Source organism: Muscardinus avellanarius (assembly GCF_963383645.1).
Source record: "Muscardinus avellanarius genome assembly, chromosome: 9".
Taxonomy (NCBI): domain Eukaryota; kingdom Metazoa; phylum Chordata; class Mammalia; order Rodentia; family Gliridae; genus Muscardinus; species Muscardinus avellanarius.
This window is the reverse complement of record NC_137795.1, coordinates 19,525,280-19,595,959: the sequence shown is the minus strand read 5'-3', so window position 1 is coordinate 19,595,959 and position 70,680 is coordinate 19,525,280.

The following is a 70,680-nucleotide window of genomic DNA, read 5'->3' as shown; positions in this document are numbered from 1 at the left end:
CTGTGTATGCCTGGCCGTGCGGGAGCCGCGCATGCTCTCTCGCGGGAATGGCACAGTCCCCCAGATCTTCCAGTCCTAGCTTCCAAATAGGGCAGAACACAGACCGTGTGTGGTGCGCTCAGTTTAAAAGGCAAGGCAAAGTGTGCACTGGCATCACTGAGTAACCTGGGTCAGCTCCGTAGAAAGAGAGGGAACCCGTTCAACTCGCACCCCAGCCTGCTCACTGAGCGCTGCCTCCCCTGGCAGACGCCCTGGAAAGGCAGTCCTAAAGGCCACTGCGCATGCGCGGACCGCGGACTCCCAGAGAAACTAGGTTCTTTAAAAGGAGGGAGCCTGGAGAGGGCTGGGGGATTCCATGCCCAACTTCCTAGCGAAACCCAGACCTCTCAAGCTGGGCAGGACCTGGAACTGGGTACAGGAAGTTTAGGAGGCCCACGGGATGAGGACCAAAGGGGCTTTCCAGCGTGGAAGCAGGATCAGGGCTCAGAGCAGAGAACACCAGGCTTTCGGCCAGGTGTGCAGCGCGATTCCTGGTCACCCCTAAGAAAGACAGATGCTGCCACGGCCGTGTACCTTTACCTTTGCGGCGGGGAACAGGAGTCTGTGGTTCTATGTAAAGGGCCTAATATCCACTTGCATCTATATGTTTATTATTTTCTGTCATTTCATTTTATTTTCGTTTCTGTTTTGTTAAGGCAAGTTTGATCCCAGGGTCTGTTGCACCTCTGGACTAAACTGCCAAACCATTTTCATATTTTTGTTGAACCTGGAAACATTAAGTGGCTGAAAGCTTCGCTAAGTCACCGAGGCTGGCTTCCAACCTGTTCGATCCTCTGTCTCAGACTCCCCAGCAGCGGGGATTGCGAAAGTACGCCAGCCACACCGCCAGGCTCCACTTGGGGTTTAAGTCTCCTCAGCTGTGTATGCCTGGCCGTGCGGGAGCCGCGCATGCTCTCTCGCGGGAATGGCACAGTCCCCCAGATCTTCCAGTCCTAGCTTCCAAATAGGGCAGAACACAGACCGTGTGTGGTGCACTCCGTTTAAACGGCAAGGAAAAGTGTGCACTGGCATCACTGAGTAACCTGGGTCAGCTCCGTAGAAAGAGAGCGAACCCGTTCAACTCGCACCCCAGCCTGCTCACTGAGCACTGCCTCCCCTGGCAGACGCCCTGGAAAGGCAGTCCTAAAGGCCAATGCGCAAGCGCGGACCACGGACTCCCAGAGAAACTGGGTTCTTTAAAAGGAGGGAGCCTGGAGAGGGCTGGGGGATTCCATGCCCAACTTCCTAGCGAAACCCAAACCTCCCAAGCTGGGCAGGATCTGGAACTGGGTAGCGGAAGGGAGGGAGGCCCACGGTATGAGGACCAAAGGGGCTTTCCAGTGTGGAAGCAGGATCAGGGCTCAGAGCAGAGAACACCAGGCTTTCGGCCAGGTGTGCAACGCGATTCCTGGTCACCCCTAAGAAACACAGATGCGGCCCCGGTCGTGTACCCTTACCTTTGCGGCGGGGAACCGGACTCTGTGGTTCTATGTAAAGGGCCTAATATCCACTTGCAGCTATATGTTTATTACTTTCTGTCATTTCATTTTATTTTCGTTTCTGTTTTGTTAAGGCAAGGTTGAACCCAGGGTCTTTTGGACCTCTGGACTAAACTGCCAAACCATTTTCATATTTTGTGTTGAACCTGGAAACATTAAGTGGCTGAAAGCTTCGCTAAGTCACCGAGGCTGGTTTCCAACCTGTTCGATCCTCTGTATCAGATTCCCCAGCAGCGGGGATTGTGACAAGTATGCCAGCCACACCGCGAGGCTCCACTTGGGGTTTAAGTCTCCTCAGCTGTGTATGCCTGGCCGTGCGGGAGCCGCGCATGCTCTCTCGCGGGAATGGCACAGTCCCCCAGATCTTCCAGTCCTAGCTTCCAAATAGGGCAGAACACAGACCGTGTGTGGTGCGCTCAGTTTAAAAGGCAAGGCAAAGTGTGCACTGGCATCACTGAGTAACCTGGGTCAGCTCCGTAGAAAGAGAGGGAACCCGTTCAACTCGCACCCCAGCCTGCTCACTGAGCGCTGCCTCCCCTGGCAGACGCCCTGGAAAGGCAGTCCTAAAGGCCACTGCGCATGCGCGGACCGCGGACTCCCAGAGAAACTAGGTTCTTTAAAAGGAGGGAGCCTGGAGAGGGCTGGGGGATTCCATGCCCAACTTCCTAGCGAAACCCAGACCTCTCAAGCTGGGCAGGACCTGGAACTGGGTACAGGAAGTTTAGGAGGCCCACGGGATGAGGACCAAAGGGGCTTTCCAGCGTGGAAGCAGGATCAGGGCTCAGAGCAGAGAACACCAGGCTTTCGGCCAGGTGTGCAGCGCGATTCCTGGTCACCCCTAAGAAAGACAGATGCTGCCACGGCCGTGTACCTTTACCTTTGCGGCGGGGAACAGGAGTCTGTGGTTCTATGTAAAGGGCCTAATATCCACTTGCATCTATATGTTTATTATTTTCTGTCATTTCATTTTATTTTCGTTTCTGTTTTGTTAAGGCAAGTTTGATCCCAGGGTCTGTTGGACCTCTGGACTAAACTGCCAAACCATTTTCATATTTTTGTTGAACCTGGAAACATTAAGTGGCTGAAAGCTTCGCTAAGTCACCGAGGCTGGCTTCCAACCTGTTCGATCCTCTGTCTCAGACTCCCCAGCAGCGGGGATTGCGAAAGTACGCCAGCCACACCGCCAGGCTCCACTTGGGGTTTAAGTCTCCTCAGCTGTGTATGCCTGGCCGTGCGGGAGCCGCGCATGCTCTCTCGCGGGAATGGCACAGTCCCCCAGATCTTCCAGTCCTAGCTTCCAAATAGGGCAGAACACAGACCGTGTGTGGTGCACTCAGTTTAAACGGCAAGGAAAAGTGTGCACTGGCATCACTGAGTAACCTGGGTCAGCTCCGTAGAAAGAGAGGGAACCCGTTCAACTCGCACCCCAGCCTGCTCACTGAGCACTGCCTCCCCTGGCAGACGCCCTGGAAAGGCAGTCCTAAAGGCCACTGCGCATGCGCGGACCGCGGACTCCCAGAGAAACTGGGTTCTTTAAAAGGAGGGAGCCTGGAGAGGGCTGGGGGATTCCATGCCCAACTTCCTAGCGAAACCCAGACCTACCAAGCTGGGCAGGATCTGGAACTGGGTAGCGGAAGGGAGGGAGGCCCACGGTATGAGGACCAAAGGGACTTTCCAGTGTGGAAGCAGGATCAGGGCTCAGAGCAGAGAACACCAGGCTTTCGGCCAGGTGTGCAGCGCGATTCCTGGTCACCCCTAAGAAACACAGATGCGGCCCCGGTTGTGTACCCTTACCTTTGCGGCGGGGAACAGGAGTCTGTGGTTCTATGTAAAGGGCCTAATATCCACTTGCAGCTATATGTTTATTACTTTCTGTCATTTCATTTTATTTTCGTTTCTGTTTTGTTAAGGCAAGGTTGAACCCAGGGTCTTTTGGACCTCTGGACTAAACTGCCAAACCATTTTCATATTTTGTGTTGAACCTGGAAACATTAAGTGGCTGAAAGCTTCGCTAAGTCACCGAGGCTGGCTTCCAACCTGTTCGATCCTCTGTATCAGACTCCCCAGCAGCGGGGATTGTGACAAGTATGCCAGCCACACCGCCAGGCTCCACTTGGGGTTTAAGTCTCCTCAGCTGTGTATGCCTGGCCGTGCGGGAGCCGCGCATGCTCTCTCGCGGGAATGGCACAGTCCCCCAGATCTTCCAGTCCTAGCTTCCAAATAGGGCAGAACACAGACAGTGTGTGGTGCGCTCAGTTTAAAAGGCAAGGCAAAGTGTGCACTGGCATCACTGAGTAACCTGGGTCAGCTCTGTAGAAAGAGAGGGAACCCGTTCAACTCGCACCCCAGCCTGCACACTGAGCGCTGCCTCCCCTGGCAGACGCCCTGGAAAGGCAGTCCTAAAGGCCACTGCGCATGCGCGGACCGCGGACTCCCAGAGAAACTAGGTTCTTTAAAAGGAGGGAGCCTGGAGAGGGCTGGGGGATTCCATGCCCAACTTCCTAGCGAAACCCAGACCTCTCAAGCTGGGCAGGACCTGGAACTGGGTACAGGAAGTTTAGGAGGCCCACGGGATGAGGACCAAAGGGGCTTTCCAGCGTGGAAGCAGGATCAGGGCTCAGAGCAGAGAACACCAGGCTTTCGGCCAGGTGTGCAGCGCGATTCCTGGTCACCCCTAAGAAAGACAGATGCTGCCACGGCCGTGTACCTTTACCTTTGCGGCGGGGAACAGGAGTCTGTGGTTCTATGTAAAGGGCCTAATATCCACTTGCATCTATATGTTTATTATTTTCTGTCATTTCATTTTATTTTCGTTTCTGTTTGGTTAAGGCAAGTTTGATCCCAGGGTCTGTTGCACCTCTGGACTAAACTGCCAAACCATTTTCATATTTTTGTTGAACCTGGAAACATTAAGTGGCTGAAAGCTTCGCTAAGTCACCGAGGCTGGCTTCCAACCTGTTCGATCCTCTGTCTCAGACTCCCCAGCAGCGGGGATTGCGAAAGTACGCCAGCCACACCGCCAGGCTCCACTTGGGGTTTAAGTCTCCTCAGCTGTGTATGCCTGGCCGTGCGGGAGCCGCGCATGCTCTCTCGCGGGAATGGCACAGTCCCCCAGATCTTCCAGTCCTAGCTTCCAAATAGGGCAGAACACAGACCGTGTGTGGTGCACTCCGTTTAAACGGCAAGGAAAAGTGTGCACTGGCATCACTGAGTAACCTGGGTCAGCTCCGTAGAAAGAGAGCGAACCCGTTCAACTCGCACCCCAGCCTGCTCACTGAGCACTGCCTCCCCTGGCAGACGCCCTGGAAAGGCAGTCCTAAAGGCCAATGCGCAAGCGCAAACCACGGACTCCCAGAGAAACTGGGTTCTTTAAAAGGAGGGAGCCTGGAGAGGGCTGGGGGATTCCATGCCCAACTTCCTAGCGAAACCCAAACCTCCCAAGCTGGGCAGGATCTGGAACTGGGTAGCGGAAGGGAGGGAGGCCCACGGTATGAGGACCAAAGGGGCTTTCCAGTGTGGAAGCAGGATCAGGGCTCAGAGCAGAGAACACCAGGCTTTCGGCCAGGTGTGCAACGCGATTCCTGGTCACCCCTAAGAAACACAGATGCGGCCCCGGTCGTGTACCCTTACCTTTGCGGCGGGGAACAGGACTCTGTGGTTCTATGTAAAGGGCCTAATATCCACTTGCAGCTATATGTTTATTACTTTCTGTCATTTCATTTTATTTTCGTTTCTGTTTTGTTAAGGCAAGGTTGAACCCAGGGTCTTTTGGACCTCTGGACTAAACTGCCAAACCATTTTCATATTTTGTGTTGAACCTGGAAACATTAAGTGGCTGAAAGCTTCGCTAAGTCACCGAGGCTGGTTTCCAACCTGTTCGATCCTCTGTATCAGATTCCCCAGCAGCGGGGATTGTGACAAGTATGCCAGCCACACCGCGAGGCTCCACTTGGGGTTTAAGTCTCCTCAGCTGTGTATGCCTGGCCGTGCGGGAGCCGCGCATGCTCTCTCGCGGGAATGGCACAGTCCCCCAGATCTTCCAGTCCTAGCTTCCAAATAGGGCAGAACACAGACCGTGTGTGGTGCGCTCAGTTTAAAAGGCAAGGCAAAGTGTGCACTGGCATCACTGAGTAACCTGGGTCAGCTCCGTAGAAAGAGAGGGAACCCGTTCAACTCGCACCCCAGCCTGCTCACTGAGCGCTGCCTCCCCTGGCAGACGCCCTGGAAAGGCAGTCCTAAAGGCCACTGCGCATGCGCGGACCGCGGACTCCCAGAGAAACTAGGTTCTTTAAAAGGAGGGAGCCTGGAGAGGGCTGGGGGATTCCATGCCCAACTTCCTAGCGAAACCCAGACCTCTCAAGCTGGGCAGGACCTGGAACTGGGTACAGGAAGTTTAGGAGGCCCACGGGATGAGGACCAAAGGGGCTTTCCAGCGTGGAAGCAGGATCAGGGCTCAGAGCAGAGAACACCAGGCTTTCGGCCAGGTGTGCAGCGCGATTCCTGGTCACCCCTAAGAAAGACAGATGCTGCCACGGCCGTGTACCTTTACCTTTGCGGCGGGGAACAGGAGTCTGTGGTTCTATGTAAAGGGCCTAATATCCACTTGCATCTATATGTTTATTATTTTCTGTCATTTCATTTTATTTTCGTTTCTGTTTTGTTAAGGCAAGTTTGATCCCAGGGTCTGTTGCACCTCTGGACTAAACTGCCAAACCATTTTCATATTTTTGTTGAACCTGGAAACATTAAGTGGCTGAAAGCTTCGCTAAGTCACCGAGGCTGGCTTCCAACCTGTTCGATCCTCTGTCTCAGACTCCCCAGCAGCGGGGATTGCGAAAGTACGCCAGCCACACCGCCAGGCTCCACTTGGGGTTTAAGTCTCCTCAGCTGTGTATGCCTGGCCGTGCGGGAGCCGCGCATGCTCTCTCGCGGGAATGGCACAGTCCCCCAGATCTTCCAGTCCTAGCTTCCAAATAGGGCAGAACACAGACCGTGTGTGGTGCACTCAGTTTAAACGGCAAGGAAAAGTGTGCACTGGCATCACTGAGTAACCTGGGTCAGCTCCGTAGAAAGAGAGGGAACCCGTTCAACTCGCACCCCAGCCTGCTCACTGAGCACTGCCTCCCCTGGCAGACGCCCTGGAAAGGCAGTCCTAAAGGCCACTGCGCATGCGCGGACCGCGGACTCCCAGAGAAACTGGGTTCTTTAAAAGGAGGGAGCCTGGAGAGGGCTGGGGGATTCCATGCCCAACTTCCTAGCGAAACCCAGACCTACCAAGCTGGGCAGGATCTGGAACTGGGTAGCGGAAGGGAGGGAGGCCCACGGTATGAGGACCAAAGGGACTTTCCAGTGTGGAAGCAGGATCAGGGCTCAGAGCAGAGAACACCAGGCTTTCGGCCAGGTGTGCAGCGCGATTCCTGGTCACCCCTAAGAAACACAGATGCGGCCCCGGTTGTGTACCCTTACCTTTGCGGCGGGGAACAGGAGTCTGTGGTTCTATGTAAAGGGCCTAATATCCACTTGCAGCTATATGTTTATTACTTTCTGTCATTTCATTTTATTTTCGTTTCTGTTTTGTTAAGGCAAGGTTGAACCCAGGGTCTTTTGGACCTCTGGACTAAACTGCCAAACCATTTTCATATTTTGTGTTGAACCTGGAAACATTAAGTGGCTGAAAGCTTCGCTAAGTCACCGAGGCTGGCTTCCAACCTGTTCGATCCTCTGTATCAGACTCCCCAGCAGCGGGGATTGTGACAAGTATGCCAGCCACACCGCCAGGCTCCACTTGGGGTTTAAGTCTCCTCAGCTGTGTATGCCTGGCCGTGCGGGAGCCGCGCATGCTCTCTCGCGGGAATGGCACAGTCCCCCAGATCTTCCAGTCCTAGCTTCCAAATAGGGCAGAACACAGACAGTGTGTGGTGCGCTCAGTTTAAAAGGCAAGGCAAAGTGTGCACTGGCATCACTGAGTAACCTGGGTCAGCTCTGTAGAAAGAGAGGGAACCCGTTCAACTCGCACCCCAGCCTGCACACTGAGTGCTGCCTCCCCTGGCAGACGCCCTGGAAAGGCAGTCCTAAAGGCCACTGCGCATGCGCGGACCGCGGACTCCCAAGAAACTAGGTTCTTTAAAAGGAGGGAGCCTGGAGAGGGCTGGGGGATTCCATGCCCAACTTCCTAGCGAAACCCAGACCTCTCAAGCTGGGCAGGACCTGGAACTGGGTACAGGAAGTTTAGGAGGCCCACGGGATAAGGACCAAAGGGGCTTTCCAGCGTGGAAGCAGGATCAGGGCTCAGAGCAGAGAACACCAGGCTTTCGTCCAGGTGTGCAGCGCGATTCCTGGTCACCCCTAAGAAAGACAGATGCTGCCACGGCCGTGTACCTTTACCTTTGCGGCGGGGAACAGGAGTCTGTGGTTCTATGTAAAGGGCCTAATATCCACTTGCATCTATATGTTTATTATTTTCTGTCATTTCATTTTATTTTCGTTTCTGTTTTGTTAAGGCAAGTTTGATCCCAGGGTCTGTTGGACCTCTGGACTAAACTGCCAAACCATTTTCATATTTTTGTTGAACCTGGAAACATTAAGTGGCTGAAAGCTTCGCTAAGTCACCGAGGCTGGCTTCCAACCTGTTCGATCCTCTGTCTCAGACTCCCCAGCAGCGGGGATTGCGAAAGTACGCCAGCCACACCGCCAGGCTCCACTTGGGGTTTAAGTCTCCTCAGCTGTGTATGCCTGGCCGTGCGGGAGCCGCGCATGCTCTCTCGCGGGAATGGCACAGTCCCCCAGATCTTCCAGTCCTAGCTTCCAAATAGGGCAGAACACAGACCGTGTGTGGTGCACTCAGTTTAAACGGCAAGGAAAAGTGTGCACTGGCATCACTGAGTAACCTGGGTCAGCTCCGTAGAAAGAGAGGGAACCTGTTCAACTCGCACCCCAGCCTGCTCACTGAGCACTGCCTCCCCTGGCAGACGCCCTGGAAAGGCAGTCCTAAAGGCCAATGCGCAAGCGCGGACCGCGGACTCCCAGAGAAACTGGGTTCTTTAAAAGGAGGGAGCCTGGAGAGGGCTGGGGGATTCCATGCCCAACTTCCTAGCGAAACCCAGACCTCCCAAACTGGGCAGGATCTGGAACTGGGTAGCGGAAGGGAGGGAGGCCCACGGTATGAGGACCAAAGGGGCTTTCCAGTGTGGAAGCCGGATCAGGGCTCAGAGCAGAGAACACCAGGTTTCGGCCAGGTGTGCAGCGCGATTCCTGGTCACCCCTAAGAAACACAGATGCGGCCCCAGTCGTTTACCCTTCCCTTGTTGCAGGGAACAGGAGTCTGTGGTTCTATGTAAAGGGCCTAATATCCACTTGCAGCTATATGTTTATTACTTTCTGTCATTTCATTTTATTTTCGTTTCTGTTTTGTTAAGGCAAGTTTGATCCCAGGGTCTGTTGGACCTCTGGACTAAACTGCCAAACCATTTTCATATTTTTGTTGAACCTGGAAACATTAAGTGGCTGAAAGCTTCGCTAAGTCACCGAGGCTGGCTTCCAACCTGTTCGATCCTCTGTCTCAGACTCCCCAGCAGCGGGGATTGCGAAAGTACGCCAGCCACACCGCCAGGCTCCACTTGGGGTTTAAGTCTCCTCAGCTGTGTATGCCTGGCCGTGCGGGAGCCGCGCATGCTCTCTCGCGGGAATGGCACAGTCCCCCAGATCTTCCAGTCCTAGCTTCCAAATAGGGCAGAACACAGACCGTGTGTGGTGCACTCAGTTTAAACGGCAAGGAAAAGTGTGCACTGGCATCACTGAGTAACCTGGGTCAGCTCCGTAGAAAGAGAGGGAACCCGTTCAACTCGCACCCCAGCCTGCTCACTGAGCACTGCCTCCCCTGGCAGACGCCCTGGAAAGGCAGTCCTAAAGGCCACTGCGCATGCGCGGACCGCGGACTCCCAGAGAAACTGGGTTCTTTAAAAGGAGGGAGCCTGGAGAGGGCTGGGGGATTCCATGCCCAACTTCCTAGCGAAACCCAGACCTACCAAGCTGGGCAGGATCTGGAACTGGGTAGCGGAAGGGAGGGAGGCCCACGGTCTGAGGACCAAAGGGGCTTTCCAGTGTGGAAGCAGGATCAGGGCTCAGAGCAGAGAACACCAGGCTTTCGGCCAGGTGTGCAGCGCGATTCCTGGTCACCCCTAAGAAACACAGATGCGGCCCCGGTTGTGTACCCTTACCTTTGCGGCGGGGAACAGGAGTCTGTGGTTCTATGTAAAGGGCCTAATATCCACTTGCAGCTATATGTTTATTACTTTCTGTCATTTCATTTTATTTTCGTTTCTGTTTTGTTAAGGCAAGGTTGAACCCAGGGTCTTTTGGACCTCTGGACTAAACTGCCAAACCATTTTCATATTTTGTGTTGAACCTGGAAACATTAAGTGGCTGAAAGCTTCGCTAAGTCACCGAGGATGGCTTCCAACCTGTTCGATCCTCTGTATCAGACTCCCCAGCAGCGGGGATTGCGACAAGTATGCCAGCCACACCGCGAGGCTCCACTTGGGGTTTAAGTCTCCTCAGCTGTGTATGCCTGGCCGTGCGGGAGCCGCGCATGCTCTCTCGCGGGAATGGCACAGTCCCCCAGATCTTCCAGTCCTAGCTTCCAAATAGGGCAGAACACAGACCGTGTGTGGTGCGCTCAGTTTAAAAGGCAAGGCAAAGTGTGCACTGGCATCACTGAGTAACCTGGGTCAGCTCCGTAGAAAGAGAGGGAACCCGTTCAACTCGCACCCCAGCCTGCTCACTGAGCGCTGCCTCCCCTGGCAGACGCCCTGGAAAGGCAGTCCTAAAGGCCACTGCGCATGCGCGGACCGCGGACTCCCAAGAGACTAGGTTCTTTAAAAGGAGGGAGCCTGGAGAGGGCTGGGGGATTCCATGCCCAACTTCCTAGCGAAACCCAGACCTCTCAAGCTGGGCAGGACCTGGAACTGGGTACAGGAAGTTTAGGAGGCCCACGGGATGAGGACCAAAGGGGCTTTCCAGCGTGGAAGCAGGATCAGGGCTCAGAGCAGAGAACACCAGGCTTTCGGCCAGGTGTGCAGCGCGATTCCTGGTCACCCCTAAGAAAGACAGATGCTGCCACGGCCGTGTACCTTTACCTTTGCGGCGGGGAACAGGAGTCTGTGGTTCTATGTAAAGGGCCTAATATCCACTTTCATCTATATGTTTATTATTTTCTGTCATTTCATTTTATTTTCGTTTCTGTTTTGTTAAGGCAAGTTTGATCCCAGGGTCTGTTGGACCTCTGGACTAAACTGCCAAACCATTTTCATATTTTTGTTGAACCTGGAAACATTAAGTGGCTGAAAGCTTCGCTAAGTCACCGAGGCTGGCTTCCAACCTGTTCGATCCTCTGTCTCAGACTCCCCAGCAGCGGGGATTGCGAAAGTACGCCAGCCACACCGCCAGGCTCCACTTGGGGTTTAAGTCTCCTCAGCTGTGTATGCCTGGCCGTGCGGGAGCCGCGCATGCTCTCTCGCGGGAATGGCACAGTCCCCCAGATCTTCCAGTCCTAGCTTCCAAATAGGGCAGAACACAGACCGTGTGGGGTGCACTCAGTTTAAACGGCAAGGAAAAGTGTGCAATGGCATCACTGAATAACCTGGGTCAGCTCCGTAGAAAGAGAGGGAACCCGTTCAACTCGCACCCCAGCCTGCTCACTGAGCACTGCCTCCCCTGGCAGACGCCCTGGAAAGGCAGTCCTAAAGGCCACTGCGCATGCGCGGACCGCGGACTCCCAGAGAAACTGGGTTCTTTAAAAGGAGGGAGCCTGGAGAGGGCTGGGGGATTCCATGCCCAACTTCCTAGCGAAACCCAGACCTCCCAAGCTGGGCAGGATCTGGAACTGGGTAGCGGAAGGGAGGGAGGCCCACGGTATGAGGACCAAAGGGGCTTTCCAGTGTGGAAGCAGGATCAGGGCTCAGAGCAGAGAACACCAGGCTTTCGGCCAGGTGTGCAACGCGATTCCTGGTCACCCCTAAGAAACACAGATGCGGCCCCGGTCGTGTACCCTTACCTTTGCGGCGGGGAACAGGACTCTGTGGTTCTATGTAAAGGGCCTAATATCCACTTGCAGCTATATGTTTATTACTTTCTGTCATTTCATTTTATTTTCGTTTCTGTTTTGTTAAGGCAAGGTTGAACCCAGGGTCTTTTGGACCTCTGGACTAAACTGCCAAACCATTTTCATATTTTGTGTTGAACCTGGAAACATTAAGTGGCTGAAAGCTTCGCTAAGTCACCGAGGCTGGCTTCCAACCTGTTCGATCCTCTGTATCAGACTCCCCAGCAGCGGGGATTGCGACAAGTATGCCAGCCACACCGCGAGGCTCCACATGGGGTTTAAGTCTCCTCAGCTGTGTATGCCTGGCCGTGCGGGAGCCGCGCATGCTCTCTCGCGGGAATGGCACAGTCCCCCAGATCTTCCAGTCCTAGCTTCCAAATAGGGCAGAACACAGACCGTGTGTGGTGCGCTCAGTTTAAAAGGCAAGGCAAAGTGTGCACTGGCATCACTGAGTAACCTGGGTCAGCTCCGTAGAAAGAGAGGGAACCCGTTCAACTCGCACCCCAGCCTGCTCACTGAGCGCTGCCTCCCCTGGCAGACGCCCTGGAAAGGCAGTCCTAAAGGCCACTGCGCATGCGCGGACCGCGGACTCCCAAGAGACTAGGTTCTTTAAAAGGAGGGAGCCTGGAGAGGGCTGGGGGATTCCATGCCCAACTTCCTAGCGAAACCCAGACCTCTCAAGCTGGGCAGGACCTGGAACTGGGTACAGGAAGTTTAGGAGGCCCACGGGATGAGGACCAAAGGGGCTTTCCAGCGTGGAAGCAGGATCAGGGCTCAGAGCAGAGAACACCAGGCTTTCGGCCAGGTGTGCAGCGCGATTCCTGGTCACCCCTAAGAAAGACAGATGCTGCCACGGCCGTGTACCTTTACCTTTGCGGCGGGGAACAGGAGTCTGTGGTTCTATGTAAAGGGCCTAATATCCACTTGCATCTATATGTTTATTATTTTCTGTCATTTCATTTTATTTTCGTTTCTGTTTTGTTAAGGCAAGTTTGATCCCAGGGTCTGTTGCACCTCTGGACTAAACTGCCAAACCATTTTCATATTTTTGTTGAACCTGGAAACATTAAGTGGCTGAAAGCTTCGCTAAGTCACCGAGGCTGGCTTCCAACCTGTTCGATCCTCTGTCTCAGACTCCCCAGCAGCGGGGATTGCGAAAGTACGCCAGCCACACCGCCAGGCTCCACTTGGGGTTTAAGTCTCCTCAGCTGTGTATGCCTGGCCGTGCGGGAGCCGCGCATGCTCTCTCGCGGGAATGGCACAGTCCCCCAGATCTTCCAGTCCTAGCTTCCAAATAGGGCAGAACACAGACCGTGTGTGGTGCACTCAGTTTAAACGGCAAGGAAAAGTGTGCACTGGCATCACTGAGTAACCTGGGTCAGCTCCGTAGAAAGAGAGCGAACCCGTTCAACTCGCACCCCAGCCTGCTCACTGAGCACTGCCTCCCCTGGCAGACGCCCTGGAAAGGCAGTCCTAAAGGCCAATGCGCAAGCGCGGACCACGGACTCCCAGAGAAACTGGGTTCTTTAAAAGGAGGGAGCCTGGAGAGGGCTGGGGGATTCCATGCCCAACTTCCTAGCGAAACCCAAACCTCCCAAGCTGGGCAGGATCTGGAACTGGGTAGCGGAAGGGAGGGAGGCCCACGGTATGAGGACCAAAGGGGCTTTCCAGTGTGGAAGCAGGATCAGGGCTCAGAGCAGAGAACACCAGGCTTTCGGCCAGGTGTGCAACGCGATTCCTGGTCACCCCTAAGAAACACAGATGCGGCCCCGGTCGTGTACCCTTACCTTTGCGGCGGGGAACAGGACTCTGTGGTTCTATGTAAAGGGCCTAATATCCACTTGCAGCTATATGTTTATTACTTTCTGTCATTTCATTTTATTTTCGTTTCTGTTTTGTTAAGGCAAGGTTGAACCCAGGGTCTTTTGGACCTCTGGACTAAACTGCCAAACCATTTTCATATTTTGTGTTGAACCTGGAAACATTAAGTGGCTGAAAGCTTCGCTAAGTCACCGAGGCTGGCTTCCAACCTGTTCGATCCTCTGTATCAGACTCCCCAGCAGCGGGGATTGCGACAAGTATGCCAGCCACACCGCGAGGCTCCACATGGGGTTTAAGTCTCCTCAGCTGTGTATGCCTGGCCGTGCGGGAGCCGCGCATGCTCTCTCGCGGGAATGGCACAGTCCCCCAGATCTTCCAGTCCTAGCTTCCAAATAGGGCAGAACACAGACCGTGTGTGGTGCGCTCAGTTTAAAAGGCAAGGCAAAGTGTGCACTGGCATCACTGAGTAACCTGGGTCAGCTCCGTAGAAAGAGAGGGAACCCGTTCAACTCGCACCCCAGCCTGCTCACTGAGCGCTGCCTCCCCTGGCAGACGCCCTGGAAAGGCAGTCCTAAAGGCCACTGCGCATGCGCGGACCGCGGACTCCCAAGAGACTAGGTTCTTTAAAAGGAGGGAGCCTGGAGAGGGCTGGGGGATTCCATGCCCAACTTCCTAGCGAAACCCAGACCTCTCAAGCTGGGCAGGACCTGGAACTGGGTACAGGAAGTTTAGGAGGCCCACGGGATGAGGACCAAAGGGGCTTTCCAGCGTGGAAGCAGGATCAGGGCTCAGAGCAGAGAACACCAGGCTTTCGGCCAGGTGTGCAGCGCGATTCCTGGTCACCCCTAAGAAAGACAGATGCTGCCACGGCCGTGTACCTTTACCTTTGCGGCGGGGAACAGGAGTCTGTGGTTCTATGTAAAGGGCCTAATATCCACTTGCATCTATATGTTTATTATTTTCTGTCATTTCATTTTATTTTCGTTTCTGTTTTGTTAAGGCAAGTTTGATCCCAGGGTCTGTTGCACCTCTGGACTAAACTGCCAAACCATTTTCATATTTTTGTTGAACCTGGAAACATTAAGTGGCTGAAAGCTTCGCTAAGTCACCGAGGCTGGCTTCCAACCTGTTCGATCCTCTGTCTCAGACTCCCCAGCAGCGGGGATTGCGAAAGTACGCCAGCCACACCGCCAGGCTCCACTTGGGGTTTAAGTCTCCTCAGCTGTGTATGCCTGGCCGTGCGGGAGCCGCGCATGCTCTCTCGCGGGAATGGCACAGTCCCCCAGATCTTCCAGTCCTAGCTTCCAAATAGGGCAGAACACAGACCGTGTGTGGTGCACTCAGTTTAAACGGCAAGGAAAAGTGTGCACTGGCATCACTGAGTAACCTGGGTCAGCTCCGTAGAAAGAGAGCGAACCCGTTCAACTCGCACCCCAGCCTGCTCACTGAGCACTGCCTCCCCTGGCAGACGCCCTGGAAAGGCAGTCCTAAAGGCCAATGCGCAAGCGCGGACCACGGACTCCCAGAGAAACTGGGTTCTTTAAAAGGAGGGAGCCTGGAGAGGGCTGGGGGATTCCATGCCCAACTTCCTAGCGAAACCCAAACCTCCCAAGCTGGGCAGGATCTGGAACTGGGTAGCGGAAGGGAGGGAGGCCCACGGTATGAGGACCAAAGGGGCTTTCCAGTGTGGAAGCAGGATCAGGGCTCAGAGCAGAGAACACCAGGCTTTCGGCCAGGTGTGCAACGCGATTCCTGGTCACCCCTAAGAAACACAGATGCGGCCCCGGTCGTGTACCCTTACCTTTGCGGCGGGGAACAGGACTCTGTGGTTCTATGTAAAGGGCCTAATATCCACTTGCAGCTATATGTTTATTACTTTCTGTCATTTCATTTTATTTTCGTTTCTGTTTTGTTAAGGCAAGGTTGAACCCAGGGTCTTTTGGACCTCTGGACTAAACTGCCAAACCATTTTCATATTTTGTGTTGAACCTGGAAACATTAAGTGGCTGAAAGCTTCGCTAAGTCACCGAGGCTGGTTTCCAACCTGTTCGATCCTCTGTATCAGATTCCCCAGCAGCGGGGATTGTGACAAGTATGCCAGCCACACCGCGAGGCTCCACTTGGGGTTTAAGTCTCCTCAGCTGTGTATGCCTGGCCGTGCGGGAGCCGCGCATGCTCTCTCGCGGGAATGGCACAGTCCCCCAGATCTTCCAGTCCTAGCTTCCAAATAGGGCAGAACACAGACCGTGTGTGGTGCGCTCAGTTTAAAAGGCAAGGCAAAGTGTGCACTGGCATCACTGAGTAACCTGGGTCAGCTCCGTAGAAAGAGAGGGAACCCGTTCAACTCGCACCCCAGCCTGCTCACTGAGCGCTGCCTCCCCTGGCAGACGCCCTGGAAAGGCAGTCCTAAAGGCCACTGCGCATGCGCGGACCGCGGACTCCCAGAGAAACTAGGTTCTTTAAAAGGAGGGAGCCTGGAGAGGGCTGGGGGATTCCATGCCCAACTTCCTAGCGAAACCCAGACCTCTCAAGCTGGGCAGGACCTGGAACTGGGTACAGGAAGTTTAGGAGGCCCACGGGATGAGGACCAAAGGGGCTTTCCAGCGTGGAAGCAGGATCAGGGCTCAGAGCAGAGAACACCAGGCTTTCGGCCAGGTGTGCAGCGCGATTCCTGGTCACCCCTAAGAAAGACAGATGCTGCCACGGCCGTGTACCTTTACCTTTGCGGCGGGGAACAGGAGTCTGTGGTTCTATGTAAAGGGCCTAATATCCACTTGCATCTATATGTTTATTATTTTCTGTCATTTCATTTTATTTTCGTTTCTGTTTTGTTAAGGCAAGTTTGATCCCAGGGTCTGTTGCACCTCTGGACTAAACTGCCAAACCATTTTCATATTTTTGTTGAACCTGGAAACATTAAGTGGCTGAAAGCTTCGCTAAGTCACCGAGGCTGGCTTCCAACCTGTTCGATCCTCTGTCTCAGACTCCCCAGCAGCGGGGATTGCGAAAGTACGCCAGCCACACCGCCAGGCTCCACTTGGGGTTTAAGTCTCCTCAGCTGTGTATGCCTGGCCGTGCGGGAGCCGCGCATGCTCTCTCGCGGGAATGGCACAGTCCCCCAGATCTTCCAGTCCTAGCTTCCAAATAGGGCAGAACACAGACCGTGTGTGGTGCACTCCGTTTAAACGGCAAGGAAAAGTGTGCACTGGCATCACTGAGTAACCTGGGTCAGCTCCGTAGAAAGAGAGCGAACCCGTTCAACTCGCACCCCAGCCTGCTCACTGAGCACTGCCTCCCCTGGCAGACGCCCTGGAAAGGCAGTCCTAAAGGCCAATGCGCAAGCGCGGACCACGGACTCCCAGAGAAACTGGGTTCTTTAAAAGGAGGGAGCCTGGAGAGGGCTGGGGGATTCCATGCCCAACTTCCTAGCGAAACCCAAACCTCCCAAGCTGGGCAGGATCTGGAACTGGGTAGCGGAAGGGAGGGAGGCCCACGGTATGAGGACCAAAGGGGCTTTCCAGTGTGGAAGCAGGATCAGGGCTCAGAGCAGAGAACACCAGGCTTTCGGCCAGGTGTGCAACGCGATTCCTGGTCACCCCTAAGAAACACAGATGCGGCCCCGGTCGTGTACCCTTACCTTTGCGGCGGGGAACCGGACTCTGTGGTTCTATGTAAAGGGCCTAATATCCACTTGCAGCTATATGTTTATTACTTTCTGTCATTTCATTTTATTTTCGTTTCTGTTTTGTTAAGGCAAGGTTGAACCCAGGGTCTTTTGGACCTCTGGACTAAACTGCCAAACCATTTTCATATTTTGTGTTGAACCTGGAAACATTAAGTGGCTGAAAGCTTCGCTAAGTCACCGAGGCTGGTTTCCAACCTGTTCGATCCTCTGTATCAGATTCCCCAGCAGCGGGGATTGTGACAAGTATGCCAGCCACACCGCGAGGCTCCACTTGGGGTTTAAGTCTCCTCAGCTGTGTATGCCTGGCCGTGCGGGAGCCGCGCATGCTCTCTCGCGGGAATGGCACAGTCCCCCAGATCTTCCAGTCCTAGCTTCCAAATAGGGCAGAACACAGACCGTGTGTGGTGCGCTCAGTTTAAAAGGCAAGGCAAAGTGTGCACTGGCATCACTGAGTAACCTGGGTCAGCTCCGTAGAAAGAGAGGGAACCCGTTCAACTCGCACCCCAGCCTGCTCACTGAGCGCTGCCTCCCCTGGCAGACGCCCTGGAAAGGCAGTCCTAAAGGCCACTGCGCATGCGCGGACCGCGGACTCCCAGAGAAACTAGGTTCTTTAAAAGGAGGGAGCCTGGAGAGGGCTGGGGGATTCCATGCCCAACTTCCTAGCGAAACCCAGACCTCTCAAGCTGGGCAGGACCTGGAACTGGGTACAGGAAGTTTAGGAGGCCCACGGGATGAGGACCAAAGGGGCTTTCCAGCGTGGAAGCAGGATCAGGGCTCAGAGCAGAGAACACCAGGCTTTCGGCCAGGTGTGCAGCGCGATTCCTGGTCACCCCTAAGAAAGACAGATGCTGCCACGGCCGTGTACCTTTACCTTTGCGGCGGGGAACAGGAGTCTGTGGTTCTATGTAAAGGGCCTAATATCCACTTGCATCTATATGTTTATTATTTTCTGTCATTTCATTTTATTTTCGTTTCTGTTTTGTTAAGGCAAGTTTGATCCCAGGGTCTGTTGGACCTCTGGACTAAACTGCCAAACCATTTTCATATTTTTGTTGAACCTGGAAACATTAAGTGGCTGAAAGCTTCGCTAAGTCACCGAGGCTGGCTTCCAACCTGTTCGATCCTCTGTCTCAGACTCCCCAGCAGCGGGGATTGCGAAAGTACGCCAGCCACACCGCCAGGCTCCACTTGGGGTTTAAGTCTCCTCAGCTGTGTATGCCTGGCCGTGCGGGAGCCGCGCATGCTCTCTCGCGGGAATGGCACAGTCCCCCAGATCTTCCAGTCCTAGCTTCCAAATAGGGCAGAACACAGACCGTGTGTGGTGCACTCAGTTTAAACGGCAAGGAAAAGTGTGCACTGGCATCACTGAGTAACCTGGGTCAGCTCCGTAGAAAGAGAGGGAACCCGTTCAACTCGCACCCCAGCCTGCTCACTGAGCACTGCCTCCCCTGGCAGACGCCCTGGAAAGGCAGTCCTAAAGGCCACTGCGCATGCGCGGACCGCGGACTCCCAGAGAAACTGGGTTCTTTAAAAGGAGGGAGCCTGGAGAGGGCTGGGGGATTCCATGCCCAACTTCCTAGCGAAACCCAGACCTACCAAGCTGGGCAGGATCTGGAACTGGGTAGCGGAAGGGAGGGAGGCCCACGGTATGAGGACCAAAGGGACTTTCCAGTGTGGAAGCAGGATCAGGGCTCAGAGCAGAGAACACCAGGCTTTCGGCCAGGTGTGCAGCGCGATTCCTGGTCACCCCTAAGAAACACAGATGCGGCCCCGGTTGTGTACCCTTACCTTTGCGGCGGGGAACAGGAGTCTGTGGTTCTATGTAAAGGGCCTAATATCCACTTGCAGCTATATGTTTATTACTTTCTGTCATTTCATTTTATTTTCGTTTCTGTTTTGTTAAGGCAAGGTTGAACCCAGGGTCTTTTGGACCTCTGGACTAAACTGCCAAACCATTTTCATATTTTGTGTTGAACCTGGAAACATTAAGTGGCTGAAAGCTTCGCTAAGTCACCGAGGCTGGCTTCCAACCTGTTCGATCCTCTGTATCAGACTCCCCAGCAGCGGGGATTGTGACAAGTATGCCAGCCACACCGCCAGGCTCCACTTGGGGTTTAAGTCTCCTCAGCTGTGTATGCCTGGCCGTGCGGGAGCCGCGCATGCTCTCTCGCGGGAATGGCACAGTCCCCCAGATCTTCCAGTCCTAGCTTCCAAATAGGGCAGAACACAGACAGTGTGTGGTGCGCTCAGTTTAAAAGGCAAGGCAAAGTGTGCACTGGCATCACTGAGTAACCTGGGTCAGCTCTGTAGAAAGAGAGGGAACCCGTTCAACTCGCACCCCAGCCTGCACACTGAGTGCTGCCTCCCCTGGCAGACGCCCTGGAAAGGCAGTCCTAAAGGCCACTGCGCATGCGCGGACCGCGGACTCCCATGAAACTAGGTTCTTTAAAAGGAGGGAGCCTGGAGAGGGCTGGGGGATTCCATGCCCAACTTCCTAGCGAAACCCAGACCTCTCAAGCTGGGCAGGACCTGGAACTGGGTACAGGAAGTTTAGGAGGCCCACGGGATAAGGACCAAAGGGGCTTTCCAGCGTGGAAGCAGGATCAGGGCTCAGAGCAGAGAACACCAGGCTTTCGTCCAGGTGTGCAGCGCGATTCCTGGTCACCCCTAAGAAAGACAGATGCTGCCACGGCCGTGTACCTTTACCTTTGCGGCGGGGAACAGGAGTCTGTGGTTCTATGTAAAGGGCCTAATATCCACTTGCATCTATATGTTTATTATTTTCTGTCATTTCATTTTATTTTCGTTTCTGTTTTGTTAAGGCAAGTTTGATCCCAGGGTCTGTTGGACCTCTGGACTAAACTGCCAAACCATTTTCATATTTTTGTTGAACCTGGAAACATTAAGTGGCTGAAAGCTTCGCTAAGTCACCGAGGCTGGCTTCCAACCTGTTCGATCCTCTGTCTCAGACTCCCCAGCAGCGGGGATTGCGAAAGTACGCCAGCCACACCGCCAGGCTCCACTTGGGGTTTAAGTCTCCTCAGCTGTGTATGCCTGGCCATGCGGGAGCCGCGCATGCTCTCTCGCGGGAATGGCACAGTCCCCCAGATCTTCCAGTCCTAGCTTCCAAATAGGGCAGAACACAGACCGTGTGTGGTGCACTCAGTTTAAACGGCAAGGAAAAGTGTGCACTGGCATCACTGAGTAACCTGGGTCAGCTCCGTAGAAAGAGAGGGAACCTGTTCAACTCGCACCCCAGCCTGCTCACTGAGCACTGCCTCCCCTGGCAGACGCCCTGGAAAGGCAGTCCTAAAGGCCAATGCGCAAGCGCGGACCGCGGACTCCCAGAGAAACTGGGTTCTTTAAAAGGAGGGAGCCTGGAGAGGGCTGGGGGATTCCATGCCCAACTTCCTAGCGAAACCCAGACCTCCCAAACTGGGCAGGATCTGGAACTGGGTAGCGGAAGGGAGGGAGGCCCACGGTATGAGGACCAAAGGGGCTTTCCAGTGTGGAAGCCGGATCAGGGCTCAGAGCAGAGAACACCAGGTTTCGGCCAGGTGTGCAGCGCGATTCCTGGTCACCCCTAAGAAACACAGATGCGGCCCCAGTCGTTTACCCTTCCCTTGTTGCAGGGAACAGGAGTCTGTGGTTCTATGTAAAGGGCCTAATATCCACTTGCAGCTATATGTTTATTACTTTCTGTCATTTCATTTTATTTTCGTTTCTGTTTTGTTAAGGCAAGTTTGATCCCAGGGTCTGTTGGACCTCTGGACTAAACTGCCAAACCATTTTCATATTTTTGTTGAACCTGGAAACATTAAGTGGCTGAAAGCTTCGCTAAGTCACCGAGGCTGGCTTCCAACCTGTTCGATCCTCTGTCTCAGACTCCCCAGCAGCGGGGATTGCGAAAGTACGCCAGCCACACCGCCAGGCTCCACTTGGGGTTTAAGTCTCCTCAGCTGTGTATGCCTGGCCGTGCGGGAGCCGCGCATGCTCTCTCGCGGGAATGGCACAGTCCCCCAGATCTTCCAGTCCTAGCTTCCAAATAGGGCAGAACACAGACCGTGTGTGGTGCACTCAGTTTAAACGGCAAGGAAAAGTGTGCACTGGCATCACTGAGTAACCTGGGTCAGCTCCGTAGAAAGAGAGGGAACCCGTTCAACTCGCACCCCAGCCTGCTCACTGAGCACTGCCTCCCCTGGCAGACGCCCTGGAAAGGCAGTCCTAAAGGCCACTGCGCATGCGCGGACCGCGGACTCCCAGAGAAACTGGGTTCTTTAAAAGGAGGGAGCCTGGAGAGGGCTGGGGGATTCCATGCCCAACTTCCTAGCGAAACCCAGACCTACCAAGCTGGGCAGGATCTGGAACTGGGTAGCGGAAGGGAGGGAGGCCCACGGTCTGAGGACCAAAGGGGCTTTCCAGTGTGGAAGCAGGATCAGGGCTCAGAGCAGAGAACACCAGGCTTTCGGCCAGGTGTGCAGCGCGATTCCTGGTCACCCCTAAGAAACACAGATGCGGCCCCGGTTGTGTACCCTTACCTTTGCGGCGGGGAACAGGAGTCTGTGGTTCTATGTAAAGGGCCTAATATCCACTTGCAGCTATATGTTTATTACTTTCTGTCATTTCATTTTATTTTCGTTTCTGTTTTGTTAAGGCAAGGTTGAACCCAGGGTCTTTTGGACCTCTGGACTAAACTGCCAAACCATTTTCATATTTTGTGTTGAACCTGGAAACATTAAGTGGCTGAAAGCTTCGCTAAGTCACCGAGGATGGCTTCCAACCTGTTCGATCCTCTGTATCAGACTCCCCAGCAGCGGGGATTGCGACAAGTATGCCAGCCACACCGCGAGGCTCCACTTGGGGTTTAAGTCTCCTCAGCTGTGTATGCCTGGCCGTGCGGGAGCCGCGCATGCTCTCTCGCGGGAATGGCACAGTCCCCCAGATCTTCCAGTCCTAGCTTCCAAATAGGGCAGAACACAGACCGTGTGTGGTGCGCTCAGTTTAAAAGGCAAGGCAAAGTGTGCACTGGCATCACTGAGTAACCTGGGTCAGCTCCGTAGAAAGAGAGGGAACCCGTTCAACTCGCACCCCAGCCTGCTCACTGAGCGCTGCCTCCCCTGGCAGACGCCCTGGAAAGGCAGTCCTAAAGGCCACTGCGCATGCGCGGACCGCGGACTCCCAGAGAAACTAGGTTCTTTAAAAGGAGGGAGCCTGGAGAGGGCTGGGGGATTCCATGCCCAACTTCCTAGCGAAACCCAGACCTCTCAAGCTGGGCAGGACCTGGAACTGGGTACAGGAAGTTTAGGAGGCCCACGGGATGAGGACCAAAGGGGCTTTCCAGCGTGGAAGCAGGATCAGGGCTCAGAGCAGAGAACACCAGGCTTTCGGCCAGGTGTGCAGCGCGATTCCTGGTCACCCCTAAGAAAGACAGATGCTGCCACGGCCGTGTACCTTTACCTTTGCGGCGGGGAACAGGAGTCTGTGGTTCTATGTAAAGGGCCTAATATCCACTTGCATCTATATGTTTATTATTTTCTGTCATTTCATTTTATTTTCGTTTCTGTTTTGTTAAGGCAAGGTTGAACCCAGGGTCTTTTGGACCTCTGGACTAAACTGCCAAACCATTTTCATATTTTGTGTTGAACCTGGAAACATTAAGTGGCTGAAAGCTTCGCTAAGTCACCGAGGCTGGCTTCCAACCTGTTCGATCCTCTGTCTCAGACTCCGCAGCACCGGGGATTGCGAAAGTACGCCAGCCACACCGCCAGGCTCCACTTGGGGTTTAAGTCTCCTCAGCTGTGTATGCCTGGCCGTGCGGGAGCCGCGCATGCTCTCTCGCGGGAATGGCACAGTCCCCCAGATCTTCCAGTCCTAGCTTCCAAATAGGGCAGAACACAGACCGTGTGGGGTGCACTCAGTTTAAACGGCAAGGAAAAGTGTGCAATGGCATCACTGAATAACCTGGGTCAGCTCCGTAGAAAGAGAGGGAACCCGTTCAACTCGCACCCCAGCCTGCTCACTGAGCACTGCCTCCCCTGGCAGACGCCCTGGAAAGGCAGTCCTAAAGGCCACTGCGCATGCGCGGACCGCGGACTCCCAGAGAAACTGGGTTCTTTAAAAGGAGGGAGCCTGGAGAGGGCTGGGGGATTCCATGCCCAACTTCCTAGCGAAACCCAGACCTCCCAAGCTGGGCAGGATCTGGAACTGGGTAGCGGAAGGGAGGGAGGCCCACGGTATGAGGACCAAAGGGGCTTTCCAGTGTGGAAGCAGGATCAGGGCTCAGAGCAGAGAACACCAGGCTTTCGGCCAGGTGTGCAACGCGATTCCTGGTCACCCCTAAGAAACACAGATGCGGCCCCGGTCGTGTACCCTTACCTTTGCGGCGGGGAACAGGAGTCTGTGGTTCTATGTAAGGGGCCTAATATCCACTTGCAGCTATATGTTTATTACTTTCTGTCATTTCATTTTATTTTCGTTTCTGTTTTGTTAAGGCAAGGTTGAACCCAGGGTCTTTTGGACCTCTGGACTAAACTGCCAAACCATTTTCATATTTTGTGTTGAACCTGGAAACATTAAGTGGCTGAAAGCTTCGCTAAGTCACCGAGGCTGGCTTCCAACCTGTTCGATCCTCTGTGTCAGACTCCCCAGCAGCGGGGATTGCGACAAGTATGCCAGCCACACCGCGAGGCTCCACTTGGGGTTTAAGTCTCCTCAGCTGTGTATGCCTGGCCGTGCGGGAGCCGCGCATGCTCTCTCGCGGGAATGGCACAGTCCCCCAGATCTTCCAGTCCTAGCTTCCAAATAGGGCAGAACACAGACCGTGTGTGGTGCGCTCAGTTTAAAAGGCAAGGCAAAGTGTGCACTGGCATCACTGAGTAACCTGGGTCAGCTCCGTAGAAAGAGAGGGAACCCGTTCAACTCGCACCCCAGCCTGCTCACTGAGCGCTGCCTCCCCTGGCAGACGCCCTGGAAAGGCAGTCCTAAAGGCCACTGCGCATGCGCGGACCGCGGACTCCCAGAGAAACTAGGTTCTTTAAAAGGAGGGAGCCTGGAGAGGGCTGGGGGATTCCATGCCCAACTTCCTAGCGAAACCCAGACCTCTCAAGCTGGGCAGGACCTGGAACTGGGTACAGGAAGTTTAGGAGGCCCACGGGATGAGGACCAAAGGGGCTTTCCAGCGTGGAAGCAGGATCAGGGCTCAGAGCAGAGAACACCAGGCTTTCGGCCAGGTGTGCAGCGCGATTCCTGGTCACCCCTAAGAAAGACAGATGCTGCCACGGCCGTGTACCTTTACCTTTGCGGCGGGGAACAGGAGTCTGTGGTTCTATGTAAAGGGCCTAATATCCACTTGCATCTATATGTTTATTATTTTCTGTCATTTCATTTTATTTTCGTTTCTGTTTTGTTAAGGCAAGGTTGAACCCAGGGTCTTTTGGACCTCTGGACTAAACTGCCAAACCATTTTCATATTTTGTGTTGAACCTGGAAACATTAAGTGGCTGAAAGCTTCGCTAAGTCACCGAGGCTGGCTTCCAACCTGTTCGATCCTCTGTCTCAGACTCCGCAGCACCGGGGATTGCGAAAGTACGCCAGCCACACCGCCAGGCTCCACTTGGGGTTTAAGTCTCCTCAGCTGTGTATGCCTGGCCGTGCGGGAGCCGCGCATGATCTCTCGCGGGAATGGCACAGTCCCCCAGATCTTCCAGTCCTAGCTTCCAAATAGGGCAGAACACAGACCGTGTGGGGTGCACTCAGTTTAAACGGCAAGGAAAAGTGTGCAATGGCATCACTGAATAACCTGGGTCAGCTCCGTAGAAAGAGAGGGAACCCGTTCAACTCGCACCCCAGCCTGCTCACTGAGCACTGCCTCCCCTGGCAGACGCCCTGGAAAGGCAGTCCTAAAGGCCACTGCGCATGCGCGGACCGCGGACTCCCAGAGAAACTGGGTTCTTTAAAAGGAGGGAGCCTGGAGAGGGCTGGGGGATTCCATGCCCAACTTCCTAGCGAAACCCAGACCTCCCAAGCTGGGCAGGATCTGGAACTGGGTAGCGGAAGGGAGGGAGGCCCACGGTATGAGGACCAAAGGGGCTTTCCAGTGTGGAAGCAGGATCAGGGCTCAGAGCAGAGAACACCAGGCTTTCGGCCAGGTGTGCAACGCGATTCCTGGTCACCCCTAAGAAACACAGATGCGGCCCCGGTCGTGTACCCTTACCTTTGCGGCGGGGAACAGGAGTCTGTGGTTCTATGTAAAGGGCCTAATATCCACTTGCAGCTATATGTTTATTACTTTCTGTCATTTCATTTTATTTTCGTTTCTGTTTTGTTAAGGCAAGGTTGAACCCAGGGTCTTTTGGACCTCTGGACTAAACTGCCAAACCATTTTCATATTTTGTGTTGAACCTGGAAACATTAAGTGGCTGAAAGCTTCGCTAAGTCACCGAGGCTGGCTTCCAACCTGTTCGATCCTCTGTGTCAGACTCCCCAGCAGCGGGGATTGCGACAAGTATGCCAGCCACACCGCGAGGCTCCACTTGGGGTTTAAGTCTCCTCAGCTGTGTATGCCTGGCCGTGCGGGAGCCGCGCATGCTCTCTCGCGGGAATGGCACAGTCCCCCAGATCTTCCAGTCCTAGCTTCCAAATAGGGCAGAACACAGACCGTGTGTGGTGCACTCAGTTTAAAAGGCAAGGCAAAGTGTGCACTGGCATCACTGAGTAACCTGGGTCAGCTCCGTAGAAAGAGAGGGAACCCGTTCAACTCGCACCCCAGCCTGCTCACTGAGCGCTGCCTCCCCTGGCAGACGCCCTGGAAAGGCAGTCCTAAAGGCCACTGCGCATGCGCGGACCGCGGACTCCCAGAGATACTAGGTTCTTTAAAAGGAGGGAGCCTGGAGAGGGCTGGGGGATTCCATGCCCAACTTCCTAGCGAAACCCAGACCTCTCAAGCTGGGCAGGACCTGGAACTGGGTACAGGAAGTTTAGGAGGCCCACGGGATGAGGACCAAAGGGGCTTTCCAGCGTGGAAGCAGGATCAGGGCTCAGAGCAGAGAACACCAGGCTTTCGGCCAGGTGTGCAGCGCGATTCCTGGTCACCCCTAAGAAAGACAGATGCTGCCACGGCCGTGTACCTTTACCTTTGCGGCGGGGAACAGGAGTCTGTGGTTCTATGTAAAGGGCCTAATATCCACTTGCATCTATATGTTTATTATTTTCTGTCATTTCATTTTATTTTCGTTTCTGTTTTGTTAAGGCAAGGTTGAACCCAGGGTCTTTTGGACCTCTGGACTAAACTGCCAAACCATTTTCATATTTTGTGTTGAACCTGGAAACATTAAGTGGCTGAAAGCTTCGCTAAGTCACCGAGGCTGGCTTCCAACCTGTTCGATCCTCTGTCTCAGACTCCGCAGCACCGGGGATTGCGAAAGTACGCCAGCCACACCGCCAGGCTCCACTTGGGGTTTAAGTCTCCTCAGCTGTGTATGCCTGGCCGTGCGGGAGCCGCGCATGCTCTCTCGCGGGAATGGCACAGTCCCCCAGATCTTCCAGTCCTAGCTTCCAAATAGGGCAGAACACAGACCGTGTGGGGTGCACTCAGTTTAAACGGCAAGGAAAAGTGTGCAATGGCATCACTGAATAACCTGGGTCAGCTCCGTAGAAAGAGAGGGAACCCGTTCAACTCGCACCCCAGCCTGCTCACTGAGCACTGCCTCCCCTGGCAGACGCCCTGGAAAGGCAGTCCTAAAGGCCACTGCGCATGCGCGGACCGCGGACTCCCAGAGAAACTGGGTTCTTTAAAAGGAGGGAGCCTGGAGAGGGCTGGGGGATTCCATGCCCAACTTCCTAGCGAAACCCAGACCTCCCAAGCTGGGCAGGATCTGGAACTGGGTAGCGGAAGGGAGGGAGGCCCACGGTATGAGGACCAAAGGGGCTTTCCAGTGTGGAAGCAGGATCAGGGCTCAGAGCAGAGAACACCAGGCTTTCGGCCAGGTGTGCAACGCGATTCCTGGTCACCCCTAAGAAACACAGATGCGGCCCCGGTCGTGTACCCTTACCTTTGCGGCGGGGAACAGGAGTCTGTGGTTCTATGTAAAGGGCCTAATATCCACTTGCAGCTATATGTTTATTACTTTCTGTCATTTCATTTTATTTTCGTTTCTGTTTTGTTAAGGCAAGGTTGAACCCAGGGTCTTTTGGACCTCTGGACTAAACTGCCAAACCATTTTCATATTTTGTGTTGAACCTGGAAACATTAAGTGGCTGAAAGCTTCGCTAAGTCACCGAGGCTGGCTTCCAACCTGTTCGATCCTCTGTGTCAGACTCCCCAGCAGCGGGGATTGCGACAAGTATGCCAGCCACACCGCGAGGCTCCACTTGGGGTTTAAGTCTCCTCAGCTGTGTATGCCTGGCCGTGCGGGAGCCGCGCATGCTCTCTCGCGGGAATGGCACAGTCCCCCAGATCTTCCAGTCCTAGCTTCCAAATAGGGCAGAACACAGACCGTGTGTGGTGCACTCAGTTTAAAAGGCAAGGCAAAGTGTGCACTGGCATCACTGAGTAACCTGGGTCAGCTCCGTAGAAAGAGAGGGAACCCGTTCAACTCGCACCCCAGCCTGCTCACTGAGCGCTGCCTCCCCTGGCAGACGCCCTGGAAAGGCAGTCCTAAAGGCCACTGCGCATGCGCGGACCGCGGACTCCCAGAGAAACTAGGTTCTTTAAAAGGAGGGAGCCTGGAGAGGGCTGGGGGATTCCATGCCCAACTTCCTAGCGAAACCCAGACCTCTCAAGCTGGGCAGGACCTGGAACTGGGTACAGGAAGTTTAGGAGGCCCACGGGATGAGGACCAAAGGGGCTTTCCAGCGTGGAAGCAGGATCAGGGCTCAGAGCAGAGAACACCAGGCTTTCGGCCAGGTGTGCAGCGCGATTCCTGGTCACCCCTAAGAAAGACAGATGCTGCCAGGGCCGTGTACCTTTACCTTTGCGGCGGGGAACAGGAGTCTGTGGTTCTATGTAAAGGGCCTAATATCCACTTGCATCTATATGTTTATTATTTTCTGTCATTTCATTTTATTTTCGTTTCTGTTTTGTTAAGGCAAGTTTGATCCCAGGGTCTGTTGGACCTCTGGACTAAACTGCCAAACCATTTTCATATTTTTGTTGAACCTGGAAACATTAAGTGGCTGAAAGCTTCGCTAAGTCACCGAGGCTGGCTTCCAACCTGTTCGATCCTCTGTCTCAGACTCCCCAGCAGCGGGGATTGCGAAAGTACGCCAGCCACACCGCCAGGCTCCACTTGGGGTTTAAGTCTCCTCAGCTGTGTATGCCTGGCCGTGCGGGAGCCGCGCATGCTCTCTCGCGGGAATGGCACAGTCCCCCAGATCTTCCAGTCCTAGCTTCCAAATAGGGCAGAACACAGACCGTGTGTGGTGCACTCCGTTTAAACGGCAAGGAAAAGTGTGCACTGGCATCACTGAGTAACCTGGGTCAGCTCCGTAGAAAGAGAGGGAACCCGTTCAACTCGCACCCCAGCCTGCTCACTGAGCACTGCCTCCCCTGGCAGACGCCCTGGAAAGGCAGTCCTAAAGGCCACTGCGCATGCGCGGACCGCGGACTCCCAGAGAAACTAGGTTCTTTAAAAGGAGGGAGCCTGGAGAGGGCTGGGGGTTTCCATGCCCAACTTCCTAGCGAAACCCAGACCTCCCAAGCTGGGCAGGATCTGGAACTGGGTAGCGGAAGGGAGGGAGGCCCACGGTATGAGGACCAAAGGGGCTTTCCAGCGTGGAAGCAGGATCAGGGCTCAGAGCAGAGAACACCAGGCTTACGGCCAGGTGAGCAGCGCGATTCCTGGTCACCCCTAAGAAACACAGATGCTGCCACAGCCGTGTACCTTTACCTTTGCGGCGGGGAACAGGAGTCTGTGGTTCTATGTAAAGGGCCTAATATCCACTTGCATCTATATGTTTATTATTTTCTGTCATTTCATTTTATTTTCGTTTCTGTTTTATTAAGGCAAGGTTGATCCCAGGGTCTGTTGGACCTCTGGACTAAACTGCCAAACCATTTTCATATTTTTGTTGAACCTGGAAACATTAAGTGGCTGAAAGCTTCGCTAAGTCACCGAGGCTGGCTTCCAACCTGTTCGATCCTCTGTCTCAGACTCCGCAGCACCGGGGATTGCGAAAGTACGCCAGCCACACCGCCAGGCTCCACTTGGGGTTTAAGTCTCCTCAGCTGTGTATGCCCGGCCGTGCGGGAGCCGCGCATGCTCTCTCGCGGGAATGGCACAGTCCCCCAGATCTTCCAGTCCTAGCTTCCAAATAGGGCAGAACACAGACCGTGTGGGGTGCACTCAGTTTAAACGGCAAGGAAAAGTGTGCAATGGCATCACTGAATAACCTGGGTCAGCTCCGTAGAAAGAGAGGGAACCCGTTCAACTCGCACCCCAGCCTGCTCACTGAGCACTGCCTCCCCTGGCAGACGCCCTGGAAAGGCAGTCCTAAAGGCCACTGCGCATGCGCGGACCGCGGACTCCCAGAGAAACTGGGTTCTTTAAAAGGAGGGAGCCTGGAGAGGGCTGGGGGATTCCATGCCCAACTTCCTAGCGAAACCCAGACCTACCAAGCTGGGCAGGATCTGGAACTGGGTAGCGGAAGGGAGGGAGGCCCACGGTATGAGGACCAAAGGGGCTTTCCAGTGTGGAAGCAGGATCAGGGCTCAGAGCAGAGAACACCAGGCTTTCGGCCAGGTGTGCAACGCGATTCCTGGTCACCCCTAAGAAACACAGATGCGGCCCCGGTCGTGTACCCTTACCTTTGCGGCGGGGAACAGGAGTCTGTGGTTCTATGTAAAGGGCCTAATATCCACTTGCAGCTATATGTTTATTACTTTCTGTCATTTCATTTTATTTTCGTTTCTGTTTTGTTAAGGCAAGGTTGAACCCAGGGTCTTTTGGACCTCTGGACTAAATTGCCAAACCATTTTCATATTTTGTGTTGAACCTGGAAACATTAAGTGGCTGAAAGCTTCGCTTAGTCACCGAGGCTGGCTTCCAACCTGTTCGATCCTCTGTGTCAGACTCCCCAGCAGCGGGGATTGCGACAAGTATGCCAGCCACACCGCGAGGCTCCACTTGGGGTTTAAGTCTCCTCAGCTGTGTATGCCTGGCCGTGCGGGAGCCGCGCATGCTCTCTCGCGGGAATGGCACATTCCCCCAGATCTTCCAGTCCTAGCTTCCAAATAGGGCAGAACACAGACCGTGTGTGGTGCGCTCAGTTTAAAAGGCAAGGCAAAGTGTGCACTGGCATCACTGAGTAACCTGGGTCAGCTCCGTAGAAAGAGAGGGAACCCGTTCAACTCGCACCCCAGCCTGCTCACTGAGCGCTGCCTCCCCTGGCAGACGCCCTGGAAAGGCAGTCCTAAAGGCCACTGCGCATGCGCGGACCGCGGACTCCAGGAGAAACTAGGTTCTTTAAAAGGAGGGAGCCTGGAGAGGGCTGGGGGATTCCATGCCCAACTTCCTAGCGAAACCCAGACCTCTCAAGCTGGGCAGGACCTGGAACTGGGTACAGGAAGTTTAGGAGGCCCACGGGATGAGGACCAAAGGGGCTTTCCAGCGTGGAAGCAGGATCAGGGCTCAGAGCAGAGAACACCAGGCTTTCGGCCAGGTGTGCAGCGCGATTCCTGGTCACCCCTAAGAAAGACAGATGCTGCCACGGCCGTGTACCTTTACCTTTGCGGCGGGGAACAGGAGTCTGTGGTTCTATGTAAAGGGCCTAATATCCACTTGCATCTATATGTTTATTATTTTCTGTCATTTCATTTTATTTTCGTTTCTGTTTTGTTAAGGCAAGTTTGATCCCAGGGTCTGTTGGACCTCTGGAATAAACTGCCAAACCATTTTCATATTTTTGTTGAACCTGGAAACATTAAGTGGCTGAAAGCTTCGCTAAGTCACCGAGGCTGGCTTCCAACCTGTTCGATCCTCTGTCTCAGACTCCCCAGCACCGGGGATTGCAAAAGTACGCCAGCCACACCGCCAGGCTCCACTTGGGGTTTAAGTCTCCTCAGCTGTGTATGCCTGGCCGTGCGGGAGCCGCGCATGCTCTCTCGCGGGAATGGCACAGTCCCCCAGATCTTCCAGTCCTAGCTTCCAAATAGGGCAGAACACAGACCGTGTGTGGTGCACTCAGTTTAAACGGCAAGGAAAAGTGTGCACTGGCATCACTGAGTAACCTGGGTCAGCTCCGTAGAAAGAGAGGGAACCCGTTCAACTCGCACCCCAGCCTGCTCACTGAGCACTGCCTCCCCTGGCAGACGCCCTGGAAAGGCAGTCCTAAAGGCCACTGCGCATGCGCGGACCGCGGACTCCCAGAGAAACTGGGTTCTTTAAAATGAGGGAGCCTGGAGAGGGCTGGGGGATTCCATGCCCAACTTCCTAGCGAAACCCAGACCTACCAAGCTGGGCAGGATCTGGAACTGGGTAGCGGAAGGGAGGGAGGCCCACGGTATGAGGACCAAAGGGGCTTTCCAGTGTGGAAGCAGGATCAGGGCTCAGAGCAGAGAACACCAGGCTTTCGGCCAGGTGTGCAGCGCGATTCCTGGTCACCCCTAAGAAACACAGATGCGGCCCCGGTTGTGTACCCTTACCTTTGCGGCGGGGAACAGGAGTCTGTGGTTCTATGTAAAGGGCCTAATATCCACTTGCAGCTATATGTTTATTACTTTCTGTCATTTCATTTTATTTTCGTTTCTGTTTTGTTAAGGCAAGGTTGAACCCAGGGTCTTTTGGACCTCTGGACTAAACTGCCAAACCATTTTCATATTTTGTGTTGAACCTGGAAACATTAAGTGGCTGAAAGCTTCGCTAAGTCACCGAGGCTGGTTTCCAACCTGTTCGATCCTCTGTATCAGACTCCCCAGCAGCGGGGATTGTGACAAGTATGCCAGCCACACCGCGAGGCTCCACTTGGGGTTTAAGTCTCCTCAGCTGTGTATGCCTGGCCGTGCGGGAGCCGCGCATGCTCTCTCGCGGGAATGGCACAGTCCCCCAGATCTTCCAGTCCTAGCTTCCAAATAGGGCAGAACACAGACCGTGTGTGGTGCGCTCAGTTTAAACGGCAAAGAAAAGTGTGCACTGGCATCACTGAGTAACCTGGGTCAGCTCCATAGAAAGAGAGGGAACCCGTTCAACTCGCACCCCAGCCTGCTCACTGAGCACTGCCTCCCCTGGCAGACGCCCTGGAAAGGCAGTCCTAAAGGCCACTGCGCATGCGCGGACCGCGGACTCCCAGAGAAACTGGGTTCTTTGAAAGGAGGGAGCCTGGAGAGGGCTGGGGGTTTCCATGCCCACCTTCCTAGCGAAACCCAGACCTCCCAAGCTGGGCAGGATCTGGAACTGGGTACAGGAAGTTTAGGAGGCCCACGGGATGAGGACCAAAGGGGCTTTCCAGCGTGGAAGCAGGATCAGGGCTCAGAGCAGAGAACACCAGGCTTTCGGCCAGGTGTGCAGCGCGATTCCTGGTCACCCCTAAGAAAGACAGATGCTGCCAGGGCCGTGTACCTTTACCTTTGCGGCGGGGAACAGGAGTCTGTGGTTCTATGTAAAGGGCCTAATATCCACTTGCATCTATATGTTTATTATTTTCTGTCATTTCATTTTATTTTCGTTTCTGTTTTGTTAAGGCAAGTTTGATCCCAGGGTCTGTTGGACCTCTGGACTAAACTGCCAAACCATTTTCATATTTTTGTTGAACCTGGAAACATTAAGTGGCTCAAAGCTTCGCTAAGTCACCGAGGCTGGCTTCCAACCTGTTCGATCCTCTGTCTCAGACTCCCCAGCAGCGGGGATTGCGAAAGTACGCCAGCCACACCGCCAGGCTCCACTTGGGGTTTAAGTCTCCTCAGCTGTGTATGCCTGGCCGTGCGGGAGCCGCGCATGCTCTCTCGCGGGAATGGCACAGTCCCCCAGATCTTCCAGTCCTAGCTTCCAAATAGGGCAGAACACAGACCGTGTGGGGTGCACTCAGTTTAAACGGCAAGGAAAAGTGTGCAATGGCATCACTGAATAACCTGGGTCAGCTCCGTAGAAAGAGAGGGAACCCGTTCAACTCGCACCCCAGCCTGCTCACTGAGCACTGCCTCCCCTGGCAGACGCCCTGGAAAGGCAGTCCTAAAGGCCACTGCGCATGCGCGGACCGCGGACTCCCAGAGAAACTGGGTTCTTTAAAAGGAGGGAGCCTGGAGAGGGCTGGGGGATTCCATGCCCAACTTCCTAGCGAAACCCAGACCTCCCAAGCTGGGCAGGATCTGGAACTGGGTAGCGGAAGGGAGGGAGGCCCACGGTATGAGGACCAAAGGGGCTTTCCAGTGTGGAAGCAGGATCAGGGCTCAGAGCAGAGAACACCAGGCTTTCGGCCAGGTGTGCAACGCGATTCCTGGTCACCCCTAAGAAACACAGATGCGGCCCCGGTCGTGTACCCTTACCTTTGCGGCGGGGAACAGGAGTCTGTGGTTCTATGTAAAGGGCCTAATATCCACTTGCAGCTATATGTTTATTACTTTCTGTCATTTCATTTTATTTTCGTTTCTGTTTTGTTAAGGCAAGGTTGAACCCAGGGTCTTTTGGACCTCTGGACTAAACTGCCAAACCATTTTCATATTTTGTGTTGAACCTGGAAACATTAAGTGGCTGAAAGCTTCGCTAAGTCACCGAGGCTGGCTTCCAACCTGTTCGATCCTCTGTGTCAGACTCCCCAGCAGCGGGGATTGCGACAAGTATGCCAGCCACACCGCGAGGCTCCACTTGGGGTTTAAGTCTCCTCAGCTGTGTATGCCTGGCCGTGCGGGAGCCGCGCATGCTCTCTCGCGGGAATGGCACAGTCCCCCAGATCTTCCAGTCCTAGCTTCCAAATAGGGCAGAACACAGACCGTGTGTGGTGCGCTCAGTTTAAAAGGCAAGGCAAAGTGTGCACTGGCATCACTGAGTAACCTGGGTCAGCTCCGTAGAAAGAGAGGGAACCCGTTCAACTCGCACCCCAGCCTGCTCACTGAGCGCTGCCTCCCCTGGCAGACGCCCTGGAAAGGCAGTCCTAAAGGCCACTGCGCATGCGCGGACCGCGGACTCCCAGAGAAACTAGGTTCTTTAAAAGGAGGGAGCCTGGAGAGGGCTGGGGGATTCCATGCCCAACTTCCTAGCGAAACCCAGACCTCTCAAGCTGGGCAGGACCTGGAACTGGGTACAGGAAGTTTAGGAGGCCCACGGGATGAGGACCAAAGGGGCTTTCCAGCGTGGAAGCAGGATCAGGGCTCAGAGCAGAGAACACCAGGCTTTTGGCCAGGTGTGCAGCGCGATTCCTGGTCACCCCTAAGAAAGACAGATGCTGCCAGGGCCGTGTACCTTTACCTTTGCGGCGGGGAACAGGAGTCTGTGGTTCTATGTAAAGGGCCTAATATCCACTTGCATCTATATGTTTATTATTTTCTGTCATTTCATTTTATTTTCGTTTCTGTTTTGTTAAGGCAAGTTTGATCCCAGGGTCTGTTGGAACTCTGGACTAAACTGCCAAACCATTTTCATATTTTTGTTGAACCTGGAAACATTAAGTGGCTCAAAGCTTCGCTAAGTCACCGAGGCTGGCTTCCAACCTGTTCGATCCTCTGTCTCAGACTCCCCAGCAGCGGGGATTGCGAAAGTACGCCAGCCACACCGCCAGGCTCCACTTGGGGTTTAAGTCTCCTCAGCTGTGTATGCCTGGCCGTGCGGGAGCCGCGCATGCTCTCTCGCGGGAATGGCACAGTCCCCCAGATCTTCCAGTCCTAGCTTCCAAATAGGGCAGAACACAGACCGTGTGTGGTGCACTCCGTTTAAACGGCAAGGAAAATTGTGCACTGGCATCACTGAGTAACCTGGGTCAGCTCCGTAGAAAGAGAGGGAACCCGTTCAACTCGCACCCCAGCCTGCTCACTGAGCGCTGCCTCCCCTGGCAGACGCCCTGGAAAGGCAGTCCTAAAGGCCACTGCGCATGCGCGGACCGCGGACTCCCAGAGAAACTAGGTTCTTTAAAAGGAGGGAGCCTGGAGAGGGCTGGGGGATTCCATGCCCAACTTCCTAGCGAAACCCAGACCTCTCAAGCTGGGCAGGACCTGGAACTGGGTACAGGAAGTTTAGGAGGCCCACGGGATGAGGACCAAAGGGGCTTTCCAGCGTGGAAGCAGGATCAGGGCTCAGAGCAGAGAACACCAGGCTTTCGGCCAGGTGTGCAGCGCGATTCCTGGTCACCCCTAAGAAAGACAGATGCTGCCACGGCCGTGTACCTTTACCTTTGCGGCGGGGAACAGGAGTCTGTGGTTCTATGTAAAGGGCCTAATATCCACTTGCATCTATATGTTTATTATTTTCTGTCATTTCATTTTATTTTCGTTTCTGTTTTGTTAAGGCAAGTTTGATCCCAGGGTCTGTTGGACCTCTGGACTAAACTGCCAAACCATTTTCATATTTTTGTTGAACCTGGAAACATTAAGTGGCTGAAAGCTTCGCTAAGTCACCGAGGCTGGCTTCCAACCTGTTCGATCCTCTGTCTCAGACTCCCCAGCAGCGGGGATTGCGAAAGTACGCCAGCCACACCGCCAGGCTCCACTTGGGGTTTAAGTCTCCTCAGCTGTGTATGCCTGGCCGTGCGGGAGCCGCGCATGCTCTCTCGCGGGAATGGCACAGTCCCCCAGATCTTCCAGTCCTAGCTTCCAAATAGGGCAGAACACAGACCGTGTGTGGTGCACTCCGTTTAAACGGCAAGGAAAATTGTGCACTGGCATCACTGAGTAACCTGGGTCAGCTCCGTAGAAAGAGAGGGAACCCGTTCAACTCGCACCCCAGCCTGCTCACTGAGCGCTGCCTCCCCTGGCAGACGCCCTGGAAAGGCAGTCCTAAAGGCCACTGCGCATGCGCGGACCGCGGACTCCCAGAGAAACTAGGTTCTTTAAAAGGAGGGAGCCTGGAGAGGGCTGGGGGATTCCATGCCCAACTTCCTAGCGAAACCCAGACCTCTCAAGCTGGGCAGGACCTGGAACTGGGTACAGGAAGTTTAGGAGGCCCACGGGATGAGGACCAAAGGGGCTTTCCAGCGTGGAAGCAGGATCAGGGCTCAGAGCAGAGAACACCAGGCTTTCGGCCAGGTGTGCAGCGCGATTCCTGGTCACCCCTAAGAAAGACAGATGCTGCCACAGCCGTGTACCTTTACCTTTGCGGCGGGGAACAGGAGTCTGTGGTTCTATGTAAAGGGCCTAATATCCACTTGCATCTATATGTTTATTATTTTCTGTCATTTCATTTTATTTTCGTTTCTGTTTTGTTAAGGCAAGTTTGATCCCAGGGTCTGTTGGACCTCTGGACTAAACTGCCAAACCATTTTCATATTTTTGTTGAACCTGGAAACATTAAGTGGCTGAAAGCTTCGCTAAGTCACCGAGGCTGGCTTCCAACCTGTTCGATCCTCTGTCTCAGACTCCCCAGCAGCGGGGATTGCGAAAGTACGCCAGCCACACCGCCAGGCTCCACTTGGGGTTTAAGTCTCCTCAGCTGTGTATGCCTGGCCGTGCGGGAGCCGCGCATGCTCTCTCGCGGGAATGGCACAGTCCCCCAGATCTTCCAGTCCTAGCTTCCAAATAGGGCAGAACACAGACCGTGTGTGGTGCACTCCGTTTAAACGGCAAGGAAAAGTGTGCACTGGCATCACTGAGTAACCTGGGTCAGCTCCGTAGAAAGAGAGGGAACCCGTTCAACTCGCACCCCAGCCTGCTCACTGAGCACTGCCTCCCCTGGCAGACGCCCTGGAAAGGCAGTCCTAAAGGCCACTGCGCATGCGCGGACCGCGGACTCCCAGAGAAACTGGGTTCTTTTAAAGGAGGGAGCCTGGAGAGGGCTGGGGGATTCCATGCCCAACTTCCTAGCGAAACCCAGACCTACCAAGCTGGGCAGGATCTGGAACTGGGTAGCGGAAGGGAGGTAGGCCCACGGTATGAGGACCAAAGGGGCTTTCCAGTGTGGAAGCAGGATCAGGGCTCAGAGCAGAGAACACCAGGCTTTCGGCCAGGTGTGCAGCGCGATTCCTGGTCACCCCTAAGAAACACAGATGCGGCCCCGGTCGTGTACCCTTACCTTTGCGGCGGGGAACAGGAGTCTGTGGTTCTATGTAAAGGGCCTAATATCCACTTGCAGCTATATGTTTATTACTTTCTGTCATTTCATTTTATTTTCGTTTCTGTTTTGTTAAGGCAAGTTTGATCCCAGGGTCTGTTGGACCTCTGGACTAAACTGCCAAACCATTTTCATATTTTTGTTGAACCTGGAAACATTAAGTGGCTCAAAGCTTCGCTAAGTCACCGAGGCTGGCTTCCAACCTGTTCGATCCTCTGTCTCAGACTCCCCAGCAGCGGGGATTGCGAAAGTACGCCAGCCACACCGCCAGGCTCCACTTGGGGTTTAAGTCTCCTCAGCTGTGTATGCCTGGCCGTGCGGGAGCCGCGCATGCTCTCTCGCGGGAATGGCACAGTCCCCCAGATCTTCCAGTCCTAGCTTCCAAATAGGGCAGAACACAGACCGTGTGTGGTGCACTCCGTTTAAACGGCAAGGAAAATTGTGCACTGGCATCACTGAGTAACCTGGGTCAGCTCCGTAGAAAGAGAGGGAACCCGTTCAACTCGCACCCCAGCCTGCTCACTGAGCGCTGCCTCCCCTGGCAGACGCCCTGGAAAGGCAGTCCTAAAGGCCACTGCGCATGCGCGGACCGCGGACTCCCGGAGAAACTAGGTTCTTTAAAAGGAGGGAGCCTGGAGAGGGCTGGGGGATTCCATGCCCAACTTCCTAGCGAAACCCAGACCTCTCAAGCTGGGCAGGACCTGGAACTGGGTACAGGAAGTTTAGGAGGCCCACGGGATGAGGACCAAAGGGGCTTTCCAGCGTGGAAGCAGGATCAGGGCTCAGAGCAGAGAACACCAGGCTTTCGGCCAGGTGTGCAGCGCGATTCCTGGTCACCCCTAAGAAAGACAGATGCTGCCACGGCCGTGTACCTTTACCTTTGCGGCGGGGAACAGGAGTCTGTGGTTCTATGTAAAGGGCCTAATATCCACTTGCATCTATATGTTTATTATTTTCTGTCATTTCATTTTATTTTCGTTTCTGTTTTGTTAAGGCAAGTTTGATCCCAGGGTCTGTTGGACCTCTGGACTAAACTGCCAAACCATTTTCATATTTTTGTTGAACCTGGAAACATTAAGTGGCTCAAAGCTTCGCTAAGTCACCGAGGCTGGCTTCCAACCTGTTCGATCCTCTGTCTCAGACTCCCCAGCAGCGGGGATTGCGAAAGTACGCCAGCCACACCGCCAGGCTCCACTTGGGGTTTAAGTCTCCTCAGCTGTGTATGCCTGGCCGTGCGGGAGCCGCGCATGCTCTCTCGCGGGAATGGCACAGTCCCCCAGATCTTCCAGTCCTAGCTTCCAAATAGGGCAGAACACAGACCGTGTGTGGTGCACTCCGTTTAAACGGCAAGGAAAATTGTGCACTGGCATCACTGAGTAACCTGGGTCAGCTCCGTAGAAAGAGAGGGAACCCGTTCAACTCGCACCCCAGCCTGCTCACTGAGCGCTGCCTCCCCTGGCAGACGCCCTGGAAAGGCAGTCCTAAAGGCCACTGCGCATGCGCGGACCGCGGACTCCCAGAGAAACTAGGTTCTTTAAAAGGAGGGAGCCTGGAGAGGGCTGGGGGATTCCATGCCCAACTTCCTAGCGAAACCCAGACCTCTCAAGCTGGGCAGGACCTGGAACTGGGTACAGGAAGTTTAGGAGGCCCACGGGATGAGGACCAAAGGGGCTTTCCAGCGTGGAAGCAGGATCAGGGCTCAGAGCAGAGAACACCAGGCTTTCGGCCAGGTGTGCAGCGCGATTCCTGGTCACCCCTAAGAAAGACAGATGCTGCCACGGCCGTGTACCTTTACCTTTGCGGCGGGGAACAGGAGTCTGTGGTTCTATGTAAAGGGCCTAATATCCACTTGCATCTATATGTTTATTATTTTCTGTCATTTCATTTTATTTTCGTTTCTGTTTTGTTAAGGCAAGTTTGATCCCAGGGTCTGTTGGACCTCTGGACTAAACTGCCAAACCATTTTCATATTTTTGTTGAACCTGGAAACATTAAGTGGCTGAAAGCTTCGCTAAGTCACCGAGGCTGGCTTCCAACCTGTTCGATCCTCTGTCTCAGACTCCCCAGCAGCGGGGATTGCGAAAGTACGCCAGCCACACCGCCAGGCTCCACTTGGGGTTTAAGTCTCCTCAGCTGTGTATGCCTGGCCGTGCGGGAGCCGCGCATGCTCTCTCGCGGGAATGGCACAGTCCCCCAGATCTTCCAGTCCTAGCTTCCAAATAGGGCAGAACACAGACCGTGTGTGGTGCACTCCGTTTAAACGGCAAGGAAAAGTGTGCACTGGCATCACTGAGTAACCTGGGTCAGCTCCGTAGAAAGAGAGGGAACCCGTTCAACTCGCACCCCAGCCTGCTCACTGAGCACTGCCTCCCCTGGCAGACGCCCTGGAAAGGCAGTCCTAAAGGCCACTGCGCATGCGCGGACCGCGGACTCCCAGAGAAACTGGGTTCTTTTAAAGGAGGGAGCCTGGAGAGGGCTGGGGGATTCCATGCCCAACTTCCTAGCGAAACCCAGACCTACCAAGCTGGGCAGGATCTGGAACTGGGTAGCGGAAGGGAGGTAGGCCCACGGTATGAGGACCAAAGGGGCTTTCCAGTGTGGAAGCAGGATCAGGGCTCAGAGCAGAGAACACCAGGCTTTCGGCCAGGTGTGCAGCGCGATTCCTGGTCACCCCTAAGAAACACAGATGCGGCCCCGGTCGTGTACCCTTACCTTTGCGGCGGGGAACAGGAGTCTGTGGTTCTATGTAAAGGGCCTAATATCCACTTGCAGCTATATGTTTATTACTTTCTGTCATTTCATTTTATTTTCGTTTCTGTTTTGTTAAGGCAAGGTTGAACCCAGGGTCTTTTGGACCTCTGGACTAAACTGCCAAACCATTTTCATATTTTGTGTTGAACCTGGAAACATTAAGTGGCTGAAAGCTTCGCTAAGTCACCGAGGCTGGTTTCCAACCTGTTCGATCCTCTGTATCAGACTCCCCAGCAGCGGGGATTGTGACAAGTATGCCAGCCACACCGCGAGGCTCCACTTGGGGTTTAAGTCTCCTCAGCTGTGTATGCCTGGCCGTGCGGGAGCCGCGCATGCTCTCTCGCGGGAATGGCACAGTCCCCCAGATCTTCCAGTCCTAGCTTCCAAATAGGGCAGAACACAGACCGTGTGTGGTGCGCTCAGTTTAAACGGCAAAGAAAAGTGTGCACTGGCATCACTGATTAACCTGGGTCAGCTCCGTAGAAAGAGAGGGAACCCGTTCAACTCGCACCCCAGCCTGCTCACTGAGCACTGCCTCCCCTGGCAGACGCCCTGGAAAGGCAGTCCTAAAGGCCACTGCTCATGCGCGGACCGCGGACTCCCAGAGAAACTGGGTTCTTTGAAAGGAGGGAGCCTGGAGAGGGCTGGGGGTTTCCATGCCCACCTTCCTAGCGAAACCCAGACCTCCCAAGCTGGGCAGGATCTGGAACTGGGTAGCGGAAGGGAGGGAGGCCCACGGTATGAGGACCAAAGGGGCTTTCCAGCGTGGAAGCAGGATCAGGGCTCAGAGCAGAGAACACCAGGCTTACGGCCAGGTGAGCAGCGCGATTCCTGGTCACCCCTAAGAAACACAGATGCTGCCACAGCCGTGTACCTTTACCTTTGCGGCGGGGAACAGGAGTCTGTGGTTCTATGTAAAGGGCCTAATATCCACTTGCAGCTATATGTTTATTACTTTCTGTCATTTCATTTTATTTTCGTTTCTGTTTTGTTAAGGCAAGGTTGAACCCAGGGTCTTTTGGACCTCTGGACTAAACTGCCAAACCATTTTCATATTTTGTGTTGAACCTGGAAACATTAAGTGGCTGAAAGCTTCGCTAAGTCACCGAGGCTGGCTTCCAACCTGTTCGATCCTCTGTATCAGACTCCCCAGCAGCGGGGATTGCGACAAGTATGCCAGCCACACCGCGAGGCTCCACTTGGGGTTTAAGTCTCCTCAGCTGTGTATGCCTGGCCGTGCGGGAGCCGCGCATGCTCTCTCGCGGGAATGGCACAGTCCCCCAGATCTTCCAGTCCTAGCTTCCAAATAGGGCAGAACACAGACCGTGTGTGGTGCGCTCAGTTTAAAAGGCAAGGCAAAGTGTGCACTGGCATCACTGAGTAACCTAGGTCAGCTCCGTAGAAAGAGAGGGAACCCGTTCAACTCGCACCCCAGCCTTCTCACTGAGCGCTGCCTCCCCTGGCAGACGCCCTGGAAAGGCAGTCCTAAAGGCCACTGCGCATGCGCGGACCGCGGACTCCCAGAGAAACTAGGTCCTTTAAAAGGAGCGAGCCTGGAGAGGGCTGGGGGATTCCATGCCCAACTTCCTAGCGAAACCCAGACCTCTCAAGCTGGGCAGGACCTGGAACTGGGTACAGGAAGTTTAGGAGGCCCACGGGATGAGGACCAAAGGGGCTTTCCAGCGTGGAAGCAGGATCAGGGCTCAGAGCAGAGAACACCAGGCTTTCGGCCAGGTGTGCAGCGAGATTCCTGGTCAACCCTAAGAAAGACAGATGCTGCCACGGCCGTGTACCTTTACCTTTGCGGCGGGGAACAGGAGTCTGTGGTTCTATGTAAAGGGCCTAATATCCACTTGCATCTATATGTTTATTATTTTCTGTCATTTCATTTTATTTTCGTTTCTGTTTTGTTAAGGCAAGTTTGATCCCAGGGTCTGTTGGACCTCTGGACTAAACTGCCAAACCATTTTCATATTTTTGTTGAACCTGGAAACATTAAGTGGCTGAAAGCTTCGCTAAGTCACCGAGGCTGGCTTCCAACCTGTTCGATCCTCTGTCTCAGACTCCCCAGCAGCGGGGATTGCGAAAGTACGCCAGCCACACCGCCAGGCTCCACTTGGGGTTTAAGTCTCCTCAGCTGTGTATGCCTGGCCGTGCGGGAGCCGCGCATGCTCTCTCGCGGGAATGGCACAGTCCCCCAGATCTTCCAGTCCTAGCTTCCAAATAGGGCAGAACACAGACCGTGTGTGGTGCACTCCGTTTAAACGGCAAGGAAAATTGTGCACTGGCATCACTGAGTAACCTGGGTCAGCTCCGTAGAAAGAGAGGGAACCCGTTCAACTCGCACCCCAGCCTGCTCACTGAGCGCTGCCTCCCCTGGCAGACGCCCTGGAAAGGCAGTCCTAAAGGCCACTGCGCATGCGCGGACCGCGGACTCCCAGAGAAACTAGGTTCTTTAAAAGGAGGGAGCCTGGAGAGGGCTGGGGGATTCCATGCCCAACTTCCTAGCGAAACCCAGACCTCTCAAGCTGGGCAGGACCTGGAACTGGGTACAGGAAGTTTAGGAGGCCCACGGGATGAGGACCAAAGGGGCTTTCCAGCGTGGAAGCAGGATCAGGGCTCAGAGCAGAGAACACCAGGCTTTCGGCCAGGTGTGCAGCGCGATTCCTGGTCACCCCTAAGAAAGACAGATGCTGCCACGGCCATGTACCTTTACCTTTGCGGCGGGGAACAGGAGTCTGTGGTTCTATGTAAAGGGCCTAATATCCACTTGCATCTATATGTTTATTATTTTCTGTCATTTCATTTTATTTTCGTTTCTGTTTTGTTAAGGCAAGTTTGATCCCAGGGTCTGTTGGAACTCTGGACTAAACTGCCAAACCATTTTCATATTTTTGTTGAACCTGGAAACATTAAGTGGCTCAAAGCTTCGCTAAGTCACCGAGGCTGGCTTCCAACCTGTTCGATCCTCTGTCTCAGACTCCCCAGCAGCGGGGATTGCGAAAGTACGCCAGCCACACCGCCAGGCTCCACTTGGGGTTTAAGTCTCCTCAGCTGTGTATGCCTGGCCGTGCGGGAGCCGCGCATGCTCTCTCGCGGGAATGGCACAGTCCCCCAGATCTTCCAGTCCTAGCTTCCAAATAGGGCAGAACACAGACCGTGTGTGGTGCACTCCGTTTAAACGGCAAGGAAAAGTGTGCACTGGCATCACTGAGTAACCTGGGTCAGCTCCGGAGAAAGAGAGGGAACCCGTTCAACTCGCACCCCAGCCTGCTCACTGAGCACTGCCTCCCCTGGCAGACGCCCTGGAAAGGCAGTCCTAAAGGCCACTGCGCATGCGCGGACCGCGGACTCCCAGAGAAACTGGGTTCTTTGAAAGGAGGGAGCCTGGAGAGGGCTGGGGGTTTCCATGCCCACCTTCCTAGCGAAACCCAGACCTCCCAAGCTGGGCAGGATCTGGAACTGGGTAGCGGAAGGGAGGGAGGCCCACGGTATGAGGACCAAAGGGGCTTTCCAGCGTGGAAGCAGGATCAGGGCTCAGAGCAGAGAACACCAGGCTTACGGCCAGGTGAGCAGCGCGATTCCTGGTCACCCCTAAGAAACACAGATGCTGCCACAGCCGTGTACCTTTACCTTTGCGGCGGAGAACAGGAGTCTGTGGTTCTATGTAAAGGGCCTAATATCCACTTGCATCTATATGTTTATTATTTTCTGTCATTTCATTTTATTTTCGTTTCTGTTTTATTAAGGCAAGGTTGATCCCAGGGTCTGTTGGACCTCTGGACTAAACTGCCAAACCATTTTCATATTTTTGTTGAACCTGGAAACATTAAGTGGCTGAAAGCTTCGCTAAGTCACCGAGGCTGGCTTCCAACCTGTTCGATCCTCTGTCTCAGACTCCCCAGCACCGGGGATTGCGAAAGTACGCCAGCCACACCGCCAGGCTCCACTTGGGGTTTAAGTCTCCTCAGCTGTGTATGCCTGGCCGTGCGGGAGCCGCGCATGCTCTCTCGCGGGAATGGCACAGTCCCCCAGATCTTCCAGTCCTAGCTTCCAAATAGGGCAGAACACAGACCGTGTGGGGTGCACTCAGTTTAAACGGCAAGGAAAAGTGTGCAATGGCATCACTGAATAACCTGGGTCAGCTCCGTAGAAAGAGAGGGAACCCGTTCAACTCGCACCCCAGCCTGCTCACTGAGCACTGCCTCCCCTGGCAGACGCCCTGGAAAGGCAGTCCTAAAGGCCACTGCGCATGCGCGGACCGCGGACTCCCAGAGAAACTGGGTTCTTTAAAAGGAGGGAGCCTGGAGAGTGCTGGGGGATTCCATGCCCAACTTCCTAGCGAAACCCAGACCTCCCAAGCTGGGCAGGATCTGGAACTGGGTAGCGGAAGGGAGGGAGGCCCACGGTATGAGGACCAAAGGGGCTTTCCAGTGTGGAAGCAGGATCAGGGCTCAGAGCAGAGAACACCAGGCTTACGGCCAGGTGTGCAACGCGATTCCTGGTCACCCCTAAGAAACACAGATGCTGCCACAGCCGTGTACCTTTACCTTTGCGGCGGGGAACAGGAGTCTGTGGTTCTATGTAAAGGGCCTAATATCCACTTGCATCTATATGTTTATTATTTTCTGTCATTTCATTTTATTTTCGTTTCTGTTTTATTAAGGCAAGGTTGATCCCAGGGTCTTTTGGACCTCTGGACTAAACTGCCAAACCATTTTCATATTTTTGTTGAACCTGGAAACATTAAGTGGCTGAAAGCTTCGCTAAGTCACCGAGGCTGGCTTCCAACCTGTTCGATCCTCTGTCTCAGACTCCGCAGCACCGGGGATTGCGAAAGTACGCCAGCCACAAAGCCAGGCTCCACTTGGGGTTTAAGTCTCCTCAGCTGTGTATGCCTGGCCGTGCGGGAGCCGCGCATGCTCTCTCGCGGGAATGGCACAGTCCCCCAGATCTTCCAGTCCTAGCTTCCAAATAGGGCAGAACACAGACCGTGTGGGGTGCACTCAGTTTAAACGGCAAGGAAAAGTGTGCAATGGCATCACTGAATAACCTGGGTCAGCTCCGTAGAAAGAGAGGGAACCCGTTCAACTCGCACCCCAGCCTGCTCACTGAGCACTGCCTCCCCTGGCAGACGCCCTGGAAAGGCAGTCCTAAAGGCCACTGCGCATGCGCGGACCGCGGACTCCCAGAGAAACTGGGTTCTTTAAAAGGAGGGAGCCTGGAGAGGGCTGGGGGATTCCATGCCCAACTTCCTAGCGAAACCCAGACCTCCCAAGCTGGGCAGGATCTGGAACTGGGTAGCGGAAGGGAGGGAGGCCCACGGTATGAGGACCAAAGGGGCTTTCCAGTGTGGAAGCAGGATCAGGGCTCAGAGCAGAGAACACCAGGCTTTCGGCCAGGTGTGCAACGCGATTCCTGGTCACCCCTAAGAAACACAGATGCGGCCCCGGTCGTGTACCCTTACCTTTGCGGCGGGGAACAGGAGTCTGTGGTTCTATGTAAAGGGCCTAATATCCACTTGCAGCTATATGTTTATTACTTTCTGTCATTTCATTTTATTTTCGTTTCTGTTTTGTTAAGGCAAGGTTGAACCCAGGGTCTTTTGGACCTCTGGACTAAATTGCCAAACCATTTTCATATTTTGTGTTGAACCTGGAAACATTAAGTGGCTGAAAGCTTCGCTTAGTCACCGAGGCTGGCTTCCAACCTGTTCGATCCTCTGTATCAGACTCCCCAGCAGCGGGGATTGCGACAAGTATACCAGCCACACCGCGAGGCTCCACTTGGGGTTTAAGTCTCCTCAGCTGTGTATGCCTGGCCGTGCGGGAGCCGCGCATGCTCTCTCGCGGGAATGGCACAGTCCCCCAGATCTTCCAGTCCTAGCTTCCAAATAGGGCAGAACACAGACCGTGTGTGGTGCGCTCAGTTTAAAAGGCAAGGCAAAGTGTGCACTGGCATCACTGAGTAACCTGGGTCAGCTCCGTAGAAAGAGAGGGAACCCGTTCAACTCGCACCCCAGCCTGCTCACTGAGCGCTGCCTCCCCTGGCAGACGCCCTGGAAAGGCAGTCCTAAAGGCCACTGCGCATGCGCGGACCGCGGACTCCCAGAGAAACTAGGTTCTTTAAAAGGAGGGAGCCTGGAGAGGGCTGGGGGATTCCATGCCCAACTTCCTAGCGAAACCCAGACCTCTCAAGCTGGGCAGGACCTGGAACTGGGTACAGGAAGTTTAGGAGGCCCACGGGATGAGGACCAAAGGGGCTTTCCAGCGTGGAAGCAGGATCAGGGCTCAGAGCAGAGAACACCAGGCTTTCGGCCAGGTGTGCAGCGCGATTCCTGGTCACCCCTAAGAAAGACAGATGCTGCCACGGCCGTGTACCTTTACCTTTGCGGCGGGGAACAGGAGTCTGTGGTTCTATGTAAAGGGCCTAATATCCACTTGCATCTATATGTTTATTATTTTCTGTCATTTCATTTTATTTTCGTTTCTGTTTTGTTAAGGCAAGTTTGATCCCAGGGTCTGTTGGACCTCTGGAATAAACTGCCAAACCATTTTCATATTTTTGTTGAACCTGGAAACATTAAGTGGCTGAAAGCTTCGCTAAGTCACCGAGGCTGGCTTCCAACCTGTTCGATCCTCTGTCTCAGACTCCCCAGCACCGGGGATTGCAAAAGTACGCCAGCCACACCGCCAGGCTCCACTTGGGGTTTAAGTCTCCTCAGCTGTGTATGCCTGGCCGTGCGGGAGCCGCGCATGCTCTCTCGCGGGAATGGCACAGTCCCCCAGATCTTCCAGTCCTAGCTTCCAAATAGGGCAGAACACAGACCGTGTGTGGTGCACTCAGTTTAAACGGCAAGGAAAAGTGTGCACTGGCATCACTGAGTAACCTGGGTCAGCTCCGTAGAAAGAGAGGGAACCCGTTCAACTCGCACCCCAGCCTGCTCACTGAGCACTGCCTCCCCTGGCAGACGCCCTGGAACGGCAGTCCTAAAGGCCACTGCGCATGCGCGGACCGCGGACTCCCAGAGAAACTGGGTTCTTTAAAATGAGGGAGCCTGGAGAGGGCTGGGGGATTCCATGCCCAACTTCCTAGCGAAACCCAGACCTACCAAGCTGGGCAGGATCTGGAACTGGGTAGCGGAAGGGAGGGAGGCCCACGGTATGAGGACCAAAGGGGCTTTCCAGTGTGGAAGCAGGATCAGGGCTCAGAGCAGAGAACACCAGGCTTTCGGCCAGGTGTGCAGCGCGATTCCTGGTCACCCCTAAGAAACACAGATGCGGCCCCGGTTGTGTACCCTTACCTTTGCGGCGGGGAACAGGAGTCTGTGGTTCTATGTAAAGGGCCTATATCCACTTGCAGCTATATGTTTATTACTTTCTGTCATTTCATTTTATTTTCGTTTCTGTTTTGTTAAGGCAAGGTTGAACCCAGGGTCTTTTGGACCTCTGGACTAAACTGCCAAACCATTTTCATATTTTGTGTTGAACCTGGAAACATTAAGTGGCTGAAAGCTTCGCTAAGTCACCGAGGCTGGTTTCCAACCTGTTCGATCCTCTGTATCAGACTCCCCAGCAGCGGGGATTGTGACAAGTATGCCAGCCACACCGCGAGGCTCCACTTGGGGTTTAAGTCTCCTCAGCTGTGTATGCCTGGCCGTGCGGGAGCCGCGCATGCTCTCTCGCGGGAATGGCACAGTCCCCCAGATCTTCCAGTCCTAGCTTCCAAATAGGGCAGAACACAGACCGTGTGTGGTGCGCTCAGTTTAAACGGCAAAGAAAAGTGTGCACTGGCATCACTGAGTAACCTGGGTCAGCTCCATAGAAAGAGAGGGAACCCGTTCAACTCGCACCCCAGCCTGCTCACTGAGCACTGCCTCCCCTGGCAGACGCCCTGGAAAGGCAGTCCTAAAGGCCACTGCGCATGCGCGGACCGCGGACTCCCAGAGAAACTGGGTTCTTTGAAAGGAGGGAGCCTGGAGAGGGCTGGGGGTTTCCATGCCCACCTTCCTAGCGAAACCCAGACCTCCCAAGCTGGGCAGGATCTGGAACTGGGTAGCGGAAGGGAGGGAGGCCCACGGTATGAGGACCAAAGGGGCTTTCCAGCGTGGAAGCAGGATCAGGGCTCAGAGCAGAGAACAGCAGGCTTACGGCCAGGTGAGCAGCGCGATTCCTGGTCACCCCTAAGAAACACAGATGCTGCCACAGCCGTGTACCTTTACCTTTGCGGCGGAGAACAGGAGTCTGTGGTTCTATGTAAAGGGCCTAATATCCACTTGCATCTATATGTTTATTATTTTCTGTCATTTCATTTTATTTTCGTTTCTGTTTTATTAAGGCAAGGTTGATCCCAGGGTCTGTTGGACCTCTGGACTAAACTGCCAAACCATTTTCATATTTTTGTTGAACCTGGAAACATTAAGTGGCTGAAAGCTTCGCTAAGTCACCGAGGCTGGCTTCCAACCTGTTCGATCCTCTGTCTCAGACTCCCCAGCACCGGGGATTGCGAAAGTACGCCAGCCACACCGCCAGGCTCCACTTGGGGTTTAAGTCTCCTCAGCTGTGTATGCCTGGCCGTGCGGGAGCCGCGCATGCTCTCTCGCGGGAATGGCACAGTCCCCCAGATCTTCCAGTCCTAGCTTCCAAATAGGGCAGAACACAGACCGTGTGGGGTGCACTCAGTTTAAACGGCAAGGAAAAGTGTGCAATGGCATCACTGAATAACCTGGGTCAGCTCCGTAGAAAGAGAGGGAACCCGTTCAACTCGCACCCCAGCCTGCTCACTGAGCACTGCCTCCCCTGGCAGACGCCCTGGAAAGGCAGTCCTAAAGGCCACTGCGCATGCGCGGACCGCGGACTCCCAGAGAAACTGGGTTCTTTAAAAGGAGGGAGCCTGGAGAGGGCTGGGGGATTCCATGCCCAACTTCCTAGCGAAACCCAGACCTCCCAAGCTGGGCAGGATCTGGAACTGGGTAGCGGAAGGGAGGGAGGCCCACGGTATGAGGACCAAAGGGGCTTTCCAGTGTGGAAGCAGGATCAGGGCTCAGAGCAGAGAACACCAGGCTTTCGGCCAGGTGTGCAACGCGATTCCTGGTCACCCCTAAGAAACACAGATGCGGCCCCGGTCGTGTACCCTTACCTTTGCGGCGGGGAACAGGAGTCTGTGGTTCTATGTAAAGGGCCTAATATCCACTTGCAGCTATATGTTTATTACTTTCTGTCATTTCATTTTATTTTCGTTTCTGTTTTGTTAAGGCAAGGTTGAACCCAGGGTCTTTTGGACCTCTGGACTAAACTGCCAAACCATTTTCATATTTTGTGTTGAACCTGGAAACATTAAGTGGCTGAAAGCTTCGCTAAGTCACCGAGGCTGGCTTCCAACCTGTTCGATCCTCTGTGTCAGACTCCCCAGCAGCGGGGATTGCGACAAGTATGCCAGCCACACCGCGAGGCTCCACTTGGGGTTTAAGTCTCCTCAGCTGTGTATGCCTGGCCGTGCGGGAGCCGCGCATGCTCTCTCGCGGGAATGGCACAGTCCCCCAGATCTTCCAGTCCTAGCTTCCAAATAGGGCAGAACACAGACCGTGTGTGGTGCGCTCAGTTTAAAAGGCAAGGCAAAGTGTGCACTGGCATCACTGAGTAACCTGGGTCAGCTCCGTAGAAAGAGAGGGAACCCGTTCAACTCGCACCCCAGCCTGCTCACTGAGCGCTGCCTCCCCTGGCAGACGCCCTGGAAAGGCAGTCCTAAAGGCCACTGCGCATGCGCGGACCGCGGACTCCCAGAGAAACTAGGTTCTTTAAAAGGAGGGAGCCTGGAGAGGGCTGGGGGATTCCATGCCCAACTTCCTAGCGAAACCCAGACCTCTCAAGCTGGGCAGGACCTGGAACTGGGTACAGGAAGTTTAGGAGGCCCACGGGATGAGGACCAAAGGGGCTTTCCAGCGTGGAAGCAGGATCAGGGCTCAGAGCAGAGAACACCAGGCTTTCGGCCAGGTGTGCAGCGCGATTCCTGGTCACCCCTAAGAAAGACAGATGCTGCCACGGCCGTGTACCTTTACCTTTGCGGCGGGGAACAGGAGTCTGTGGTTCTATGTAAAGGGCCTAATATCCACTTGCATCTATATGTTTATTATTTTCTGTCATTTCATTTTATTTTCGTTTCTGTTTTGTTAAGGCAAGTTTGATCCCAGGGTCTGTTGGACCTCTGGACTAAACTGCCAAACCATTTTCATATTTTTGTTGAACCTGGAAACATTAAGTGGCTGAAAGCTTCGCTAAGTCACCGAGGCTGGCTTCCAACCTGTTCGATCCTCTGTCTCAGACTCCCCAGCAGCGGGGATTGCGAAAGTACGCCAGCCACACCGCCAGGCTCCACTTGGGGTTTAAGTCTCCTCAGCTGTGTATGCCTGGCCGTGCGGGAGCCGCGCATGCTCTCTCGCGGGAATGGCACAGTCCCCCAGATCTTCCAGTCCTAGCTTCCAAATAGGGCAGAACACAGACCGTGTGTGGTGCACTCCGTTTAAACGGCAAGGAAAATTGTGCACTGGCATCACTGAGTAACCTGGGTCAGCTCCGTAGAAAGAGAGGGAACCCGTTCAACTCGCACCCCAGCCTGCTCACTGAGCGCTGCCTCCCCTGGCAGACGCCCTGGAAAGGCAGTCCTAAAGGCCACTGCGCATGCGCGGACCGCGGACTCCCAGAGAAACTAGGTTCTTTAAAAGGAGGGAGCCTGGAGAGGGCTGGGGGATTCCATGCCCAACTTCCTAGCGAAACCCAGACCTCTCAAGCTGGGCAGGACCTGGAACTGGGTACAGGAAGTTTAGGAGGCCCACGGGATGAGGACCAAAGGGGCTTTCCAGCGTGGAAGCAGGATCAGGGCTCAGAGCAGAGAACACCAGGCTTTCGGCCAGGTGTGCAGCGCGATTCCTGGTCACCCCTAAGAAAGACAGATGCTGCCACGGCCGTGTACCTTTACCTTTGCGGCGGGGAACAGGAGTCTGTGGTTCTATGTAAAGGGCCTAATATCCACTTGCATCTATATGTTTATTATTTTCTGTCATTTCATTTTATTTTCGTTTCTGTTTTGTTAAGGCAAGTTTGATCCCAGGGTCTGTTGGAACTCTGGACTAAACTGCCAAACCATTTTCATATTTTTGTTGAACCTGGAAACATTAAGTGGCTGAAAGCTTCGCTAAGTCACCGAGGCTGGCTTCCAACCTGTTCGATCCTCTGTCTCAGACTCCCCAGCAGCGGGGATTGCGAAAGTACGCCAGCCACACCGCCAGGCTCCACTTGGGGTTTAAGTCTCCTCAGCTGTGTATGCCTGGCCGTGCGGGAGCCGCGCATGCTCTCTCGCGGGAATGGCACAGTCCCCCAGATCTTCCAGTCCTAGCTTCCAAATAGGGCAGAACACAGACCGTGTGTGGTGCACTCCGTTTAAACGGCAAGGAAAAGTGTGCACTGGCATCACTGAGTAACCTGGGTCAGCTCCGTAGAAGGAGAGGGAACCCGTTCAACTCGCACCCCAGCCTGCTCACTGAGCACTGCCTCCCCTGGCAGACGCCCTGGAAAGGCAGTCCTAAAGGCCACTGCGCATGCGCGGACCGCGGACTCCCAGAGAAACTGGGTTCTTTTAAAGGAGGGAGCCTGGAGAGGGCTGGGGGATTCCATGCCCAACTTCCTAGCGAAACCCAGACCTACCAAGCTGGGCAGGATCTGGAACTGGGTAGCGGAAGGGAGGTAGGCCCACGGTATGAGGACCAAAGGGGCTTTCCAGTGTGGAAGCAGGATCAGGGCTCAGAGCAGAGAACACCAGGCTTTCGGCCAGGTGTGCAGCGCGATTCCTGGTCACCCCTAAGAAACACAGATGCGGCCCCGGTCGTGTACCCTTACCTTTGCGGCGGGGAACAGGAGTCTGTGGTTCTATGTAAAGGGCCTAATATCCACTTGCAGCTATATGTTTATTACTTTCTGTCATTTCATTTTATTTTCGTTTCTGTTTTGTTAAGGCAAGGTTGAACCCAGGGTCTTTTGGACCTCTGGACTAAACTGCCAAACCATTTTCATATTTTGTGTTGAACCTGGAAACATTAAGTGGCTGAAAGCTTCGCTAAGTCACCGAGGCTGGTTTCCAACCTGTTCGATCCTCTGTATCAGACTCCCCAGCAGCGGGGATTGTGACAAGTATGCCAGCCACACCGCGAGGCTCCACTTGGGGTTTAAGTCTCCTCAGCTGTGTATGCCTGGCCGTGCGGGAGCCGCGCATGCTCTCTCGCGGGAATGGCACAGTCCCCCAGATCTTCCAGTCCTAGCTTCCAAATAGGGCAGAACACAGACCGTGTGTGGTGCGCTCAGTTTAAACGGCAAAGAAAAGTGTGCACTGGCATCACTGATTAACCTGGGTCAGCTCCGTAGAAAGAGAGGGAACCCGTTCAAGTCGCACCCCAGCCTGCTCACTGAGCACTGCCTCCCCTGGCAGACGCCCTGGAAAGGCAGTCCTAAAGGCCACTGCGCATGCGCGGACCGCGGACTCCCAGAGAAACTGGGTTCTTTGAAAGGAGGGAGCCTGGAGAGGGCTGGGGGTTTCCATGCCCACCTTCCTAGCGAAACCCAGACCTCCCAAGCTGGGCAGGATCTGGAACTGGGTAGCGGAAGGGAGGGAGGCCCACGGTATGAGGACCAAAGGGGCTTTCCAGCGTGGAAGCAGGATCAGGGCTCAGAGCAGAGAACACCAGGCTTACGGCCAGGTGAGCAGCGCGATTCCTGGTCACCCCTAAGAAACACAGATGCTGCCACAGCCGTGTACCTTTACCTTTGCGGCGGGGAACAGGAGTCTGTGGTTCTATGTAAAGGGCCTAATATCCACTTGCAGCTATATGTTTATTACTTTCTGTCATTTCATTTTATTTTCGTTTCTGTTTTGTTAAGGCAAGGTTGAACCCAGGGTCTTTTGGACCTCTGGACTAAACTGCCAAACCATTTTCATATTTTGTGTTGAACCTGGAAACATTAAGTGGCTGAAAGCTTCGCTAAGTCACCGAGGCTGGCTTCCAACCTGTTCGATCCTCTGTATCAGACTCCCCAGCAGCGGGGATTGCGACAAGTATGCCAGCCACACCGCGAGGCTCCACTTGGGGTTTAAGTCTCCTCAGCTGTGTATGCCTGGCCGTGCGGGAGCCGCGCATGCTCTCTCGCGGGAATGGCACAGTCCCCCAGATCTTCCAGTCCTAGCTTCCAAATAGGGCAGAACACAGACCGTGTGTGGTGCGCTCAGTTTAAAAGGCAAGGCAAAGTGTGCACTGGCATCACTGAGTAACCTAGGTCAGCTCCGTAGAAAGAGAGGGAACCCGTTCAACTCGCACCCCAGCCTGCTCACTGAGCGCTGCCTCCCCTGGCAGACGCCCTGGAAAGGCAGTCCTAAAGGCCACTGCGCATGCGCGGACCGCGGACTCCCAGAGAAACTAGGTTCTTTAAAAGGAGGGAGCCTGGAGAGGGCTGGGGGATTCCATGCCCAACTTCCTAGCGAAACCCAGACCTCTCAAGCTGGGCAGGACCTGGAACTGGGTACAGGAAGTTTAGGAGGCCCACGGGATGAGGACCAAAGGGGCTTTCCAGCGTGGAAGCAGGATCAGGGCTCAGAGCAGAGAACACCAGGCTTTCGGCCAGGTGTGCAGCGCGATTCCTGGTCAACCCTAAGAAAGACAGATGCTGCCACGGCCGTGTACCTTTACCTTTGCGGCGGGGAACAGGAGTCTGTGGTTCTATGTAAAGGGCCTAATATCCACTTGCATCTATATGTTTATTATTTTCTGTCATTTCATTTTATTTTCGTTTCTGTTTTGTTAAGGCAAGTTTGATCCCAGGGTCTGTTGGACCTCTGGACTAAACTGCCAAACCATTTTCATATTTTTGTTGAACCTGGAAACATTAATTGGCTGAAAGCTTCGCTAAGTCACCGAGGCTGGCTTCCAACCTGTTCGATCCTCTGTCTCAGACTCCCCAGCAGCGGGGATTGCGAAAGTACACCAGCCACACCGCCAGGCTCCACTTGGGGTTTAAGTCTCCTCAGCTGTGTATGCCTGGCCGTGCGGGAGCCGCGCATGCTCTCTCGCGGGAATGGCACAGTCCCCCAGATCTTCCAGTCCTAGCTTCCAAATAGGGCAGAACACAGACCGTGTGTGGTGCACTCAGTTTAAACGGCAAGGAAAAGTGTGCACTGGCATCACTGAGTAACCTGGGTCAGCTCCGTAGAAAGAGAGGGAACCCGTTCAACTCGCACGCCAGCCTGCTCACTGAGCACTGCCTCCCCTGGCAGACGCCCTGAAAAGGCAGTCCTAAAGGCCACTGCGCATGCGCGGACCGCGGACTCCCAGAGAAACTGGGTTCTTTAAAAGGAGGGAGCCTGGAGAGGGCTGGGGGTTTCCATGCCCAACTTCCTAGCGAAACCCAGACCTACCAAGCTGGGCAGGATCTGGAACTGGGTAGCGGAAGGGAGGGAGGCCCACGGTATGAGGACCAAAGGGGCTTTCCAGTGTGGAAGCAGGATCAGGGCTCAGAGCAGAGAACACCAGGCTTTCGGCCAGGTGTGCAGCGCGATTCCTGGTCACCCCTAAGAAACACAGATGCGGCCCCGGTCGTGTACCCTTACCTTTGCGGCGGGGAACAGGAGTCTGTGGTTCTATGTAAAGGGCCTAATATCCACTTGCAGCTATATGTTTATTACTTTCTGTCATTTCATTTTATTTTCGTTTCTGTTTTGTTAAGGCAAGGTTGAACCCAGGGTCTTTTGGACCTCTGGACTAAACTGCCAAACCATTTTCATATTTTGTGTTGAACCTGGAAACATTAAGTGGCTGAAAGCTTCGCTAAGTCACCGAGGCTGGTTTCCAACCTGTTCGATCCTCTGTATCAGACTCCCCAGCAGCGGGGATTGTGACAAGTATGCCAGCCACACCGCGAGGCTCCACTTGGGGTTTAAGTCTCCTCAGCTGTGTATGCCTGGCCGTGCGGGGGCCGCGCATGCTCTCTCGCGGGAATGGCACAGTCCCCCAGATCTTCCAGTCCTAGCTTCCAAATAGGGCAGAACACAGACCGTGTGTGGTGCGCTCAGTTTAAACGGCAAAGAAAAGTGTGCACTGGCATCACTGATTAACCTGGGTCAGCTCCGTAGAAAGAGAGGGAACCCGTTCAACTCGCACCCCAGCCTGCTCACTGAGCACTGCCTCCCCTGGCAGACGCCCTGGAAAGGCAGTCCTAAAGGCCACTGCGCATGCGCGCACCGCGGACTCCCAGAGAAACTGGGTTCTTTGAAAGGAGGGAGCCTGGAGAGGGCTGGGGGTTTCCATGCCCACCTTCCTAGCGAAACCCAGACCTCCCAAGCTGGGCAGGATCTGGAACTGGGTAGCGGAAGGGAGGGAGGCCCACGGTATGAGGACCAAAGGGGCTTTCCAGCGTGGAAGCAGGATCAGGGCTCAGAGCAGAGAACACCAGGCTTACGGCCAGGTGAGCAGCGCGATTCCTGGTCACCCCTAAGAAACACAGATGCTGCCACAGCCGTGTACCTTTACCTTTGCGGCGGGGAACAGGAGTCTGTGGATCTATGTAAAGGGCCTAATATCCACTTGCATCTATATGTTTATTATTTTCTGTCATTTCATTTTATTTTCTTTTCTGTTTTATTAAGGCAAGGTTGATCCCAGGGTCTGTTGGACCTCTGGACTAAACTGCCAAACCATTTTCATATTTTTGTTGAACCTGGAAACATTAAGTGGCTGAAAGCTTCGCTAAGTCACCGAGGCTGGCTTCCAACCTGTTCGATCCTCTGTCTCAGACTCCGCAGCACCGGGGATTGCGAAAGTACGCCAGCCACACCGCCAGGCTCCACTTGGGGTTTAAGTCTCCTCAGCTGTGTATGCCTGGCCGTGCGGGAGCCGCGCATGCTCTCTCGCGGGAATGGCACAGTCCCCCAGATCTTCCAGTCCTAGCTTCCAAATAGGGCAGAACACAGACCGTGTGGGGTGCACTCAGTTTAACCGGCAAGGAAAAGTGTGCAATGGCATCACTGAATAACCTGGGTCAGCTCCGTAGAAAGAGAGGGAACCCGTTCAACTCGCACCCCAGCCTGCTCACTGAGCACTGCCTCCCCTGGCAGACGCCCTGGAAAGGCAGTCCTAAAGGCCACTGCGCATGCGCGGACCGCGGACTCCCAGAGAAACTGGGTTCTTTGAAAGGAGGGAGCCTGGAGAGGGCTGGGGGTTTCCATGCCCACCTTCCTAGCGAAACCCAGACCTCCCAAGCTGGGCAGGATCTGGAACTGGGTAGCGGAAGGGAGGGAGGCCCACGGTATGAGGACCAAAGGGGCTTTCCAGCGTGGAAGCAGGATCAGGGCTCAGAGCAGAGAACACCAGGCTTACGGCCAGGTGAGCAGCGCGATTCCTGGTCACCCCTAAGAAACACAGATGCTGCCACAGCCGTGTACCTTTACCTTTGCGGCGGGGAACAGGAGTCTGTGGTTCTATGTAAAGGGCCTAATATCCACTTGCAGCTATATGTTTATTACTTTCTGTCATTTCATTTTATTTTCGTTTCTGTTTTGTTAAGGCAAGGTTGAACCCAGGGTCTTTTGGACCTCTGGACTAAACTGCCAAACCATTTTCATATTTTGTGTTGAACCTGGAAACATTAAGTGGCTGAAAGCTTCGCTAAGTCACCGAGGCTGGCTTCCAACCTGTTCGATCCTCTGTATCAGACTCCCCAGCAGCGGGGATTGCGACAAGTATGCCAGCCACACCGCGAGGCTCCACTTGGGGTTTAAGTCTCCTCAGCTGTGTATGCCTGGCCGTGCGGGAGCCGCGCATGCTCTCTCGCGGGAATGGCACAGTCCCCCAGATCTTCCAGTCCTAGCTTCCAAATAGGGCAGAACACAGACCGTGTGTGGTGCGCTCAGTTTAAAAGGCAAGGCAAAGTGTGCACTGGCATCACTGAGTAACCTAGGTCAGCTCCGTAGAAAGAGAGGGAACCCGTTCAACTCGCACCCCAGCCTGCTCACTGAGCGCTGCCTCCCCTGGCAGACGCCCTGGAAAGGCAGTCCTAAAGGCCACTGCGCATGCGCGGACCGCGGACTCCCAGAGAAACTAGGTTCTTTAAAAGGAGCGAGCCTGGAGAGGGCTGGGGGATTCCATGCCCAACTTCCTAGCGAAACCCAGACCTCTCAAGCTGGGCAGGACCTGGAACTGGGTACAGGAAGTTTAGGAGGCCCACGGGATGAGGACCAAAGGGGCTTTCCAGCGTGGAAGCAGGATCAGGGCTCAGAGCAGAGAACACCAGGCTTTCGGCCAGGTGTGCAGCGCGATTCCTGGTCAACCCTAAGAAAGACAGATGCTGCCACGGCCGTGTACCTTTACCTTTGCGGCGGGGAACAGGAGTCTGTGGTTCTATGTAAAGGGCCTAATATCCACTTGCATCTATATGTTTATTATTTTCTGTCATTTCATTTTATTTTCGTTTCTGTTTTGTTAAGGCAAGTTTGATCCCAGGGTCTGTTGGACCTCTGGACTAAACTGCCAAACCATTTTCATATTTTTGTTGAACCTGGAAACATTAATTGGCTGAAAGCTTCGCTAAGTCACCGAGGCTGGCTTCCAACCTGTTCGATCCTCTGTCTCAGACTCCCCAGCAGCGGGGATTGCGAAAGTACGCCAGCCACACCGCCAGGCTCCACTTGGGGTTTAAGTCTCCTCAGCTGTGTATGCCTGGCCGTGCGGGAGCCGCGCATGCTCTCTCGCGGGAATGGCACAGTCCCCCAGATCTTCCAGTCCTAGCTTCCAAATAGGGCAGAACACAGACCGTGTGTGGTGCACTCAGTTTAAACGGCAAGGAAAAGTGTGCACTGGCATCACTGAGTAACCTGGGTCAGCTCCGTAGAAAGAGAGGGAACCCGTTCAACTCGCACGCCAGCCTGCTCACTGAGCACTGCCTCCCCTGGCAGACGCCCTGAAAAGGCAGTCCTAAAGGCCACTGCGCATGCGCGGACCGCGGACTCCCAGAGAAACTGGGTTCTTTAAAAGGAGGGAGCCTGGAGAGGGCTGGGGGTTTCCATGCCCAACTTCCTAGCGAAACCCAGACCTACCAAGCTGGGCAGGATCTGGAACTGGGTAGCGGAAGGGAGGGAGGCCCACGGTATGAGGACCAAAGGGGCTTTCCAGTGTGGAAGCAGGATCAGGGCTCAGAGCAGAGAACACCAGGCTTTCGGCCAGGTGTGCAGCGCGATTCCTGGTCACCCCTAAGAAACACAGATGCGGCCCCGGTCGTGTACCCTTACCTTTGCGGCGGGGAACAGGAGTCTGTGGTTCTATGTAAAGGGCCTAATATCCACTTGCAGCTATATGTTTATTACTTTCTGTCATTTCATTTTATTTTCGTTTCTGTTTTGTTAAGGCAAGGTTGAACCCAGGGTCTTTTGGACCTCTGGACTAAACTGCCAAACCATTTTCATATTTTGTGTTGAACCTGGAAACATTAAGTGGCTGAAAGCTTCGCTAAGTCACCGAGGCTGGTTTCCAACCTGTTCGATCCTCTGTATCAGACTCCCCAGCAGCGGGGATTGTGACAAGTATGCCAGCCACACCGCGAGGCTCCACTTGGGGTTTAAGTCTCCTCAGCTGTGTATGCCTGGCCGTGCGGGGGCCGCGCATGCTCTCTCGCGGGAATGGCACAGTCCCCCAGATCTTCCAGTCCTAGCTTCCAAATAGGGCAGAACACAGACCGTGTGTGGTGCGCTCAGTTTAAACGGCAAAGAAAAGTGTGCACTGGCATCACTGATTAACCTGGGTCAGCTCCGTAGAAAGAGAGGGAACCCGTTCAACTCGCACCCCAGCCTGCTCACTGAGCACTGCCTCCCCTGGCAGACGCCCTGGAAAGGCAGTCCTAAAGGCCACTGCGCATGCGCGCACCGCGGACTCCCAGAGAAACTGGGTTCTTTGAAAGGAGGGAGCCTGGAGAGGGCTGGGGGTTTCCATGCCCACCTTCCTAGCGAAACCCAAACCTCCCAAGCTGGGCAGGATCTGGAACTGGGTAGCGGAAGGGAGGGAGGCCCACGGTATGAGGACCAAAGGGGCTTTCCAGCGTGGAAGCAGGATCAGGGCTCAGAGCAGAGAACACCAGGCTTACGGCCAGGTGAGCAGCGCGATTCCTGGTCACCCCTAAGAAACACAGATGCTGCCACAGCCGTGTACCTTTACCTTTGCGGCGGGGAACAGGAGTCTGTGGATCTATGTAAAGGGCCTAATATCCACTTGCATCTATATGTTTATTATTTTCTGTCATTTCATTTTATTTTCTTTTCTGTTTTATTAAGGCAAGGTTGATCCCAGGGTCTGTTGGACCTCTGGACTAAACTGCCAAACCATTTTCATATTTTTGTTGAACCTGGAAACATTAAGTGGCTGAAAGCTTCGCTAAGTCACCGAGGCTGGCTTCCAACCTGTTCGATCCTCTGTCTCAGACTCCGCAGCACTGGGGATTGCGAAAGTACGCCAGCCACACCGCCAGGCTCCACTTGGGGTTTAAGTCTCCTCAGCTGTGTATGCCTGGCCGTGCGGGAGCCGCGCATGCTCTCTCGCGGGAATGGCACAGTCCCCCAGATCTTCCAGTCCTAGCTTCCAAATAGGGCAGAACACAGACCGTGTGGGGTGCACTCAGTTTAACCGGCAAGGAAAAGTGTGCAATGGCATCACTGAATAACCTGGGTCAGCTCCGTAGAAAGAGAGGGAACCCGTTCAACTCGCACCCCAGCCTGCTCACTGAGCACTGCCTCCCCTGGCAGACGCCCTGGAAAGGCAGTCCTAAAGGCCACTGCGCATGCGCGGACCGCGGACTCCCAGAGAAACTGGGTTCTTTAAAAGGAGGGAGCCTGGAGAGGGCTGGGGGATTCCATGCCCAACTTCCTAGCGAAACACAGACCTCCCAAGCTGGGCAGGATCTGGAACTGGGTAGCGGAAGGGAGGGAGGCCCACGGTATGAGGACCAAAGGGGCTTTCCAGTGTGGAAGCAGGATCAGGGCTCAGAGCAGAGAACACCAGGCTTTCGGCCAGGTGTGCAACGCGATTCCTGGTCACCCCTAAGAAACACAGATGCGGCCCCGGTCGTGTACCCTTACCTTTGCGGCGGGGAACAGGAGTCTGTGGTTCTATGTAAAGGGCCTAATATCCACTTGCAGCTATATGTTTATTACTTTCTGTCATTTCATTTTATTTTCGTTTCTGTTTTGTTAAGGCAAGGTTGAACCCAGGGTCTTTTGGACCTCTGGACTAAACTGCCAAACCATTTTCATATTTTGTGTTGAACCTGGAAACATTAAGTGGCTGAAAGCTTCGCTAAGTCACCGAGGCTGGTTTCCAACCTGTTCGATCCTCTGTATCAGACTCCCCAGCAGCGGGGATTGTGACAAGTATGCCAGCCACACCGCGAGGCTCCACTTGGGGTTTAAGTCTCCTCAGCTGTGTATGCCTGGCCGTGCGGGAGCCGCGCATGCTCTCTCGCGGGAATGGCACAGTCCCCCAGAACTTCCAGTCCTAGCTTCCAAATAGGGCAGAACACAGACCGTGTGTGGTGCGCTCAGTTTAAACGGCAAAGAAAAGTGTGCACTGGCATCACTGATTAACCTGGGTCAGCTCCGTAGAAAGAGAGGGAACCCGTTCAACTCGCACCCCAGCCTGCTCACTGAGCGCTGCCTCCCCTGGCAGACGCCCTGGAAAGGCAGTCCTAAAGGCCACTGCGCATGCGCGGACCGCGGACTCCCAGAGAAACTAGGTTCTTTAAAAGGAGGGAGCCTGGAGAGGGCTGGGGGATTCCATGCCCAACTTCCTAGCGAAACCCAGACCTCTCAAGCTGGGCAGGACCTGGAACTGGGTACAGGAAGTTTAGGAGGCCCACGGGATGAGGACCAAAGGGGCTTTCCAGCGTGGAAGCAGGATCAGGGCTCAGAGCAGAGAACACCAGGCTTTTGGCCAGGTGTGCAGCGCGATTCCTGGTCACCCCTAAGAAAGACAGATGCTGCCAGGGCCGTGTACCTTTACCTTTGCGGCGGGGAACAGGAGTCTGTGGTTCTATGTAAAGGGCCTAATATCCACTTGCATCTATATGTTTATTATTTTCTGTCATTTCATTTTATTTTCGTTTCTGTTTTGTTAAGGCAAGTTTGATCCCAGGGTCTGTTGGAACTCTGGACTAAACTGCCAAACCATTTTCATATTTTTGTTGAACCTGGAAACATTAAGTGGCTCAAAGCTTCGCTAAGTCACCGAGGCTGGCTTCCAACCTGTTCGATCCTCTGTCTCAGACTCCCCAGCAGCGGGGATTGCGAAAGTACGCCAGCCACACCGCCAGGCTCCACTTGGGGTTTAAGTCTCCTCAGCTGTGTATGCCTGGCCGTGCGGGAGCCGCGCATGCTCTCTCGCGGGAATGGCACAGTCCCCCAGATCTTCCAGTCCTAGCTTCCAAATAGGGCAGAACACAGACCGTGTGTGGTGCACTCCGTTTAAACGGCAAGGAAAATTGTGCACTGGCATCACTGAGTAACCTGGGTCAGCTCCGTAGAAAGAGAGGGAACCCGTTCAACTCGCACCCCAGCCTGCTCACTGAGCGCTGCCTCCCCTGGCAGACGCCCTGGAAAGGCAGTCCTAAAGGCCACTGCGCATGCGCGGACCGCGGACTCCCAGAGAAACTAGGTTCTTTAAAAGGAGGGAGCCTGGAGAGGGCTGGGGGATTCCATGCCCAACTTCCTAGCGAAACCCAGACCTCTCAAGCTGGGCAGGACCTGGAACTGGGTACAGGAAGTTTAGGAGGCCCACGGGATGAGGACCAAAGGGGCTTTCCAGCGTGGAAGCAGGATCAGGGCTCAGAGCAGAGAACACCAGGCTTTCGGCCAGGTGTGCAGCGCGATTCCTGGTCACCCCTAAGAAAGACAGATGCTGCCACGGCCGTGTACCTTTACCTTTGCGGCGGGGAACAGGAGTCTGTGGTTCTATGTAAAGGGCCTAATATCCACTTGCATCTATATGTTTATTATTTTCTGTCATTTCATTTTATTTTCGTTTCTGTTTTGTTAAGGCAAGTTTGATCCCAGGGTCTGTTGGACCTCTGGACTAAACTGCCAAACCATTTTCATATTTTTGTTGAACCTGGAAACATTAAGTGGCTGAAAGCTTCGCTAAGTCACCGAGGCTGGCTTCCAACCTGTTCGATCCTCTGTCTCAGACTCCCCAGCAGCGGGGATTGCGAAAGTACGCCAGCCACACCGCCAGGCTCCACTTGGGGTTTAAGTCTCCTCAGCTGTGTATGCCTGGCCGTGCGGGAGCCGCGCATGCTCTCTCGCGGGAATGGCACAGTCCCCCAGATCTTCCAGTCCTAGCTTCCAAATAGGGCAGAACACAGACCGTGTGTGGTGCACTCCGTTTAAACGGCAAGGAAAATTGTGCACTGGCATCACTGAGTAACCTGGGTCAGCTCCGTAGAAAGAGAGGGAACCCGTTCAACTCGCACCCCAGCCTGCTCACTGAGCGCTGCCTCCCCTGGCAGACGCCCTGGAAAGGCAGTCCTAAAGGCCACTGCGCATGCGCGGACCGCGGACTCCCAGAGAAACTAGGTTCTTTAAAAGGAGGGAGCCTGGAGAGGGCTGGGGGATTCCATGCCCAACTTCCTAGCGAAACCCAGACCTCTCAAGCTGGGCAGGACCTGGAACTGGGTACAGGAAGTTTAGGAGGCCCACGGGATGAGGACCAAAGGGGCTTTCCAGCGTGGAAGCAGGATCAGGGCTCAGAGCAGAGAACACCAGGCTTTCGGCCAGGTGTGCAGCGCGATTCCTGGTCACCCCTAAGAAAGACAGATGCTGCCACAGCCGTGTACCTTTACCTTTGCGGCGGGGAACAGGAGTCTGTGGTTCTATGTAAAGGGCCTAATATCCACTTGCATCTATATGTTTATTATTTTCTGTCATTTCATTTTATTTTCGTTTCTGTTTTGTTAAGGCAAGTTTGATCCCAGGGTCTGTTGGACCTCTGGACTAAACTGCCAAACCATTTTCATATTTTTGTTGAACCTGGAAACATTAAGTGGCTGAAAGCTTCGCTAAGTCACCGAGGCTGGCTTCCAACCTGTTCGATCCTCTGTCTCAGACTCCCCAGCAGCGGGGATTGCGAAAGTACGCCAGCCACACCGCCAGGCTCCACTTGGGGTTTAAGTCTCCTCAGCTGTGTATGCCTGGCCGTGCGGGAGCCGCGCATGCTCTCTCGCGGGAATGGCACAGTCCCCCAGATCTTCCAGTCCTAGCTTCCAAATAGGGCAGAACACAGACCGTGTGTGGTGCACTCCGTTTAAACGGCAAGGAAAAGTGTGCACTGGCATCACTGAGTAACCTGGGTCAGCTCCGTAGAAAGAGAGGGAACCCGTTCAACTCGCACCCCAGCCTGCTCACTGAGCACTGCCTCCCCTGGCAGACGCCCTGGAAAGGCAGTCCTAAAGGCCACTGCGCATGCGCGGACCGCGGACTCCCAGAGAAACTGGGTTCTTTTAAAGGAGGGAGCCTGGAGAGGGCTGGGGGATTCCATGCCCAACTTCCTAGCGAAACCCAGACCTACCAAGCTGGGCAGGATCTGGAACTGGGTAGCGGAAGGGAGGTAGGCCCACGGTATGAGGACCAAAGGGGCTTTCCAGTGTGGAAGCAGGATCAGGGCTCAGAGCAGAGAACACCAGGCTTTCGGCCAGGTGTGCAGCGCGATTCCTGGTCACCCCTAAGAAACACAGATGCGGCCCCGGTCGTGTACCCTTACCTTTGCGGCGGGGAACAGGAGTCTGTGGTTCTATGTAAAGGGCCTAATATCCACTTGCAGCTATATGTTTATTACTTTCTGTCATTTCATTTTATTTTCGTTTCTGTTTTGTTAAGGCAAGGTTGAACCCAGGGTCTTTTGGACCTCTGGACTAAACTGCCAAACCATTTTCATATTTTGTGTTGAACCTGGAAACATTAAGTGGCTGAAAGCTTCGCTAAGTCACCGAGGCTGGCTTCCAACCTGTTCGATCCTCTGTGTCAGACTCCCCAGCAGCGGGGATTGCGACAAGTATGCCAGCCACACCGCGAGGCTCCACTTGGGGTTTAAGTCTCCTCAGCTGTGTATGCCTGGCCGTGCGGGAGCCGCGCATGCTCTCTCGCGGGAATGGCACAGTCCCCCAGATCTTCCAGTCCTAGCTTCCAAATAGGGCAGAACACAGACCGTGTGTGGTGCGCTCAGTTTAAAAGGCAAGGCAAAGTGTGCACTGGCATCACTGAGTAACCTGGGTCAGCTCCGTAGAAAGAGAGGGAACCCGTTCAACTCGCACCCCAGCCTGCTCACTGAGCGCTGCCTCCCCTGGCAGACGCCCTGGAAAGGCAGTCCTAAAGGCCACTGCGCATGCGCGGACCGCGGACTCCCAGAGAAACTAGGTTCTTTAAAAGGAGGGAGCCTGGAGAGGGCTGGGGGATTCCATGCCCAACTTCCTAGCGAAACCCAGACCTCTCAAGCTGGGCAGGACCTGGAACTGGGTACAGGAAGTTTAGGAGGCCCACGGGATGAGGACCAAAGGGGCTTTCCAGCGTGGAAGCAGGATCAGGGCTCAGAGCAGAGAACACCAGGCTTTCGGCCAGGTGTGCAGCGCGATTCCTGGTCACCCCTAAGAAAGACAGATGCTGCCAGGGCCGTGTACCTTTACCTTTGCGGCGGGGAACAGGAGTCTGTGGTTCTATGTAAAGGGCCTAATATCCACTTGCATCTATATGTTTATTATTTTCTGTCATTTCATTTTATTTTCGTTTCTGTTTTGTTAAGGCAAGTTTGATCCCAGGGTCTGTTGGACCTCTGGACTAAACTGCCAAACCATTTTCATATTTTTGTTGAACCTGGAAACATTAAGTGGCTCAAAGCTTCGCTAAGTCACCGAGGCTGGCTTCCAACCTGTTCGATCCTCTGTCTCAGACTCCCCAGCAGCGGGGATTGCGAAAGTACGCCAGCCACACCGCCAGGCTCCACTTGGGGTTTAAGTCTCCTCAGCTGTGTATGCCTGGCCGTGCGGGAGCCGCGCATGCTCTCTCGCGGGAATGGCACAGTCCCCCAGATCTTCCAGTCCTAGCTTCCAAATAGGGCAGAACACAGACCGTGTGTGGTGCACTCCGTTTAAACGGCAAGGAAAATTGTGCACTGGCATCACTGAGTAACCTGGGTCAGCTCCGTAGAAAGAGAGGGAACCCGTTCAACTCGCACCCCAGCCTGCTCACTGAGCGCTGCCTCCCCTGGCAGACGCCCTGGAAAGGCAGTCCTAAAGGCCACTGCGCATGCGCGGACCGCGGACTCCCGGAGAAACTAGGTTCTTTAAAAGGAGGGAGCCTGGAGAGGGCTGGGGGATTCCATGCCCAACTTCCTAGCGAAACCCAGACCTCTCAAGCTGGGCAGGACCTGGAACTGGGTACAGGAAGTTTAGGAGGCCCACGGGATGAGGACCAAAGGGGCTTTCCAGCGTGGAAGCAGGATCAGGGCTCAGAGCAGAGAACACCAGGCTTTCGGCCAGGTGTGCAGCGCGATTCCTGGTCACCCCTAAGAAAGACAGATGCTGCCACGGCCGTGTACCTTTACCTTTGCGGCGGGGAACAGGAGTCTGTGGTTCTATGTAAAGGGCCTAATATCCACTTGCATCTATATGTTTATTATTTTCTGTCATTTCATTTTATTTTCGTTTCTGTTTTGTTAAGGCAAGTTTGATCCCAGGGTCTGTTGGACCTCTGGACTAAACTGCCAAACCATTTTCATATTTTTGTTGAACCTGGAAACATTAAGTGGCTCAAAGCTTCGCTAAGTCACCGAGGCTGGCTTCCAACCTGTTCGATCCTCTGTCTCAGACTCCCCAGCAGCGGGGATTGCGAAAGTACGCCAGCCACACCGCCAGGCTCCACTTGGGGTTTAAGTCTCCTCAGCTGTGTATGCCTGGCCGTGCGGGAGCCGCGCATGCTCTCTCGCGGGAATGGCACAGTCCCCCAGATCTTCCAGTCCTAGCTTCCAAATAGGGCAGAACACAGACCGTGTGTGGTGCACTCCGTTTAAACGGCAAGGAAAATTGTGCACTGGCATCACTGAGTAACCTGGGTCAGCTCCGTAGAAAGAGAGGGAACCCGTTCAACTCGCACCCCAGCCTGCTCACTGAGCGCTGCCTCCCCTGGCAGACGCCCTGGAAAGGCAGTCCTAAAGGCCACTGCGCATGCGCGGACCGCGGACTCCCAGAGAAACTAGGTTCTTTAAAAGGAGGGAGCCTGGAGAGGGCTGGGGGATTCCATGCCCAACTTCCTAGCGAAACCCAGACCTCTCAAGCTGGGCAGGACCTGGAACTGGGTACAGGAAGTTTAGGAGGCCCACGGGATGAGGACCAAAGGGGCTTTCCAGCGTGGAAGCAGGATCAGGGCTCAGAGCAGAGAACACCAGGCTTTCGGCCAGGTGTGCAGCGCGATTCCTGGTCACCCCTAAGAAAGACAGATGCTGCCACGGCCGTGTACCTTTACCTTTGCGGCGGGGAACAGGAGTCTGTGGTTCTATGTAAAGGGCCTAATATCCACTTGCATCTATATGTTTATTATTTTCTGTCATTTCATTTTATTTTCGTTTCTGTTTTGTTAAGGCAAGTTTGATCCCAGGGTCTGTTGGACCTCTGGACTAAACTGCCAAACCATTTTCATATTTTTGTTGAACCTGGAAACATTAAGTGGCTGAAAGCTTCGCTAAGTCACCGAGGCTGGCTTCCAACCTGTTCGATCCTCTGTCTCAGACTCCCCAGCAGCGGGGATTGCGAAAGTACGCCAGCCACACCGCCAGGCTCCACTTGGGGTTTAAGTCTCCTCAGCTGTGTATGCCTGGCCGTGCGGGAGCCGCGCATGCTCTCTCGCGGGAATGGCACAGTCCCCCAGATCTTCCAGTCCTAGCTTCCAAATAGGGCAGAACACAGACCGTGTGTGGTGCACTCCGTTTAAACGGCAAGGAAAAGTGTGCACTGGCATCACTGAGTAACCTGGGTCAGCTCCGTAGAAAGAGAGGGAACCCGTTCAACTCGCACCCCAGCCTGCTCACTGAGCACTGCCTCCCCTGGCAGACGCCCTGGAAAGGCAGTCCTAAAGGCCACTGCGCATGCGCGGACCGCGGACTCCCAGAGAAACTGGGTTCTTTTAAAGGAGGGAGCCTGGAGAGGGCTGGGGGATTCCATGCCCAACTTCCTAGCGAAACCCAGACCTACCAAGCTGGGCAGGATCTGGAACTGGGTAGCGGAAGGGAGGTAGGCCCACGGTATGAGGACCAAAGGGGCTTTCCAGTGTGGAAGCAGGATCAGGGCTCAGAGCAGAGAACACCAGGCTTTCGGCCAGGTGTGCAGCGCGATTCCTGGTCACCCCTAAGAAACACAGATGCGGCCCCGGTCGTGTACCCTTACCTTTGCGGCGGGGAACAGGAGTCTGTGGTTCTATGTAAAGGGCCTAATATCCACTTGCAGCTATATGTTTATTACTTTCTGTCATTTCATTTTATTTTCGTTTCTGTTTTGTTAAGGCAAGGTTGAACCCAGGGTCTTTTGGACCTCTGGATTAAACTGCCAAACCATTTTCATATTTTGTGTTGAACCTGGAAACATTAAGTGGCTGAAAGCTTCGCTAAGTCACCGAGGCTGGTTTCCAACCTGTTCGATCCTCTGTATCAGACTCCCCAGCAGCGGGGATTGTGACAAGTATGCCAGCCACACCGCGAGGCTCCACTTGGGGTTTAAGTCTCCTCAGCTGTGTATGCCTGGCCGTGCGGGAGCCGCGCATGCTCTCTCGCGGGAATGGCACAGTCCCCCAGATCTTCCAGTCCTAGCTTCCAAATAGGGCAGAACACAGACCGTGTGTGGTGCGCTCAGTTTAAACGGCAAAGAAAAGTGTGCACTGGCATCACTGATTAACCTGGGTCAGCTCCGTAGAAAGAGAGGGAACCCGTTCAACTCGCACCCCAGCCTGCTCACTGAGCACTGCCTCCCCTGGCAGACGCCCTGGAAAGGCAGTCCTAAAGGCCACTGCTCATGCGCGGACCGCGGACTCCCAGAGAAACTGGGTTCTTTGAAAGGAGGGAGCCTGGAGAGGGCTGGGGGTTTCCATGCCCACCTTCCTAGCGAAACCCAGACCTCCCAAGCTGGGCAGGATCTGGAACTGGGTAGCGGAAGGGAGGGAGGCCCACGGTATGAGGACCAAAGGGGCTTTCCAGCGTGGAAGCAGGATCAGGGCTCAGAGCAGAGAACACCAGGCTTACGGCCAGGTGAGCAGCGCGATTCCTGGTCACCCCTAAGAAACACAGATGCTGCCACAGCCGTGTACCTTTACCTTTGCGGCGGGGAACAGGAGTCTGTGGTTCTATGTAAAGGGCCTAATATCCACTTGCAGCTATATGTTTATTACTTTCTGTCATTTCATTTTATTTTCGTTTCTGTTTTGTTAAGGCAAGGTTGAACCCAGGGTCTTTTGGACCTCTGGACTAAACTGCCAAACCATTTTCATATTTTGTGTTGAACCTGGAAACATTAAGTGGCTGAAAGCTTCGCTAAGTCACCGAGGCTGGCTTCCAACCTGTTCGATCCTCTGTATCAGACTCCCCAGCAGCGGGGATTGCGACAAGTATGCCAGCCACACCGCGAGGCTCCACTTGGGGTTTAAGTCTCCTCAGCTGTGTATGCCTGGCCGTGCGGGAGCCGCGCATGCTCTCTCGCGGGAATGGCACAGTCCCCCAGATCTTCCAGTCCTAGCTTCCAAATAGGGCAGAACACAGACCGTGTGTGGTGCGCTCAGTTTAAAAGGCAAGGCAAAGTGTGCACTGGCATCACTGAGTAACCTAGGTCAGCTCCGTAGAAAGAGAGGGAACCCGTTCAACTCGCACCCCAGCCTTCTCACTGAGCGCTGCCTCCCCTGGCAGACGCCCTGGAAAGGCAGTCCTAAAGGCCACTGCGCATGCGCGGACCGCGGACTCCCAGAGAAACTAGGTCCTTTAAAAGGAGCGAGCCTGGAGAGGGCTGGGGGATTCCATGCCCAACTTCCTAGCGAAACCCAGACCTCTCAAGCTGGGCAGGACCTGGAACTGGGTACAGGAAGTTTAGGAGGCCCACGGGATGAGGACCAAAGGGGCTTTCCAGCGTGGAAGCAGGATCAGGGCTCAGAGCAGAGAACACCAGGCTTTCGGCCAGGTGTGCAGCGAGATTCCTGGTCAACCCTAAGAAAGACAGATGCTGCCACGGCCGTGTACCTTTACCTTTGCGGCGGGGAACAGGAGTCTGTGGTTCTATGTAAAGGGCCTAATATCCACTTGCATCTATATGTTTATTATTTTCTGTCATTTCATTTTATTTTCGTTTCTGTTTTGTTAAGGCAAGTTTGATCCCAGGGTCTGTTGGACCTCTGGACTAAACTGCCAAACCATTTTCATATTTTTGTTGAACCTGGAAACATTAAGTGGCTGAAAGCTTCGCTAAGTCACCGAGGCTGGCTTCCAACCTGTTCGATCCTCTGTCTCAGACTCCCCAGCAGCGGGGATTGCGAAAGTACGCCAGCCACACCGCCAGGCTCCACTTGGGGTTTAAGTCTCCTCAGCTGTGTATGCCTGGCCGTGCGGGAGCCGCGCATGCTCTCTCGCGGGAATGGCACAGTCCCCCAGATCTTCCAGTCCTAGCTTCCAAATAGGGCAGAACACAGACCGTGTGTGGTGCACTCCGTTTAAACGGCAAGGAAAATTGTGCACTGGCATCACTGAGTAACCTGGGTCAGCTCCGTAGAAAGAGAGGGAACCCGTTCAACTCGCACCCCAGCCTGCTCACTGAGCGCTGCCTCCCCTGGCAGACGCCCTGGAAAGGCAGTCCTAAAGGCCACTGCGCATGCGCGGACCGCGGACTCCCAGAGAAACTAGGTTCTTTAAAAGGAGGGAGCCTGGAGAGGGCTGGGGGATTCCATGCCCAACTTCCTAGCGAAACCCAGACCTCTCAAGCTGGGCAGGACCTGGAACTGGGTACAGGAAGTTTAGGAGGCCCACGGGATGAGGACCAAAGGGGCTTTCCAGCGTGGAAGCAGGATCAGGGCTCAGAGCAGAGAACACCAGGCTTTCGGCCAGGTGTGCAGCGCGATTCCTGGTCACCCCTAAGAAAGACAGATGCTGCCACGGCCATGTACCTTTACCTTTGCGGCGGGGAACAGGAGTCTGTGGTTCTATGTAAAGGGCCTAATATCCACTTGCATCTATATGTTTATTATTTTCTGTCATTTCATTTTATTTTCGTTTCTGTTTTGTTAAGGCAAGTTTGATCCCAGGGTCTGTTGGAACTCTGGACTAAACTGCCAAACCATTTTCATATTTTTGTTGAACCTGGAAACATTAAGTGGCTGAAAGCTTCGCTAAGTCACCGAGGCTGGCTTCCAACCTGTTCGATCCTCTGTCTCAGACTCCCCAGCAGCGGGGATTGCGAAAGTACGCCAGCCACACCGCCAGGCTCCACTTGGGGTTTAAGTCTCCTCAGCTGTGTATGCCTGGCC